The sequence below is a fragment of the Panthera pardus genome, unplaced genomic scaffold, assembly GCF_024362965.1.
Source record: "Panthera pardus isolate Hobbes unplaced genomic scaffold, ASM2436296v1 HiC_scaffold_21, whole genome shotgun sequence".
NCBI classification, from domain to species: Eukaryota; Metazoa; Chordata; class Mammalia; order Carnivora; family Felidae; genus Panthera; species Panthera pardus.
In genome coordinates, this window is record NW_026526777.1 from 25,537,392 (window position 1) to 25,599,259 (window position 61,868).

The 61,868-nt window shown below is 49.9% G+C and overlaps 2 protein-coding genes across 9 annotated transcripts; both read left to right on the forward strand.

The window, feature by feature from the left end:
* Positions 1-11,955: 11,955 nt before the first annotated feature.
* Positions 11,956-19,589, forward strand: BLACAT1 (BLACAT1 overlapping LEMD1 locus). Of its 6 annotated transcripts, XM_053909007.1 has the most exons (3): positions 11,956-12,132; positions 13,136-13,309; positions 16,444-19,589. In XM_053909007.1, the coding sequence occupies exon 3, from the start codon at positions 16,484-16,486 to the stop codon at positions 16,583-16,585; it is 102 nt and encodes a 33-aa protein (XP_053764982.1). In that variant the 5' UTR covers positions 11,956-12,132; positions 13,136-13,309; positions 16,444-16,483; the 3' UTR covers positions 16,586-19,589. The 6 variants fall into 6 exon arrangements, 3 of the variants coding, with proteins under 3 accessions (XP_053764982.1, XP_053764983.1, XP_053764984.1); XR_008424561.1 differs by lacking the exon at positions 16,444-19,589 and having other exon boundaries at positions 13,164-14,190; XR_008424560.1 differs by lacking the exon at positions 16,444-19,589 and having other exon boundaries at positions 13,204-14,190.
* A 15,149-nt stretch (positions 19,590-34,738) lies between these two features.
* LEMD1 (LEM domain containing 1) lies at positions 34,739-60,413 on the forward strand. 3 transcript variants are annotated; one of them, XM_019433351.2, is made up of 7 exons: positions 34,739-34,798; positions 36,214-36,329; positions 36,948-37,067; positions 40,018-40,088; positions 40,923-40,976; positions 58,937-59,013; positions 59,839-60,413. In XM_019433351.2, exons 2-7 carry the CDS (start codon positions 36,248-36,250, stop codon positions 60,035-60,037), a joined length of 603 nt encoding a protein of 200 aa, XP_019288896.2. In that variant the 5' UTR covers positions 34,739-34,798; positions 36,214-36,247; the 3' UTR covers positions 60,038-60,413. The 3 variants fall into 3 exon arrangements, with proteins under 3 accessions (XP_019288896.2, XP_019288901.2, XP_019288904.2); XM_019433356.2 differs by lacking the exon at positions 40,923-40,976; XM_019433359.2 differs by lacking the exon at positions 36,948-37,067.
* Positions 60,414-61,868: the final 1,455 nt, after the last annotated feature.

Consider the following 61,868-nt stretch of genomic DNA (forward strand, 5'->3'; position numbering starts at 1 on the left):
TTACTGCCGGGTGGAGGGCAGGAGATGACTCTCAAGGAGGGGGACTTGGTCCTGGGAGGTATCCTCTCAGAGGGCTCCCCAAACTCTCAGGGACTGAGGTGGGCTTGGCTCAGGTGTCCGACCCCACTGACCCCCCCCCCCCCACCCCCCACGTCTTTCTCCTAGGAGAGGGGGTGAAACGAGAGAGGGGTGGGAGGGACTCTGAGATTTCCATCCTCTGGGCTTCTCTTTCTCAGTCTCTACGTCCCCAAGGCACCAGATTCGGGAGGGGAGAGGGGTCAGGCTGAGGCGGGCAGCGGGGGAGGGGCGGCGCGGACAGCCGGCCGGTGTCCTCTGGTGTCTGGAGCCAAGGCCCGGAGCTCTCGGCCCCCGCGAAGCGAGGCGAGCCGGAGCTGTGCGGTGAATGCAAAGAGCCGGGCGAGCTCCCAGCCCGGCGCCGCCGACGGCGTCCTCAGCCACAGCCCAATGAGAAGAGAGCAGATAATTTATTCTCTAATCCCGGTTCGGGTGCCCGGCGCTGGCGAGTGGCAGGGACTGGGGGGTGGGGGGGGGTGGGTCTCCTCGTCCCCTCTCCCCCTCCCGCCGCCGCCCCCTCCCCGCCCCTGCGGGCTCCCGGCGCGCACACACACATTTCCTGACAATTAGCGAGCACACCTTGGCCGCGCGGCCTCCGGCGGCGCCGCAGCTTTTGTCTCCCGCCCGCCGGGCTGCGAGGCGCGGGCGCCCGGGCGCGAAGTTGCCGCCCCGACGCGCTGCCGGGGAATGCCGGCCGCAGCTGCCGTCGGACTGGCGCGGAGGGCGGGGTGGGCCGGGCACGCCGGCCCGGGGCTGGGGGGCTGCAAAAGAGAGGAGAAGAGAGAGAAAAGTAAGGCAGCGCTGCCCCCCTCTTCCTTTGTTATAACCCTGAGTGTGTGCAGGCGTGAGCGCGCGCGGGAGTGCCTGTGTGTGCACATACGTGTGCGTGCCTGTGTGTGCGCGCTCGTGTGCAAATGCGTGTCTGTGTGTGTGGGTCGGGACCGGCCCGGGGGGCGGCGGGACCCGAAGACGCGAGGCGGCTGGGCCTGAACGCGAGTTGAACCGCGTCCCGGGTCCTAAGCGCTCAGCCCCGGACTCGGGCGTGCGGGCAGGTAGCGGTCCCGCTCTTGCCCGCTGCTCAAAGGACTGAGCGCGGAGTTTGTTCACAGACGGGGAGCGTGCGGGAGGCGGGGAAGCACAGCGGCCCGGGCCGGGCCTGCGGGCGTGGGGGGGAAGGCGAGTCGCCGGCTGAAGGTCTGCCCCGACCGCAGGGGGCGCACGAGGGGGTCTCCGGGCCAGCGGTGCCGCGCCGACGCGGTTACGCGGCCCGCTTCCACCCGGGTGGGAGCTCGCTGGGGCCACTGCTAGCCCCGGGAGGGAGAGAGGCTGTGGAGGTGGATCTTGGGGCTATGCGGGGGGGGGGGGGGGGGGGGGGGGGCGGTGGTGGTGGCGGCGAGACGAAGTCTGTCTAAATGCCAGTTCCCTGAAGTTCAGCGCATCGGTTGTCATATCATACCTTAATGCATATTTATGCTGCGCCGAAATAGGCTTCATAATTAACTCCCGGAGTCATCCGCAGAGGTTAAAGGGACCCCGAAGATTTGTGCATTGATTGGGTACCACGGCGGTGTGTGTGTGTGTGTGTGTGTGTGTGTGTGCGCGCGCGCGTGCGCGCGTGTGTGCGTGCGCCCCGTGCGAACCCATTGAGAAGAATAATTATTTTTCTCCACTGGAAGCTACAGCAGAGAATCAGACAAGGAGGGAAGAGAGAGAGAGAGAGAGAGAGAGAGAGAGGTTGGAGAGGGAGAGAGAGGTTGGAGAGGGAGAGAGAGAAAGAGACAAAGGAAGTGAGTGCGAGAGAGGAGACGGCTTAGCATCCGAACTGTGAGTACTGAGCGAAACCAAATAGGCAGAAAGTGCTGCGAGTCGGGGACCCCCTCGGCCGGGTTGAGGGCCGGGAGCAGCTGAGGAGGACTTGCTTCTTCGCCGAGGGGTTTGGCTGGGCGATGAGGGGTCCTTGAGGCATGGGCGGACTCCGGGATGCGGGTTCAGGCACTCACCTGAAAGCCAGCGCCAGCGCCGACCGGCTGCGGGCTGCGTCAACCGCAGCCCCAGGTCCGCCAAAGGGAAGCCCCCCCACCCCGCCCCCATTGCCTTTGTTCCTTATAAAGGTTTTTGCAGCTGGTAGGATTCAGGCGGGGGGGGGGGTAGTATGAGAGGGAGCTAGAGAGAAACCCGCTTTGGGTGCCTCCCCCCTTGCCTTCACCCCATGGTGTGGGGTTGGATGGGGACGGGGCTATAAATGAGGCAGGGATCAGGACTTTGTGACACCTGTGCATTTGTTTAGCACTAAGAAGGGAAAAGCCGAGGTGTCCGGTACCCCTGGGACAGTGGTCTTCAGGAGACCCCAGCCTGGGAGGCTGAGAGAAGCCATTTCTATGAGCAAAAACCACCAACTCTTGGCCCTGGGTCCTCTGCCCACCTCCCTTCTCAACCCTAGGGCCCTTGCACATCTAAGAGGGGCTGGAGCTGGAGGCCCGCCAGGGAGCGGGAGCCTTGGCTGGGTGGGGGCAGGGGAGGCATTTGTAGAGAGGATAGCTGCTCCCTTTCCTAAGAAAGGGTCCATGACAGGGTGCCCCTAGGGAACCGGGCTGGCCACCAGCCCCCGGCTCTACCAAACCTGTCAGGAGAGGGCGCCTGGGTGCCCAAGGGAGAGCCCTCCCTTCCTGACCGACATTCCACAGCCTCCCTTTGAAAACATAGTATCCTGCCCTCCTCCCCTCAACGGTCATTAACAAATTCCTCTTCAGGGCTGATTTTACTCTCTCCTGGTGATTCTTCAATGTACCTTTCTCTGCTGGTGAACAACTTGGCCCGACTTAAGCCTTAAAGAAGGGCTAACTTCAGAGGGAAATTCAGCCCTCTGAGGCTGGGATGGGAGCCCTAAGATCACAGAGCTCTGAATTGATTGTCCTTTAAGAAGCCCCCTTGGGGGGCCAGTTTTGGTGGCCTGGAAACCCTGCTTGCATCCTTCAGGAGGACAAGGCTAAGGCTTGGGACTGGGAACAGTTTCTATCTGTCACTCGGTTCCAGCTCCCATCACCCTACTGGGGCCTAGCAGAGGAGAAAGAGGAAGATTCCGCTTACACACACACACACACACACACACACACACACACACACACGAAGAAGTGAATATCTATCCAGCTGGGCCACTCCTAAAAGCACTATGAGGAAGGAGGAACCCTCAAATAGGGAGAACCAAGTTCAGTGTAACCCCCAGGAGGTGGTATAAAGGCTCTGGGTGGTGGGGGAGACAGGGATCAGGGTGGCAGCGACTGCCCTGAATGCAATCCTATGCCTATGGGCCTGTCTTCCCACTGCACTGCCTGCTTGGTGGCTGACTTCCTGAGTGCTGTCTCCTGGTGCCTAGCACAGTGCCTGTCCCATTATTTGTGCCCAGGGCACGTTTGCTAAACGAACGGCCGTCCCCATGGACCTTCTCCCCACCCTTTATTTCTGCCTGCCTCTTCCTCTGAGAGGTACTCCGGAAGGGCTTGGGAGAGCCCAGCTGTGTAATTCTTTAGGCTGGGCTGCCGTTGCCCTATGTGGGTTTAGGGGGGCAGCGGAGGAAAGGAGTTGGGGAGGAATTGGGCCTGGGGAGAACATCAGAACATTTTGGAATTCATGAACTGCTCAGGTTGAAATGCATTGAGTTTGCCAATGACCCGTTGTATTTTTCTTTAACAGCATAACTGCTCTGAGAGGCAAAACTGTGGCCTGGGTCCTGTGTTTGGGGAGGCTGGATTCTGGTGACACAAGCACTTCCCTGGGTTCTTCTTCCTCCCACAGCCCGGTCCTGGAGCTTAGTAGAAATCAGATGCAGGGGCAGGAAGCGTCAAGGCTGGAGAGACACTCTTGCACGCTCCTTCCCCTTGGTCTCTCTCTGCCTTGATTTCCTGAGACAGCATGAGGTCTCCCTTCTCCCTTCTTCCCTAAGAGCCCAGGGACCCTGCCAGGCCTGGAGCTCCCTCTGTTTGCCCGGGAGGGCTCAGAGCTGAGGCTCCTGAGACAATTCTAGAAAACCCTTGGGAAAAAGGAAAATTCATGCCTGACCTCTCTGTGCTTTCTTGCTCAGTGGAGCCAGCCACTAAGAGGGAGCCCGAGCTGGTTACGCTCTGGACTATAGAGCCAGGAGCAGTGGGAGTTTGAGCCCTGGGGGAGGCTACTGAAGGGTCCAGAAATAGGGCACTCATCCTGTTTCAGTACAAGCACACCGCTAGCCCGGTTCAGGTCTGGAGGACCACGCACGGGAGACTGGCAGACCCATCTGGAACTAGTCTTCTCCTGGGTCGGTTCTGGGCCAGAGACTACACCCACTGGTCCATCCTAATTACAGCTCCAAATCTAGGCATCTGTTTGGGGCAGAGGTAGCAGAACCGAATCCCTGAGGCTCCTCGGGAGTTTCAGCAGCGCCTCCCTCCTCGTGGTGAGTGGAGTCAGATGCCACCCACACCCACAACCTGCAGCAGCACAGGAACCCTCCTCCCGGAGAGTACAGGCATGAGGGGGCTCCAGGCACACCAAGCCTGGAATATGGGAGAACCTGGATCTCTTGTCCTTGTTTCTAAGCTCATCAGCCATTCACGCATCTGTGTGTTCATTCATTCAACAAATGCATACCTGTATCATTCAGCCAACATCCTTAGAATAATGTGATATATACTTCCAGTTTAATCTCCTTCAGGTTGGTGTGGAGTGATGAGAGCCTCCCATTCAGAATCTTCCTAACATCCTGGTTTCCTGCCCCCGTGAGCAAAGACGCAGAGTTGCTGGGCTCCAACCCCCACCCCCCCATCCCTAAAAGGTACCTAAGTCTGAGAAGCTCTGAGAGGAGATGTCAGCTCCAATGCTGACTCGTGAAATCTTGAAGTGGGATGAGACTTTAGATTTGCTCTATCTAGCTTCCTTCCGGGTGCAAAGATCCCTTCTACACTAGTAGACCATTTATTGGGCACCTCCTGTGCGCCTGGCTGTGGGTCTGAGAAGGGGTTGACCACCTTGTGTTTGACTTCTTCCGGGGTCAGGGAGCCCGCTGGCTCCTTTTGGAGTAGCTCTGGGTCTTCAGTCCTTTCTTGAGCTGAGCCCAGGCTGGTCCCCTGACTCCCTCCATCTGTGGCTTTCTCTTCTATGGACAGCAGGGTGAATGGCTGGCTAGCCCCATCCCCACTCCTCTCCTTGCAAAGGAGTGCTCCCCCATCGGGCTCATCCTTAGCTGGAACCATCTGCAACCTCAGTGACCAGACTTAGGCTGAGGTTCAGGTTGACTGCGTGCCCTCGAAGGGCATAGCGGGACCCTAAAAAGGCAGTCGCTGCAGCCTGTTCCCCAGTGGAAGAGGCTTCAGTATCCAGGCTGGCCCTCTGTTCTCCCGTAGGTGTGTAGGAACTGAGGGGCTACTACTGGAGAGGGAGGGCACACAGCAGGGGCTGGGGAGTGTCTCTGCCCTCCAGTCATGCAGACAGACCCTGAGGGGAACTATAGGAGGCCAGGGATACCTCTCTAAGAGCAACCCTCCCCGCCTGCCTGCCTCTGTAAGCCTCAGTTTTCTCATGTACTAAATGGGAATAATAGTGTTTACATTACTGAGTGGTTATACGCAACAGGGACCTAGCGCGTGCGTGACATAGTTTTTCACTCCATTAAGTATCAGTTCCTGTCCCTTTCTCCTCTGTGATTTCTCTTATGTTTCCATCTGCTGTCAACTCCATGCCCCTTTCACTGTCAGCGTTTTCTGCTCTGTCTCTCCCAGTTCCGGCTCCTTCCTCCTTGGTCTCCCACCTCCTCCTCGCACTCTCTCCTGGTCGCCCCTGCCCCTCCCCTACCTCCTGCCAGGGGCAGGTGGCAGGGCCAGGCTGCAAGCACGGGGCGGGAAGGTGGCTGTCTTGGCTTCTCATTAGAGGCCCAAGAATGTGTAGAGTCATGAGGGACAATGAGAGCCAGCGGCAGGAAGAATGGGGCCTCTGTCCGGGCAAGAGAAACTTTCCCCAATTCTGAGCTCAGCTGAGTGGGAGTACCTGAGGGCCAGGATGGGGTGGGGAGGAGGCCGCAGGTGGGGGGCATGGGGAGGGGGGCTGGCAGAGCTCTCCGGAGCCGGCCACCATGGAAATTCTTAGCATCTGCTGGCATTTTGGGGGAGAGCTCAGACCTCAAAGGTGACTGCCTCTCTCCCTGGGAACAGGGCTGGGGAAGCCAGAGAGAGAATGTGCCAGTGGGCTGCCTCGGCCCTAGCTCTCAGCCTTCCAGCAGAGCTGCAGAAGGTTTGGGGGGTGACTCCAGAGGAGACAGGAATAGTGGGGGTGGCCCCAGCTTGAGGTGGGTCCTTAGGGTCCTCGCCTTTCACTTAGGGTTCTCGCCTCCAAATTCTCAGGATTGGAGGAAGCAGAGGAGGCTGGGCTACCTGACCTGCTTCCCCTTCTTCCACATTCCAAGGAGATCTGGCCTGGCCGTTGCCTAAGACCAGACGGATGTTCTCTCCCCTCACTCCCCGGTTTCTGGCCCCAGAAACACCTTGGAGAGACGCCGCCCTTTCTGGGGCTTACTTGGGGCCTGTCGGTGGGCTGGGGCTGGCGGCGCTGAGCCTTTCAGGTGCCCAGGGCCGGGAATCTGAGGGAAGAACCAGGTGAGGGTGGGTGGAGGGGCCAGATCTGAGCCGGTGCGTGGACCTTCAAACAAGTGCGGGAGTGCAGGGTATGGAGGGACACAGGGTGGGGGGCGTGAGCGAGGGGAGGAACAGGGGCTTCAGAGATGGGGAGGGGCAGCGAGGCAGGAGAGGGGGCCTCTGGGGAGCCGCCTCAGGTCTCCTGCCAAAAAAATGAACCATAAAAAAGCTGGAGGGGAGCAGCAGGGGAAGGAAGGAGAGAAAGGAGATGGGGAGGAAGGGAGGGGAGGAACAGCCCCTCCACACCAATAGCCCGGCAGGGGGACGTGAGTAATACATGGCTGGTTCAGAGGGAGTGAGATCAAAAGCGAGTAGATACAAGAGGTTTGTGCTTCACCGACCAGACAGCCAGAGGCTCAATGAGACCTTTGTTACCCAGGCCCAAGTCAGGGTTGAAGGAATACCTGACCTCCCCCGCCGGCCCAGCCCACCCTCACCCTACCGGCCACCGGGCTGGGGGAGGGGCGAGCCAGGCCTTCTCAGTGAGTCAAGTGGAGTCGGGCACCGCTCAGACCCGGGCTGGTGGGCGGGAAGAAGGAGGAGGCCTGCCCTCGCTGGGCGTGGAGCTTCTGGGGGTAAGTGGAGGAGTGAGTGGCTGCCTGGAAGGCAGGGAGACTGCCAGGGCCAGGGGGCCCGCCAGGTGAGCCGTCCCTCGGACCCCGGCCCCAGTGGCCCTTGGGAGGGGACCGAGGGCATTCTGCTTGGAGCCCACGGTTCTTTGCAGGTCCTGAGTCTGGGACGTGGGGGCCCACGGGAGAGGGAGGCAAGGGAGAACCAGAGGTTTCTGGGGTTGGGGCGGGTGACCAGAAGTTCAGGGACGTTGGAGGGTGTCCAGCAGCTTGACCCGTAGGTCGGATAAGACGTGTGTGAGTGAGTGTGTGCATACACCCTGTTGCTGCTGGAGTGTGGGAAGCCCAGTTAAAGGAGGTCGGTCCAGCTGGAGTCCTGAAGAGAACAGTGAGCCTGCCCCTGGGGCGAAGGACACCGCTGCTCCCTGGCAGGGACACGGCCTGATGTGGGCTTAAGACCTCTGATTTTCTCCTTGGGGTCTGAAATCCCCTGAGGCTTCCTGAAACCTGGAGTCCCCTGAACTCCTGTCCCCCGAGGCTGATGCTTGCCCACAACTGACCCATCAAGGGACAGGGAAGTAGGAGACAGTCCTTATGTTTAGAGCACGTCTTTTCCAGGGTCCTGAGACCTTGGTTCCCCTCCACTCAGCTCTGCCCTGAGCCCTGGCCATGCCCAGGTATATCCTGTCAACGAGAGAGGGAGAGCACCAAGCACCCGCTCCCACAGCATCGCCCAGGGATGGGTCCAAAGCAGGCCGCCCTCAGCTGGTGGGGATTTCAAGTTCCGGCCCTTTTCCTGCCTCCACGTGGGTCTGAAAAGAAGGCCCTGCTTTCCTCTAAACCACATGAGAACAGGTATAGTTGTAGTCACGCTGACCACTCGAGGCAGTGTGGGCCAGCCCCCCACCTTGGGGGTGCTCAAGAAACTTGTTCGCCCCTCTGAAGAATAGAACCTCTGGTTCTCCTTTGCCTTCCATTCCCGGGGGCCCCCAAAGCCCACACTCAGGCCTTCATCTTAGCTCTCCTTTACCCACACCCTCCTTTGCCCTCTCTGCTTCCTGTGGTTGGACTAGGAAGGGTTAAGCTTTGTAAGGAGAGAGTCTAATATGGGGCTGGCCCTGGGCACTGGCTGCAGTATCATTGAAAAGATCCGGCCTTACTGTCTCTCTCTGGGAGGGGGTAGTTAAGGACCCGGAGCAGGGGGCTGGAGGCTAATTAAGGGAATTTGAGGAGGTCCTTTATGGCCAGGAAGCTACCCCTCCTCATACCCCGGAGTGAGGCCCATTGTGTGGGGACTTTGTGGGGCCAGAACTGGAAACTCATTACTGGGAAGGCTTTAATGCTGGGGCCAGGGCAGGTGGTGGGGGATGGTGAGAGAATGTAACCTGGGGGGCCCAGTACCTCGAGGGTGGCAGTGTGGGTGGGAAGGGTTGGTGGGAAGAGGAGGGAGGGCTCCCCAGGTACCCCCAGCTCCCCGCATCCTTTTGAGATTCCCACCGCTGGACCCCCTCGGCTCTGCTGTGGCCTATGGCTTTTCATTCCTATGTGATTGCTGTTTCTAATTCATGTAGGGCTAAAAGCCATGGGCTACAGTGAGGGGCGTGCTCCTTCTGAGATCTGCACCTCCCTCCCCACAGGACCAGGCTGGGAGCCAGCCACAAAGGGGGCACCAGGAGAGGTTTCCACTTGGGGATGGGGCCTGCAGGGGATCTGGTAACCTGGGGTCTGGGGCCAAGGCTGTGTGAGCTGGGCCAAGTCACTTCCCCTCTCTGGGCCTGGTCTCTCACTCCGAAATGAAGAGGCTGAACTGGTGATTCCAGAGGGAGATTCCTTCTGAGGATGGAGACACATTCAGGGGGTGCTGAGGTCTGTAAGTTGGTTTCCTCCCCCCCACCCCCTTGCCATGTTATTGAGGACTGGCTGATGCTCAGAGATTTGGGGGCAGGAGTCAAGGGCATGGGACCACACAGCCCTCCGGCCTTCACTCAGTGCCCCCAGGACAGCCTGTGCTTCTCGGCCTTGCTCACTTCTCTGTGGTCAGCTCGGAATCCACAGCCTTCTCTGTGTAAGAGAGATCTCGGGACTTCTCAGTGGTTGAAACGGGAGAACTCAGGCCGGCCACTCAGGGAGAGGAGGTTCAGTAGCGTGAAACTAGGAAGGCAGCCTCTCCCCGTGGGCTGCGAGATGGAGTCTGGGGTTGCTAGCGCCTGGTCTGCTACCCCATCCTGGCATTTGTCACCCTCTCCCTGGATCTGGGAACAAGTACCTCCTCTCCCTATCCCGCACCGTCTGCCACTCACCTTGCCCGACTTCCCAGGCCCGTTCTCCCTCTCCCGTTCCTGTCCTACCCCCTAACTCCCATGCAGATCTGCATCTGCCTAACTCCATCCCAGCCCTCCTGGAAGGCTCCAGCTGATGGAAATACGGCGGGCAATCTGGCTGGAGCAGCCGTGGAAGCACCCTCGCCTCCCTTCCAAGCCCCCCAGTCTGTCTAAGACAGACCACTAAAGAATCAGACGGTACGGTAGTTGGTGTTGAGAACCAGGAGGCAAGTTACTTACAATGTCTCGGAGCCCTTCATCTCCCTGGCCAGCATTCGCCTAGTGTTGGCTCTGTGCCAGGCAAGATTCTATCCGTCTTACCTGTGCTCATTTAATCCTGGAAACAACTCTTAAGAACAAAGTACTGTGATTATCCCATTTTACTTTGGGAGATCTGAGGCAGAAGGGAGCCAAGAAACGAGCCCAAGTTCATAGGGCTAGTAAGGGGCAGAGGCAGCGATTTGAACCTGGATTCTTACCACATCGTGCTGGATGTGGGGAGAGCCAACAAGTTGGCATGGGAGAGCACTCTGGAAGCTGGAAAGTGCTGGATGCATGTCCACAAACTGGCTCCGTGGCCCAACCCTAACCATCCTTCGTCCATCGCTGGTTTTCCTTTTCCAGCAACAGCAGAGGGGGAGAAAATCAAAACAATAGGAGAAGCAAAGAGAAAGCCCAAGCCAGCTGGGTGTTTGCTGGGGCTGCTCCAAGCCACTTCCCCTCTCGCCCCAGCTTCGGTGGTGCAAGGAACAGGGATGAGACTTGCCGGGCTTTCTCACTTTCCCTCTGGGTCCTCTTGCCCAGAGATCAGAGGTGGCTACCACCTTTCCCCACCTCCCTCCTCATCCAGCTGCCCCTGGCTCCGAATGAGCCTATCCTCTGTTCCTTCCTCTGTGCGAGGACATCCAGGCACCTGACTTACTCCCCTTAGCTTCCAGATCTAATGGGCAAGTCAGGTTGGAACAGCGCCCCCTTCCTGTCTCTGCAACTGGGTCCCTCACAGGAATCCTGTTGCACGGTTTGCCAGGGAGTCCCCCGCAATGGGCTGGGCCTAGAGGAAGGGAACAGGGGACCATGCCAGATTTTACCTCCGAAAAGCTCCCGCAAGGCAAGGCTCTGAGGAGCCGCTGCTGGGCACACGTTTGTCGAATGAATTGTGAACTGGGAGAAAAGGCGGGTGGGGTAAAAGCAGTAAGTTGCCACAAACAGGGACACAGAGCAAGCCCACCCTTCCTGGGCCTGGGCCTAGGGTGCTTCTGGGGTTACAAGGTTGCAGCTTCTCTCTGTTCTTTGCCTCTTGGCCACTGCCAGTGGTGCAGGCCTGGCAGAGATATGTAATTATATGTTTCACATAATTGTTAAACTGCATTGAATAGGCAAGCTGGCCTCATGCCCTTTCTCCCTGGAGGATTCACGGATCAGAGGGCTGTATCTATCCTGTTCCCTGCCTGCAGACAGCTGAAACCAAAAATATTCTGAACCTCAGTCTTTTTCACAGTCCTCAGAGCTACCCCAGCATAAGCCCTCCCCCTTTGAGACAGTGGGCCCACACTTAACAACACAGATTCAAGTGAATCTCTCCGGTTGTATTTGCCCTGTTTTTAGTGGAAGTGGAGTTTCACTGCTAAAAGTCTGCTCCTTTTAAGCGCAGACTGTTGAAAGAAAAAATCTCTGTCCTATCATTAGAAGGGGATAGCACGGACCATTGGCCTCTGGAAGACCTTCTAGCACTGATGGCCTGGACCGCCGCGTTCCCAGCTTCTGCTGAATGTTAAGCTGAAGACCCTAGTCATGCTTCCGATGACTCTTTAGATAGGCCAGCCTCTGCCAAGCGGTGGGCCTCCTGGAAGGCCCAGGGCATAAAAACACGTCAAGACTGTTAGTGCTCTGACCCTTCCAGCTCCCATGGCGCCTGAGTCCCCCGGAAGCATCGGTGAATGCCTGTTTGTCCTAGAAGTCTCGGAAAGGTGGGAGGAGCGTCCCCGCTTTCTCCATAGGTGGGCAAGCGAGAAATGAGGGGGGCTGGCCCGGAAGCCCTCGAAGGCAGAGAGGACCTTGGCTCCAGATTCCAAGGAGTTCAGTCAGCCAGAGGCTGGAAGTCAGTCTCAAGCAGGCCAAGAAGGAGTTAACCTCCAAGGAGAATGAGGGCTTCTCCCAGACCGGAGGCCTGTGCCCAGCTTCGCCTCTGCCAACTCCGGGAAGAAGTCCTGGGATCTGTAGTTTGTGCCACCACCCACCCCTGGCCTGCCTGTTTATCAACAACGTCTTGGGGACTACAGTTCCCAGAAACCTGCAGAGGCCAGGCTTTGGGGGAAGGGGTGGGGTGTGAGGCTCGGTGGCAGCAGGAGGGAGAGGGAGGAGGTGGGGAGAGAAAACCCAATTCACCCCCTTCCTTTTTAATTCTTTCTCCTGGTGTGTCTGCTCCACCGCCCGAGCTAATCCCCCAAATCCGGTCTCCTAAGCCGCAGCTGCTTTCCTTCGCAGTGATGAATGGCTCGGGGAGGGAAGGTGAATTCATATTTTAATTACTGAGGCGCGGTGCTAAGGGGCGCTGGGGAGGGGGCGGGGGTTCAGCATTGTTCTGGAGGCGCGCTGGGCCACTTCTCCTTTGCCCTTTACCTGGGGTGGGGGTGGGGCAGAGTGAGGCTGGGGGGCGCCTTCGCCGCCGCCACTCTGCTTCTGCTTTGGGAGGTGAGGTGAGGGGGGTGGGAGGGAAGACCTCTCTCTCCCTTCTTTTTTGTTTGGCAGAGGATTCCAGGCATGTCCCAACACTTGTAAATATCTCCCTACCCTTCCAGCCCCCACTGCCGTCCACTTTGGTGGAGGACATTGCCCAAATCCGAGGCACTTAGGAGTTCCTGGTCTGCCAGCATGAAGCCGTGGCTGTCTCCTCCCCTAGTGTCTAGATTGCTCTGGGACCCTCTCTCTCTTGGTCCCTCCAACGTGTTCAAGCCGTCTCTGACCCACTGCCCCAGTTTGGCTGGACGTACTAGGGCTGGGGGGCCCCCCCCCCGGGAGGGTGCCTGGTATAGAGAGGAGAAGCAGGGTTTAGGGACAGGGGAAGGGGTCAACAGGAAGGCTGGGAACCCCCTGGTGGTTGGGGATGATGAGCTGTGGGTTCACACCTCAGCTCGGCTCCCACAGAGCTGGCCAAGCAGAGGCTCTTTCTTGCCTCCATACCCCAGATCATCTCAGATCTGAGCTGGGGACAAAGGCCAGAGAGGAGGATGGGGAATACATCCAAGCCACCAGCTTGCAGTCAGATGCAGCCAACTGTGAGTTAGCGGGGGGGTCTGTCCGGTGTCCACCTTCCTTTCCTTCCTATGCTGAGTTGATGGGGGCCATCTTTCTATCCCTTAGCCTCTCCTGGGCTAGAGGCACGGAAGCTGAGGCCGGAGGGGAAGCTGCAGGAGGGGAGGGGAAGTTTCCATCATGAACACAGATAAGTAGGGGCTGCCTCCAGGCGCTGGTCCACTTGCTTCATTGAAACTCTGCACTCTGCCCATTTCAGACACTCAAAACCCTTTCTCCTCAAGTAGACAGAGCAGGAGGAAGTTCATCAGGACCTACCTTTTCCAGGAAGCCCTCCTGTTGGTGCTGAGACACTCTGCAAAGTGTGAAGGGATCAAGGCAGTGTGGGCAAAGCAGAGAGAGACGTGGAGGCACAGCCCCGACAGCTCCCCAGGTACCTGCCAGCATCGCAGAGGGATCCTGAAGGCTGAGTGGGACCCCGAGCAGGAGAGATAACCCTGGAATGGGAAGGCGTTCTCTACTCCACAGCTCCCCACTTTGGGGACCGTCCCAGGGACCTGTATCATGCACAGAGCCCAGACTGCTTTCAGGGCTTGGAGTCCCACTCCTTATAGGGAAGACGACCTTGTCGGGCCCTGGTAGGGAAGGCCGAGGACAATCAGAGCACTTTATATATCAAAGATATATATATATTGGCTTCATCCAACCCTCTGGAAACTCTGATGTGTAGGTCCTGGTTCCTCCAACCTCTAGCCCCAAACTTCCCTACAGTTAGCAAAAAAGGCAGGATTTTCTCATCTCTCCTAAAGGACCTTGGGGAGGAACAGTCACTTCAGGGGGTACACTTTGCTGGGGTTTTCTAAAAGATTTTTTTGAAGTGTATTTACTTATTTTGAGAGAGAGAGAGAGAACACGCGCATGCATGTGCACAAGCGAGGGAGGGGCCGAGAGGGAGAGAGAGAATCCTCAGCAGGCTCCACACTGTTCAGTGCAGAGCCTGACTCTGGGCTCGGACCCACGAACCGTGAGATCGTGACCTGAGCGGAAGTCAAGAGTTGGATGTTTAACCAACTGAACCACCCAGGCACCCCCACTTTTACTGTTTTTTTGGAAAGAGCAGACATTGGAGGGGAAGTATGGTAGGGAGAAAAGAGGATCTATGCACCTTGGGGCCAGAGACCCTGAGCTGCGCCTGGACCCAGACTTGGGGTGGGAGAGTCATGGTCAAAGCGACTTGCCTGGCTTGTTTTAACTACGAATTCCTTCCCCAGATCAGCTTTGTTGGGCCTACTGACTTCTCCCCACGTATTTTTTCCTGTAGAGGAAATGCTGTGTTGATAGTACCCTTGACATACATCCCCCTAAGCAAAGGAAGTGGATGCATTACAATTACTGACTACAAGGAAACCCACCTGTTCTCCCTCCCGTCTTCCTGATCAGACCAGGATTTCTAGTGCCCTTCTGGCCCTTTAGGTAACCCCTTGGTACACTGAGATGAGGAAGTGAAAGCCCAGAGAGGCACGGCCACTTGCCAGGGTGACACAGCATGCCGGCGTCAGAGCCAAGAATAGAGCCCAGGCCATCTAAGCCCCAGTTTAGATCCCAGTCTCTCTAGGTTTGTCACGGGAGGGATCCAGAGATAGCTGCAGGAGATAGATCTAGAAATATGGTCGTTGCGTCCCGGCTCTGTCTATATATATCCTGGAGATTGCTCTCTGCTCTCTATATATACTCCAGGAGAGTGGGTATGTGGAGGATGCTGGAAATCGGGTGATTAAATGGCCAGTCTACCTACCCATGCTGACTCAGGCTGGGCCTCCTGCCCACCCAGCTGGCCATTGGAAATGCACTGCACCTATTAATTACAGTCATTAGCTGTATTACCAGGACACTTGGAGGGTAAGGGAGGGGAGAATCCTGATAGGACCCGGCTCCACTGTGGGCACCGCGCTTGGTGAGGGCCTGCCAGCCGGGGCCCTCTGCTCGGCCTGCGAAAACGTGAAGTTTGTCCAAAGGAGCAATGTTGGCCAGACCTGTGGAACTGTCCAGAGAGCCGTCGCCTGGGCCTTGCCAGGTTCCTCAAATACAGGGGGACCACCCGATGCAGGGCCGGGCCGGGGACATGCCTCATGCTTCCTGATTCCTGACTTCGGCATAGCCCCACACCTCCCTCCTTCCTCTCAGCATTTGGGCTGCCCCCCAAATTCTTCCTAAAGAGAAAAATGATCCAAACCAGGCCTAGGATGGGAGCCTGACCTCCACGCAAAGTGCTCTCTTGGTGCCCAGCTGCTCTGCTTCGGTCGACTTGAGTATACATCTGCTCCCTCCAGGGCAGGCTAGGGGCAGAGGAAGGGCAGAGAAGCGAGCTGGAGGACTCTGCAGGGTGGGTACCCACCTCCTGAAGCCTGCTCCCAGCCCTAGTCAGACTGCCCCCGCTCCCAGAGGGGCGCCCGCCTCCAGTGCTGGGTGCCCGGGCACCGTGTCAGCCGGGAGTGGAGATAACATGCCGAGCCGGGGCGAACCCAGCCTCAGCCTCTATCTCAGCCTTACTTTCCTGCCAGGGAAGAAACTATATCTTTACCCTTATGTACCTACCTCCCCACCCCGTTGCCCAGCATAGCTGCTCAATAAAATAGCCTGTTGGCTAAAAGAATTCTCCGCTGTCTGTTCTCTGCACGAGGAGGACCGGGATTTGTGCTGCTCTGAGCAAAGAAAGTCCATTCTGTTTTCTATAGGTTTCCTGAAGGGTATTAAGCAGATGGGGGCTGCGAGGAAAGGGGGGGACCCCGTGACTCAGTTCCAGGTGTCAAGGTCAAGGCTGTTGGATGCAGGCCCACAAAGTCCCACATTTGTTTATTTGTTTGTTTGTTTTTTAACGTTTTTATTTATTTCTGAGACAGAGAGAGACAGAGCATGAACGGGGAGGGGCAGAGAGAAAGGGAGACACAGAATCAGAAGCAGGCTCCAGGCTCTGAGCCATCAGCCCAGAGCCCGACGCGGGGCTCGAACTCACGGACCGCGAGATCGTGACCTGAGCTGAAGTCGGACGCTTAACCGACTGAGCCACCCAGGTGCCCCCAAAGTCCCGCATTTGGATCATTGGACTGTGTGACCTAGAGGAGCAAGTGGAAGCCCCCACCCCTAACCCGGGTCAGGTGGCACGGAGCTTCCTTTGGGCCGGCTTGCTTCCTGTTCCCCAACCACAGGTGTGCGGTGGTGGGGTGAGGCAGAGCGGGCAGGAGAGGAACAAAGGCAGCAGTAGCTGGGGCTCCCTCTTCCCCACCCAGGACTCACCCAGGCTCCGATTTGAGGAATGACATCAGCTCCACAGAGATCTGGAAATGCTGAACTTTTCACAGAGGCTGTTTGATGCCTGTCCCACCCCCACCCCCACCCCCCCAACCTGTGTGAGAGGTTTGGCAGGGCCTGGCAGGCTCAGGGAGTGGTGGTGGCTGGCCAGATCCGGAGGGCTCTGGGAACGTTAACCCCAGCTTGCATCTCTCTCTCTCTCTCTCTCTCTCTCTCGCCTCCCTCCTGCCCCTCTTCCTCCCCTGCCTCTCCCTGCAGATCTTCTCCGGTGAGCATCCCCCCCAGCCTGGCCCAGGGCATGCCCCAGTTCACTTTTGCCTGCTTCTGTGGCCTCCACGGCTTCTGCAAGATGAAGAGGAAGAAGGAGGAAGTTCACAGAGAGCGGGAAACGGCCGTGTGAGCTGGACCGGGGCCCCTTCTGCAGCCTCCAGCAGGTTCCAGGCCTGAGGGCGCGCCCACCTCTGGAAGGACCCTCCTGGCCAAGAAGCCTCGGAGCAGCCCCAGGAGTGAAACTTCTTTCCTGCCCTCAGGGCTCCAAGCCCTCCACTCAGGGTGACTCTTCGGCTGAGGGATGTGCCGCCTTGGTCGGCTAGGAGCACTGCTCCTGGATAGGAAACTGGACCTCCCGGCAGCCCCCACGCCGGGGGAGGCCTCAGGCAGGCCGGGCCGAGTGGAGGTGTAAGAGGATCCCCCCTCCAAAGCCAGGATGCAGTCTCTCCTGGGAGCCCGGGACTTGAGGCAGGAGCCTCTCCGGAGGAGCATCCCTGAGAGAGGGGTCCTTTCCTGTCCCCTCCCAGCATTCTCCTGGGCCAGGTGGAGCCAGGACCAAGGCGGGCAGCCGGGTTGGGAGTCGGATGGCAGAGTTGGGACAGGGAGAGGCAGGCAACATCCTCGTGGCAGGAGGCCAGCTCGGTGTCCCCTGGGCGCCTCCCTCTCCCGCACTCCAGAAGGCAGCTTTCTCTCCAGGCCTGGCCTCGCAGACCCTCTGACCCCTGGCACACCTCCTTGCAGCAGCACGGATGTGGGGGCCTGTTTCCCAGGCCCCGACTCCCTTTCTTGGGAACTGTCATCCAGGACCAGACTGTGGGGCCCCCTTCCTGGACTGTGCCGTGTCCTCCCTTTATTCTCCTGTCTCCTCGCCTTGCCCACCTGCCTCTACTTTCTCTTCTCAGAAGCCATAGAGAGGGAAGGGCTTGCATGTTGTGCCTTTGGGGGAAACAGGGTAGAGGGACCCTCTAGGACCTGCCTCGCCTTTCCCCCCTAATCTCTCCACTCCCCTCGATCTTCCAGGGTCAGTCTCAGCCCCCTCTCCCAGCCTATTTCCAGCCGGTAAGAAGCAGACAAAACCCCCTTTCCTTCTTCCTTCCTTCCCTCCTCCCTCCTCCCATGTGATCTAACTTACCCTTCTGTCACAGTGCCCGAACCTCTCGGGTGCTAGAGGGTCACACGGGCAGCAATGGCAGTGGCAGAGACACTTTGGGCAGATTCAGTAACTTTAGCAAGTCTGCCCTCTCCTTCAGCACAGAACAGGTCAGCCCAGGAACAGAGTCAGATGCCCGGTAGCCTCCGGGGACAGAATATTCTTTCTGACAGTTAACAGGTGGGCTAGGGAGAGGAGGTCAGGATCCCAGGACGGAAGGTGGGGCTGTGTGCCCTTTTCCTTGGAATGTGCCTCTCTGGGCAGTCGGGGAGGGCAGAAGACCACCTGTGCTGGTTCATCCGGAACCTGGGAGAAGCAAAGGCACATTCTGTCCTCGCAGCTTTTCTTTGCCTGTCCAGCTCATGCCCCGTGCTCAGGGGCATTTCCTGAGCTTCCGGCAGATTTGGTGGGAGACAGGTCATCTTTGTGAAGCCAGAGCACCGCTTACGATCCCTCTCCTCTCATCCTCCAACCACCTCCTTTGCCCCTAGCACCCAGCCCCAGACCTGTACAATCTGTTAGTTCCTTTTATATCCAAAGAACTATAAACAGAAGTCCTTCCCTCAAGGAAACAGCAATAAAGGCCAGTGGGGTCACAAGGGACAGAGGAAAAGCTCCCCGGTTCTTTGGCCTCTTGGACGGTAGAGGCCTTGGAAGAAGCAGAGACGGGCAGAAAACGCTTTCAAGGGTACCTTGATCAGGCGGCAGGGGAGCCCGCCTGGAGGGCATGTGTGTCCCTAGCGGTGGCCTGTGAGGCTGCAGGCTTAGAGAAGCCACTCTTGCGGTGGAGGATGAAATTGTATCCCTGGAACCTCAGAGGTGTTGGGTGTTAGGTCCTGACCGCATGGGCTCACCCGGAGGAAAGGTCAGGAGAGGTGGCGAAGGAGGGTTTTGCCCCTGCGTACCTCTCGGGGCTCGGCAGCGATGTCTGCTGCAGGGGTCTGGCAGTAAGCCCATCCAGAGAGCTTCTTCCCCCGGGGAGAACTCCTTTGACTCCAAAGGGATACCGGATATCTGGAGCCCCTGCTAGGGGAGCATGGGAGAGGTCCCAAGGTCAGGGCATCACTGGTCTGAGTGGAGGGCTAGCCGTGCCTGCAGACAGCAGCCCGTGGCCCCTCCTTCATCCAGGGTGAAGGTGGGGGCAAATGCCTTGCTGAGTAGGAGGCGGCAACAGCTTTGAGCCATACCCACCCCTCGTCCCACCGTCCCTCCCTCGGTCTCCTTCTCAGGGAAATGGTGACTTGGCTCCTCTCAGCGCCTGGAGCCGATCTGGAGACCTGTTCCTGCCCGTCTGCCTCTGGGTGAGCCCAGGGGAGAGGTTTCATCCAAAAATGCAGAAGCAGCCCTCGTGTCCACAGACCGTGCGCCCCAGGCCTCTGGCTCACAGTCCAGGCTTCTCTTTCTTCTGTTTCTTTTGGGGCATCGAGGTCTGGCCACCCCGTTTATTGCCCTGCCCTGAGGCTCCTCCCCAGAGGACAGGTTGGACCATTTTGCCCTCCCCGTTCCTAATTCCCTCCACCCCACAGTTATCTCCCAGACTCTACCTTGAGGAGGGGGACGGGAACTCCTGGGCGGAGGAAGGGGGCACAAGAGTCGATGGTTCTGGAAGGAGGCGGGCCTCTCCTTCTTGCTGTGTGGCACTGAGTCCTTGCTGGAGGGCGGGAGGCCCTGGCCTCCCTGGGCCTCAGTTTTCCCCTCTTGTGCCGCGGGCTGTTGAATGGGGGATAAAGAAACGTGAGGGGTGCATGAGGTTCTTGTGACTCGAATGTTGTCTGGGGCCGGGCCCTGGGGACCCCGAAGGGCTTCTTGAAGTCTTTTATTTTATTTTATTTTATTTTATTTTATTTTATTTTAGTAGAATATCATTTCCTTCTCCACTCCCAGGGAAGGGCTTTTTGGATGTCGCAGGAGTCAACAGAAATATATACAGAGATTGTTATTTTTGAAACAAATAAAAAGAGCAATAATTTAACTGAAATATGCACGAAGTACCACAGTGGATGCAAAGGGCATTGAGCTGGGAACCAGATCTCCTGGGTTCCGGCCCTGCTGCTTAGACACTGATGACAGTGTGATCTTAGGCTAATCATGTCCTATTTCTGGGACTCAGTCTCCTCCCACCAACATCCTCTAAGTACCCCCCATCAGAGGCCAGGACTCTGTGGCCCTGGGCAGTCGAGCCTCAGTGGGGCTCAGGGCTGAGGAGGCACAGGGGTTGTAGTCTCCCGGGCTCCGTGTCTGCAGCTCCGTGTGGGGAGGGCAGGTGGAAGCCGTATGGCAGGTCTAGGCAATGGCGGGGGTGGTGACAGGGACAGCCAAGGCACACATAGCTTCCGCTCGAACCCTCCCCCAGGGCCCCGAGCAGTTCTGCCTCTCCTCCTTCCTGCAGCCGGGCCTGTCTAGGCCACCTCAGGTGCCGCTTTTGTGCACATTCTCTTACACACACACACACTCCACCCCTGGCAGATGGGATCTCAGAGGACCAGCTCGGGGCCCTGGCTCTGTAACCCATGGGCTCCCCTCTACCCAGCTGCTGGTGAGCCCGTCTCCAAGCTGCTCGAGCCACCCCACCTCACTACCTTGCCTTCTGCAAGGGGAAGTCAGGCTGCAATCTGCCCGGCCTGCAGAATGAATGTGCATTTCTCCGGTGGGTTGGGATGTGCCCGTGGTGGGATGGGCTGATGACTGGCCGTCGTTGGATGGACAGCTGCCGCCCGCAGGTTCCCAGTGCTCCACCATGGCTGGCTCCTGACCTCAGTAACTTGCCTCCTCTCTCCCAGACTCTATAAAAGGTGGTAAGGAGACTCATTTCCTCCCCACCTCATAGGAAGGCACTCATTACAAGGGCACTTTGTATCAGATGTGCCTAGATGAGCTTGAACTTTTGGAGGCAAACACTTGGTTTACAACGATGAAGATGGGCTTTCACCAGAGAAGGAAACTTCTGGCTGCTGCATTTGGGGGGCTCCCGGTAGGCTGATACAGAAAGCCTGGTGTCCACCCTGGAGGTGGCTGCTGTGCCCAGCAGGTGACGGGGCTGACAACACCATCAAAACCAAGAACCAGAATCTGTTCTCAAAGAACAAACGCTCCATCCCTCTGACACAAAAGCAAGAGCATGAGAGAGCTGTCACCACCATCACCCTGTTCCCAATACAAACAGCATCCTAAGCCTACGTGGCTAAAAAAGCTAGGAGCAGGGGGCGGGCTGGTCCGAGTGAGTCCTCTATTCCCCAGGCCATACCCCCTAGGTCAGTGCCTACTGTGTTGGGCTGTGTGGCCAGTCCAGTCTGGGTTCCCTTCTGTAAATTCCTGTAGGATCAGAGCCACAGATCACGAAGAAGAAACAGAAACCTTGGCTATCCACAGGGAAGCCAGGACCATCCGCCAGGAGGGTGAGGTTGGGGGAACTACCCAGCCCATCCCTGGAGGAACTCGTTATCCTGAGGAAGGCATTCCAAAAGCCCGGAGCCCCCAAAGCTGGGCACCTCGACAGCAACTCGAGGCTCTGAAGTTCAAGGGTTTCCTAGTGGGCTACTGGTCTGTCTCCCTGCCCTTCTCGGGCAGCCTGTCCTCCTCCCTCAGTCATTCCTGTGTTCCATCAGACAGGCGGGAGGAAGGCTGCAGGGGAGATGGCAGGACCCAGCCAGATCCTCAGGACTCTCCCAGCCTCCGTTGCCATGGCAACGCTGCTATTTTTATCCCGTTGTTCATGATGCTCAAAGCTCTGACTTTCTCTGTTCCAGAGAGGCCAGGCGGGCTTCTGCCCTCATCCTTCAATGCCGCATCTTCTCCCAGAGGCCTGAGAAGAAAAAAGAGTAATGGAGGAAAGGGGGAACCCACTGGGTCATGCACGCCTCAACCAGGGGAATTGGCGGTGGTTTGCCTCTGCACTTGTGAGCCGTTGGGTTTCGAGCTGGCTTAGGAGCTCTGTTTCATATTTTCAGGGAGATCAAAACTCCCCATGGTCTACCTGAGAGGCTGCTCCAGAGGATAAAGAAAGAGCTGCCGCTCTAGATGAGTTTTTCCTACACGGCTATGACATTGGTCGGGGGGGGGGGGGGTGGCGGGGGGTGGTGGCTGCTGCTCCTCTTGGGAAAATCAGACCTGGTTCCAAAGAATGTCCTGTTGGTACAGGCCAACCCCCGGTCCCTTGAAAGGGCTGGAGAGCTAAGTTTGATTAATTAACAATCAGATACACTTACCATCACTGGGAAATCTAAACCGGTACTTCCCTTCGCCTCTGCCCCTCCACCAAAGAACTAGGGCAATTTGACTTCGTGTCTTTGTCCAGTCTTTGTGCCCAAAGCAAGTTAGCATACATCCTCCAGGCTGGAAAGCAGATTCCTGGGTTCCTCTCCTTCCTACCCACCCCCACATACAGCCATGTTTCTCTCCAGGTGCTTGAGGTCTTAAATTTTGACAATGCTCTTGAAGTCGGGGTTTGAGGAAAGGATTTCTTAGAGCTGATCATACTCTGTCCCTTTTCCCTGGCCCAGCCTCTGGTCCTCTCCCTATGTCCCCATTTCCACCCCAGTGGTACCCTGAAAGTCAACGGTGCTAATGTTCCCCACCTGTATGTTCTGATCGTCAGTGAGATTTGAACCCAGCAGCTGGGGTGGTTGGGTTGGGGGGACCATTTCATGCACATCCTCGAGACCATGACCCTGGAGACTGGTCCAGGTCTAAACCCAGCAAAGTAGCACTCATACTGTGTTGGACTCCTGTACAGAGATTCTACCTCAGCTGAACTGACTCCAGGATAGCTAATTTTTCTAGGGTGGCTGGGATGCATTTACTAAGCGTCTAATTGGTTTCATTTTGGCTCAAGTTGCATGGTTTCCTGAATCTATGCACCTGGAGTAAGCACTTTTCTGGTTGCCTCTGAAAAGCATGCCGGCAAATGCTGCTCTGTTAATTGCTGTAATAAACAGACTTTATTATATCCCTTTGCAGTAAATGAATTATGTTGTCAGGGTAGATGGGGCATCCGTGTTTATTTCGCACTGTGATACGTTCCGGCAGCAGAAGCTAAACATTTATTTCTACCGACTCTGCCGGGGAGAGAAGGAAGGTTGGAGACTGGGAGGAAGTCAGGGTCATGGAAGTCAAGTGAGGTGACAGGGCTTAGAAGGAGGCTTGGGGAGACCCACCGAGCCCCTGGAGCTGTGAGCTTCCTATGCATCCAGGGCTCCTGCCTCCTGGAATCTCAGAGAAATAGTGGGATCAAGCTGGCTAGAGGAGGTGGGGTAGGGAAACAGGGAAGGTGGTTTGGGATTATAGTAGGATCACATAGTCTGAAAAATGCTTTTATTTTTACAGACAGAATAAAGACCTTTAGTTGGGCTTCTCAGGACTATTGACAGAACAAATGGGAAGTTTCAGACTTACAAGGAGAGCAAAATGCTGCAAGATGGCTTCACATTAAGAATAAGAATTATTATATGGTATGTGAGTTATACATCAATAAGAGTATTTTTTGAAATAATTCTTTGGGGTGCCTGGCTGGCTTTGTTGGCAGAGCATGTGACTCTTGATCTCGGGGTTGTAAGTCTGAGCCCCACATTGGGTGTAGAGATTACTTAAAAATAAAATCCTAAAAAGAATTCTTATATCATGACTCCACTTTGATCGGAGGGACAGAGATTCCAAATTATCACTGAAATAAGGGGCCCTGAGAGGGGCTCGGAGAGCTAGAATCAGAAGGTCTAACCCCCAAAGCCAGCATCCTATAGGCATGGAGTGGTTTGGGGCGGGATGAGGCTAATCTATAGTTTAGAGCAGTGGATTCGCTGCTCCTGAAAGGGGTGGCTGCCCCTTCTCCTGGTTCGGCTACCATGCTGCCTAGCACGTAAACACTCAGCAAGTGTTTGTGAAATGGTCTGGGGCAGGCAAGTGCCCCACACCTTTCAGCCTTCAGGAGTCGGCAGGGACATCTGTCCCTACCCCTTCTGCTGTCAGCACCGGTCCTTACCTCCTTGTGTGGAGAGAGTGTGCCCTGTACTGCTGTCAACTCAAGCCTTTCAATCAAGATCGAGTCCTGACTCAGTGCAAAGTCCCGTGGGAGGAGCCGCAGGAGAAACAGGGACATCAGACATTGCTCTGCTCCTTGAGGAACTCACAATTTAATAAAAAGCAACATGCCAAGGCTTGAGGGATGCAAGAAACCTTAGGAAGAGTGTAGCAAAGTGCTTTAAGGCTGCAGGGACCTGAGAGAGCGGAGCTGTTTGGAAAGTGGGGAGGGATCAGGGAAGGCTTCACAGAGGAGGCGAATTTCAGCTGAGCCTTGAAAGATGAAGAGGAAAAAACCGTTCAAAGCACAGATCCCAGGGACCCTTCTCTCCTTGCCAACAGCTGCAGACATCTGCCCGTAGTCATATGCACAGCCAGAGCCAGCCATGACCTTGCAAGCAAAAGCTATACGTAGCCTCTTCTGTTGCAGGCAAGCCCTGTTGCTCCCAAATGTCTCTCCTCCCCAAGAGTCCGATACCTGAAATTTCATCAGTGCTTCCTCTCTTTTGCTTTAGGCTTTGATCCCCTAGGGTTTGTAATCCAGGAGGGAGGCAAGGACTGGGCAGTCATCAGGCATTTGCCCCACAGCATCACTGGTACATCAGGCTGGGGACGACCTGGTGGGGAAAAGGGGAACAAAGAAAGGTGTAGCTGGGGGGTCTGACAAGGAACTGCCCCTATCTCACGGCTCTGCCCAGCCTATGCCTGCTTATGCTCCAGACCTCCTCCCTCCTTTTCCCTTCTCCTTCCTTTCTCTTTCCAACTACCTTTTCCTCTACCCTCCTTCCAAGGAGACAGTCAGAAAACCTCTGGCAAAAACCTGGGCTGGCAATCCTAAAGCTCCTGTGTTTTTGTCCTGGCTCTGCTCCAGCTAAGGTGCTTGTTGGTGGTAAGACAGACACGTGTCTTTGTCTGTCTGGACCTCGGTTTCCCTGCTTGTAGGATGGGTGGACCTCTGCCTCCCTTCCTCTCAATTGGCTCTGGGGGAAACAGCACCAGACTCGCATTCTGATTTCAATTCTCTTCCCTGGCTGTGGTAGCCTGGAGAACTCAATCTCCCCAAACCTCTGTTTGGCATATGTCAAATGCAGATAATAACGCCCATCCCACAAGTTTTTGTGAGGATCGATAGGACAGCATGTGCTGAAGCGCTTCCTTAGCTCAGGGCCCGGCACCAAGCAGGGGTTAAATATGAGTTAACCCAAAGGGTCACCTGAAACAAGAGTTACAAATGGCAAAAAGTTTTGCATATCTCACATCTTCCCCTGCGTCCGGCACAGTGTCGGTACCGGATAGAGCCAGAGATTCGGTAAACACGATAGAGATTCAGTAAACACAATTCAAGCTGAATTGAAGACGCGTATGGTGAGGTCAGGAATTATTAAATTAGCTCACTTGTATCCTAGATAACTTCTCCTCGCTCCGGTAACAGACGAGAAATAGATATGGATGCCCCTAAATGCAGTGTCGTGGGGCGTGGCCAAGCGAGCTGGGGATCTTCCAACTTCTGATTCTTCCATCTCCTCCCCCTCCCCCCTTCTTCCTCCCCCCTCCCCCCCCCCCCCCCCCCCCCCCCCGCAAGGGGCCTAGTGCTCTCGGACCGGTCACTTTCCACCGCCGCCCCGCCCTCCGCTACATTTTGGGGCGCGTCCTGCAGGCGGCGCTCTCCCATCATCTCAGCCTCAGCCGAGTAGGGGGGGCTGGGGTAGGGAGCGAGGGGGTGAGGGGAAGTGTGAAGGAAAAACAGCCCCACGCGTCGTTCACATATTTACATCTGAACTGTCAAAATAGTTATTTTTAAGTCGAGTTCCGTCTGCTGCGGGTTTAGAAGCGGGCGGGGGCGGCGGGGCCGAGCGCGCGTGCGCACAGCGGCGGGCGGGGGTGTCCGGGCCGCGGCGAGCGCGGGGAGCCCGCGCCCCCCCCCCCCCCCGCCCCCTCGCCGGCGTCAGCCACTTCGCTCGCGGCTACGGCGGCAGCGGGAGCCGTCGGCGCGGGCCGGGTGTGCCGTTCCCGGCCGTCCCCGAAGGGGACCGCGCGGCCCAGCCCAGCCCAGCTGGAGATCTGTCCACTTACTGTCTGCTGCACAGGAGACGCCACGGCTGTGGGTCTTCCCCTGCGCCCTCCCCGATCGCCCTCAGTCTGCAAGTTCTTCTCCTTGGCCTGCTTGCATCGCCCCTAGCTACATCGTGGGCCCCATTTCACATCCAGGTCTGATTCCGAGCACCAGCCCCACCCACCCACAGCCATTCCCACCACCAGCCTTTCCCAGGACGCAAGGAGCTGAAGGTTCTTCAGGAGCTGGCCGGCGCTGGGGGTGCCTGAAGATAGGGACCCTTGGGTGTGCGGGCAGCGGCGAGAAGGACTTAGCCCTAAATGCGCGCAAGAATGAATTTCTCTCTGCAAAGTGAGGGGCCTGTGCGTTTGACACTCATGACGCCCCTTTCTGGCTCTCTCGCTTGCTCTCTCAGGGGCAGTGGGATTTGAGACAGACGCTGGCTGGCCCTGCTGCCATCAATATGTGTCCCAGCCCTGTCCAATGTCTGCTCTGTAATGAGGAGTGTTTCGGAATGTCACCTCTGGTAATGGGGAAGCGGCACCTGTGCACAGCCGGAACCACCTCTCTGTCTTCATTAGGCAGTCCGCAGCCCGGCTGCCCGCGGCCCTCGCTGGGTGACAGATGATGGGGTGATGGGGACGAGGAGTGAGAGCAGCAACCTCCTGCTGTCCAGGATTCATTCCCAGACAATGACTCCGAATGCCCGTCCCTGCCCTCCCCCCAAAAATAGACAGCTGAAAAAAAAAAATGCCCTTCTAGGGCAAGGTGTTGCAAGGACTGATAATAGCTAAAAATGGGGCGAAGGAGAGTTGGAGGAGTCATTTCCAGAAACAGACACCCGCCTAGCCACGGTGGTCTCCTGTCTAGATTGCTTTGGGGGGCATCTTTCTCCTCCCTGCCCCGACTGTCTTCACAAGCCACCTTTTGTGTCCCTTCTAATCTGTGCACCATGCAAAAGTCACAGGATTGAAATTCTAATGCTAGGCTTCCCTGTAGCCAGACCTGCGTAGTCCTGCATATTCCAAAAGCAGCAAAACCCTGCTCCTTTTGAATCTCAGCCCTCATAACCGCCTGAGATGGGGGGCATTGAGATCAGCCAAGCCCCAAAATGGCGTGAGACACAGACGTGGCTTCACAGGACCCCTGCTATCATGATAGAAACATCACCATGGAGACCATAGCCCTCTGGTTCAGCTCAATGTTCCCACCCTCCCCCAGAGGCTGTGGTATCTCCATCACCTTGTCCACTGCCCAGGCAAGCAGCCTTCCATACTCTCTATGTGATCGGAAGTGGCGGTGGCTTACTACCAGCTTTGGAGGGTTAGGGGTGACGGTGGTGATCCCGTGGAATTTCCTGAGGCAACCGTCTGATCCAGAAGCTGCAAGGATAATCGATCTCTTGACTGGAGCTGGTGATAGAAATGGCTTCGCTTTGTCAGACTCTCACTTTGAAAGGCTGTGAGGGGGTCCCCTGGGGATCCGAGCTCTGCCCATTACCCCTCTTCTCTGTCTCAGTAAAGGGCACCCTTGTCGGCCTACATATTGGAGCCGGGAATCATCCTTCAATTGGAGCCAGAGAGTGATTCCTGACACCCCTGCATTTGATCCATCGCCAAGTCCTGTTGGCTCTCCCTCCTAACTGTCCCCCCAAATGCACTTCTCTGTACCTCCACTGCCACCACCTCAGTCCAAGCCATCACCCCTTCTCGCCCTGCCCCTCTGGTCTCCTCTCTCCCCCACTCTTGCAGCCAGCTGGCTTTCCTGTTGCGGGAACGCAAGCCTGACCCTCCCTGACCACCCAGGCTGAATTAGTCCCCCGCCCCCCCAAGACCTTCTCTGTCACATCAGTCTGTCTCATTGTCACACTCCGAAATTTTCTTGTTCGCTTCACTTGCTTGTCTGCTTTCTCCTCCTAGGACATAAGCTCTAGGAGGGCAGGAACCCCGTTACTTTATTTACCTTTAAATCCACAGCACTGAGAACACTGCCAGGCATGTGGTAGGACTCAGGAAATATTTGTTGGATGAATGAATGAATGCATGCATGAACGAATGAATGAATGAACGTTCGCTGCAGCCTCAACTTAATGACACCCATGTCCAGTCCTGCACCACTCCTGTCTTTCTCTCCAAAGCTTCTGGAGGCATTTCTCTCAGACATAAATGTCATCATGTCACTCCCCTGCTCAAAGCCCTTTGGTGACAGGCAAAGCGTTCACAGCTATTGAAGCAGAGTGAAGGGTATGTGTGACTTTCATTATATTTTCACTTTATATTTGCTTATAATTTCCTTCTGCTTGAAACTGTTTAAAATTAATTGGGTTTAAAAATTATGGAAATAAAAATTGGCCCACGCTGTCCTCAGGATAAAGCTGAGAGCTCCTGGTGCCTCCGGGGCCCTTCGCTGAGCGCCCCCCACCCCCGCCAACCTGCAGCCTTGCCCCGCAGCCGTCACCCCATTGCTCTGCACACTCAGAGGATCCCCAGGAAACATCTACGCTTCTTAGTACCAGGAACAGATAGAATTCTCTGGAACAGTTATTTTGTTTTTATTTTATGAGTATGGAATGGACAATTTTTGCGTGGCTGCTGGAAAGCTAGGTCAAATTAGAAACCCTCCTGCAGATACGATAAACGTGTATACAGGCCATTAGGGCTCCCTTCTCCCTTAGCCTCGTGCTTTGCTCCGTTTTATGTTCCTGCTTGTTCTTTCTTCTTTTGCTTCCACCTTGATTATCTTTCTGTGCTGTCCTAAACTCCTGCAGAGCCTCCTTTAAGCCACGGGTATTGACCTTTCCTGGGTTTGAGGGAGAGGACTGGATCTCCCACCATGCCCTCTCCACCCGGTTTGTCTTGTCTTTTATTAACTGTGGCTGCTCCTTAGTGAGTGTTCCTGGTGCTGAATGAACCCTCTCCCCCTCCTGCGCTGTAAGCCCATCCCCTCCAGCATGTTCTCGTTCTCTCTCTCTCAAGTGTTCCTTGGAGGAAGAGCAGATCCCTGATGGTTCTTTACAGGAGGACAAGCTGCTTTCCGTTTCTCTGGCTTCCAGAGGAAAGGTGGGCTAGGACGCTGAATGAGGTTGGGACACTGTCACACCTGTGTCCCCTCCCCACCAAGAGCCCTGGGATAGGACCCTAATGCCTTGGCATAGTAACAGGGCTTTACTTACAACTCACGTTTTGGAGCACTTACCCGTGGGCACTTAGTGAAAATAGTGTTTTAAACACTTGAGATGCACTAATTCGTCCTCAATAATTCTGTGAAGAAGGTACTATTATTATATTTCCACTTTATCGACGTGAAAGCCAGGGCCCGGGGGAACAGAGCTTATAGTAAGTGGCAGGTCCAGGGCACAGAGGCAGTCTGACCGGAGAGTCTACACTCCTGACCACTCTGCATTTACCTCTCAAGGTCCTCTGGTGGCCTCTGAGCTCCTAGTTGGGACTCTGGCACTCCCAGGGCTCCTTGCCTTCCCTTCACTACTGTTCATGACCATTTCATGGAGAGACTAGGGCCAAGAACCCACAGCATCTCCCTCCCTGCGGGTGTCTCTTCTTCCAAAATGCATCTTGGCCTGCACTGTCAGGCTCGTCTTCCTGATGGCCCTGCTGTCATCACTGAGCGCCCTCTGTCAGCGGCCTCGAGGGGCAACCCATCATTGGCATCAGCGGGCCCCAGAATGGGAGGATCCTGGAGGAAGAAGGGTCCTGGGGGCCTACACCTTACTATGAAATCTTAGGGCTCTCTGGTTCAACTGTATCTATCCACTTGTCAAAGCAATCCTTTGCGGTGGCCAGCCTACTCCGTTCCTTCTCCATTTTCCTTTGTTCACGATGTGTCTTCGCCTAGGATGCCCATCCTCGTGCTTCCTGCCTACCTAGACCTTGCCTACGCGTTAGCTTGCGCTCTGAATTCCACCTCCTCCAGGAAGCTTTCCCTGAACGCCTACCACCCCCCAACCAATGGTGATTTTCTTCTCTGCTTCCGAACTCCTGGGGCACCCATGGGTACCACTGTGTTGGTATTCGATTATGAACTTTGATTTACCTTTTCCCTTGCGTGTTTTTGGTTTTTCCACCTAGAACCTGATCCCTTTGAGGACAAAAAACACATTTCAGTTATCCCTCTGTCACCCACAGATTATTTCTTTCAGGTTTATGCACAATAAATCTCTGTAGGCAGGACTTACAGGACACCAGGAAGGGAGCCCTCTGGATCATGATTTGTCAGTATCCAAGGTTTGCTTTGTCTTCGTAACAGGGCTAGAGGCTAGACCTATGTTGGGTCTAGGGCCATTTTCTCTTCCTTTAAAGGTAGTCCTCACAGGAGCTCAACATGTAAAGCAGGCAGGGGTGGAGTTGTCCTGGTGCCCTTGAGTGGGGCTGCTCTGTGCCCCCACCCCTCCATGGCAGCTTGGAGGGAATCTTGGTGCTGAAATATTATAATTAAAAATCACTAGGGAAGGGACGCCTGGGTGGCTCAGTGGGTTAAGCATCTCGATTTCTGTTCAGGTCATGATCTCACAGTTCATGAGATTGAGCCCTGTGCAGAGCCTATGTGGGGTTATCTGTCTCCCTCTCTCTCTGCCCCTCCCTCCCTCTCTCAAAAGAAGTAAACTTTTTTTTTTTTTTTTTTTATTTAAATCACTAGGGAAGATCACACCAAAATTTGCAAACTTGAGTTACTGGAAGAAGAAACTACATGCACACATTTTATTAAAAGCGTATTTGCTAGTGTGTTTATAAAACAGCAATTAGGCAACTTTTCCCCCCTTTGTTTTTTAAAAAAAATTATTTTTTAATGTTTATTTATTTTTGAGACCGAGAGAGACAGAGCATGAATGGGGGAGGGTCAGAGAGAGGGAGACACAGAATCTGAAACGGGCTCCAGGCTCTGAGCTGTCAGCACAGAGCCCGACGCGGGGCTCGAACTCATGGACAACGAGATCACGACCTGAGCTGAAGTCTGAGCTGAAGTCGGACGCTTAACCGACTGAGCCACCCAGGCGCCCCACCCCCCTTTGTTTCATACAACTTTGTTTTTGTTTTTTCTCCATTAACCTTGCTCATGCCTTATTCTCTTGAGAAGATGCTTCTGCCAGAGCCCTGACTGCATTTGATTAAACGATCTGTTTACTCCTCCATTGTCCCCGTTAAGCAGGCAGCTCCTTAACAGCAGAGACTTCGCTGTGTTTATCTTCCCATCTTCAGGCTCAGCCAGGTGCTCAGTGCATAGTAGGTGCTTGGCAACCGAACCCCCAAAGCACTGAAGTCTCTAGTTATATGGCCACCTCTCAATGAGCTAGACCCAGCTCATGGCCCCTGTGGATGATTCACCCTGAATTTTAAGGTGAAGTGGCTTTCTCCTGCTGTTCAGCCCTGCTCGCCCCTTCCCCTGCCCAGCTGTTTTGGGCTTGGGGAGTATTAGTTCATTTGATTTTTTTTCATTAAAAATTTTGTTAATGTTTAGTTTTGAGACAGCACAAGCGGGGGAGGGGCAGAGAGAGGGTGTGTGTGTGTGGGGGGGGGTAACACAGAATCCGAAGCAGGCTCCGGGCTCCCAGCTGGCAGCACAGAGCCCGATGCGGGGCTTGAACTCACAAACCGTAAGATCGTGACCTGAGCCGAAGCTGAACGCTTAACTGACTGAGTCACCCAGGTGCCCCTTAGTTAATTTTAATATTAGCCTAAGAAAGATTAATTAGGAAGGCAAATTTGCTCTAAAAGGTGCCATTAATTCCGAAGCCAAATAGAAGAGTTATGGGTTGTCTGCAACACTGCTGCCTTCAAGTAGTGTGGATAATCAAGCACTGACTAGATGAATACAGAATAATTAAAGCATCAGTGCTGTGTAGACCAAACTCCAAGTGGGCTCATGGCTGAGACAAAAGATTGAGATGGAGTTCGTGCCTGTAAGAGTGAGGTCAAGGGGCGAAACATCCAAAGAGACACCCTGCCCTGGCTCTTCCAGCTCCTAAATCATTCATGAGTCATGTGACTTCCTCTGCCGCCCTCCCCCACACTGGCCTGGTCCAAGTCTGAATCCACTCTTTTCTGGACTGTTGTAAGAATTCTCCCAATAGCCTCCAGACTCTGCACTATCAACTCACATCCACTCCGAACCCACCCTAAATCGTATCGGATGCATAAACACAGAGCCCTACAGCCAGCGTCCAACAAATGTAATCTTGCCAAGTCCTACTTACAAACTTCCAAATGTGCCTAGAGGTGAAGGGTTAACTCCTCAGCACGGCTCAGAAGCTGGCCCTGACCCCTCCGCTCCCCTACCGGCCCCCCCCACCCCCCACTCATTTTCTTCTTGTCTCTTCTATCACCACACTCTTAGAACAGGCTGTCCTCAGCCCCCTGGTTATAGGGCAAACGACCGATCATTCTGGAAGTCTCAGTCTAAATGAATCTTTCAACCCTAAGGGCTTCCAAATCTGGGTTTGGAACAGGAGCACTCTGTTAACAGCTTACCTTATTTTCTCGAAATCATTTGTTTCTCTTGAAGGAGACAATGAGCTCTTTAAATGAAGGGCTGTATCTTTGTCTTCTCTTATACCAGTTTCTCTTTTTTTAACGTTATTTATTTATTTATTTATTTATTTATTTATTTTGAGAGTGAGCAGGGGAGGGGGAGAGAGAGAGAGAGAGAGAGAGAGAGAGAGAGAGAGAGACTTAAGCAGGCTCCACACTGAGCGCGGAGCCCAACACGGGGCTCGATCACACAACCGTGAGATCATGACCTGAGCTGAAATCAAGAATCGGACACTCAGCTGACGGAGCCACCCAGGCGCCCCTCTACCATTTTCTAATTTAGGCCAAGCATGTTGTCTGTCCTACAGGAGATGATCGATAAATATTTGTTGAAAGAGATGACTCAGTTAATGACTCCAATGATGATGCCAATTGAATTTGCACATTGAAACCCAAACGTCCTCTTTTCTCCCCTAGTCAATAGTAGATGCAGTTTGAAATATCTGGGGAAATGCCTCGGTTCTCCACTTCCTTCTGCCCGCCTAGCTGAGGCTCAGAGGCAGGTGTCTTCAGGAGGAAAGTCTAGGATAATGGCAAGTGATGCAGACTTCAGCCTGACAGCTGCTGATCTTTGCTTTAGTTGATTTCCCCCTTTGCAAATGGTTATTGGCAATTGAAACTGCAAATCTACTATCTGCTCCCCTATGTAAATTGCATTTACATTTAAATTGTGCATTCTTCCAAAGGATGGGGTTAGTAAATAACGGCAGATTAAACTTGAGGAGAGGAAATTGTGCCCCACGTCAAACCTGAGACCGAAGTGACATCTGGCTTTTACTATTTCCGTTATTTCAGCTTAATAACAGCATGTGGCATTAAGGGAAAAGAAATTGGATCTACATTTTAATGAAAAGAGGAAGCTCTCAGGGTTTAGATACCTTATCATGTTGAATACCTCGTCAATTGGCAATTAAAACTTGTTTCCCTCAAGAAATGGAATAAAATATCTTTACAGCCATGGGAGGAATAATAAACAAAAAAACAAGCTAATGCCCGGGACTTCACAGATAAAACCAAGAGAAATGGGTGCCGCAACCATCAAAACCGAGTATTTCCGGATACTGCAGAGTACAGGATTTCTTAAACAGAATAATGCTGAGAATAGAATCACGGATATGCTGGGTGGGATCTACAGGGGAATAATTTCAGACAGAATAGTTTGTGCATAATAGGAGGCTCAACCCAATCAGATCATCTGATTGAATCCTTTGTCAACCTAGCTTCTTTGAAACCGCAGAGGTCTAAGAAAATATTCTAGAAATGCCTGTTTCATCCTAATAGTCTAACTGTTTAAATGGAAGCAGTTCCACCTGCTGGCTGCTTTTTTGTCGAAAGCAATTCCGGGAAATGTAAACAAAATGCGTATGCATCCTAATAACCCAAGCCTATCATTTATTTGCTTTGATTGAAACAAATGTGTCAATTTTCCAAGTCTTTGTTTGGTGAATCCAATGTTTGGATGTTGGCAAATGTTTGCATTACATGTTTGTTTGGAAACTGATGCTCTATTCAGAAACTCTGGAGCTGTAGCCCTCAGAACCACAGCCTGGAATCATTCAATGAGCCTCCCTGACAATACACGCAAAATTGCTTAATCTTTTCCCAGAATCCGGATGGTGTTGAAATGGTAGAGTCCCATGGGCGAGTGTAAATGGGATGGCGCCTCCTGAGGAAGGGACTGGGTGTGGAAACTTTGAGGACATGGCTCACGAATAATTAGAACAATGGGAAACATTTAGACAGGACTTACTATGTGCTAGGCATTTCTTGTGTATTGTACACTCCTTGACGTCCAGTAACAACCTCGTAAGGTGGGTCTGTTGTCATCCCCATTACAGAGGCGGCAAAGGAGACATAATGAGGTTAGTAACTTATCTCACCTGATGTCACCCCGCTGGTAAGAGGCAAAGCCGGGATTTGACTCCAGACAGGCTGGTTCGCTGTCCGTGTAACCCTTTCGGGTGACTCCCTCCCACTCCTGGCATTTAATTAAGACAGTGTGTTTTCCCGTCCTTACATTTCATCTTACATAATTGTTTTTAAAGTCTCAGCGGTCTTTTTAAAAAGACTCCAGCTAATGGTCTGAAGGATCTCCTCATTCTTATATGAGGGATTCTTTGACAAGTTAATATAGCTTCTCCCACTTTCTCAGTTTCCCTAGAGTACATGGCCAAATCACCCATCTACTACTGTCGATCTTTTGATGATGACCTTGGCACCTGAGTTTGTCTGATATTTCCTTTATCTTCCCAGTTTCCTGGCACTGTTTGGTGCCATAGTATCTCTTTCCCTTCACTTCCTGTACATGATGATAACTTCTCTGCATCTCTTGACATTTCATCGTGGCAGGCTGCCCATAAAATCAACCAGTGCCTCCTTCTGTCTGAACTCAGGTTAAATTAATCATCTGACTTCCACATCAGTCTGTTGCTATGGGGTTGACTGATGTCACACTGTCTGTATTATGATCACCATGATATCTAACAGGCAAAAAGGGGTTGGTTGCTAGTAGAAACCCTTGGGTGAAACTCACCCGGCTTTAGTAACCAACCCAACTGCCTAGACTTTAGACAACCATGTAAAGGGGTAAGTGAATTAATCATCCAGTTGGATTCCATTTGAATATTTTTCTTCCATATGTGTGTTCCCTCTAGGCAATTGTCTAGTGTCACTTGAAATTGATGAGGGTTCTTTTGGAGGTTATTTTGGGGAAGTTGGTGAAACAACAGACAGCTGTTCTTGGGAACAAGTGTCACAGGATCTGCCTAAGCTAGCTTCTAGTAAAAAAAAAAAAAAAAAAAAAGTCTGGGGCGCATTGTCCTTTTCCTTTCTGTATTAGGTTGTTTACTGGTAGCCAAAATTTTTAATTCAGCTTCCCCAACACATAGAAAAGAAAACTCCCATTTACGAAGCACCTACTGTGGTGCCAGAATGTGACTCTGGTCAAAAGTATAGTTTTAAAGTGGAAAACTGGAAAACTAGGCATTCTCAGACAACCCTGATGTACATGACAATTCACAGCTTCTTCTAGCTTGTATACAATGTTCTTCCTAATTGGACATTGATTGATCACCAATAAAGGCAAAGTCATTACTTAAAATTGGTCCAGATCCTCTTGTGCTGAGTAATTGTCTTGAGTCATTTTCACTGCAATATTAAAAAGCATAGAAACATGATAGAAGTGAGGTACAATAAACAAGCTCCTAAATTATAAATCTCTGTTAAAAGGTTTGACAGACGTATCTTTTTCAGGATTTTGTTAAGTAGGTGGAGGGGTCCTTCGGGCGGGGGAGGGGGCGGGTTGGGAATGAAGGGATCAAGTGAATAAACGTGATTGAACTTGAGGCTAGTGTAGGTCTGGAAAGCCAATCAAGACTTGGGTAAACCTATATAAATCAATTTATGTGCCAGAGAATGAATAGCTGACTTTTTCCAAATGCCAATTCAGCAATTACCAAGTCTGTTGGCGGTTAATTAAAAACTACCATCTCGTTACGTTCAGAGTTAAATTACAAGTGTGAAAACTACTACTGTTAGCAGGAACTGAATGCTCTGGACTCTCTGTACTCTCATCAAAAGGAGGGCAGGGATAAATAACTTTTATTTAACTCACTAAAAAAATCTCTCTCAGCTCTTTCGTATTTAATTAACTTCTTATCTTCTCAGAGCGTGAGTCTTACTCAGAGTTCCTAACTAGGAATGGAAACATTTGTTCGTCTGCTCATTTTGTGCAGAAGACTTCTCTCACATGAGTTGAGTAGCAAAGTTAGAAATAATTGAACCCCAAAGGCATTGGGGAAAGTGACACCTACCCAAAGCTTCGCATCGAGGCAATTGAACCCAAGAGAGATTTATGGCGGAAAACGGTGATTTTTGCTTTCTTGCTTCTGTGCCTCCAAGCCTGGAGACGTTGGGTTGAAGCACTTTTGTGGACTTTCGGTAAAGTTTTCGTGCTTATTTGGAAGTTGTCTTCATGAATTTAATGTTTTCCTCTTTCAAAGATTCCACTGTCTGAGAGACCAAACATCTATCACCATGGTGGATGTGAAGTGTCTGAGTGACTATGAGTTACAGAATGAACTAAATAAGCTTGGATATTCACCTGGCCCGATATTACGTACGTACGCAGCAAATATTAGAGACTAGTCGTTTATCACTTACAGACTACCTCCAGAGATTTAAAATCATTTACAATGGAAGGAACATATGCAATAAAAGCCCTCAAAATGGAAATACAAAACAAATTTTTATAACAAAAAACCATAAACAGGGAAGAGGTGATAAATACGTCCCGATGCTACGTATGGATTACTAAATAGGGAGCCAGAGAAAAAGGATTGTTTTTTTCCAACAAGGAAAAACAAGTTACTCATGATGATATCACCCTGTTGGGTGGGGTTTTGTTTGTTTGTTTGTTTCATTTCTAGTATGTGTGCCATGTTAGCTTTTTGTGTATTTATTGTTTGTATTCCCCATAGATAGGATGTACGGTTTTGTCAGTCTTACTTTCGGATGTGTCCAATGCCTGCCTCCGTGGCTAATCCACAGAGGCCCCACCTTAAGTGTTTGTGGAAGGAAAGGAGAGCAGCTGTGGGGTCGACCCGATTGTAAAAGCCATGATTCACCAACAACGTAAGGTACAAGAATAAGCGCCTTCTCTGTGAAAGACCTTGAACGCAGTGAGATCGTATACACAAACAGGACAACTGACTGTGTTCTCTGCATTCTTCTTCAGCTTCCACCAGAAAAGCGTATGAAAAAAAGTTGGTGCAACTCTTGGTCTCACCTCCCAGTGCATCACCTGTGATGAATGGACCCAGAGAGCTGGACAGAGCTCAGGATGATGACGCTAAAGGTACCGTCGGAAGCTGCGCTGTTAGAGAGCGACTGTGTACTTATTCGAACCTTGTCTGGTATGATCTATGCGGCAGGGTGGCCTGCGAAATATCCATATGGCCCATTTTCACACGGAGCCTGGAGACTAGGCCCCTGGGCTGCCAAAGGAACCCAATACTCCATTGTCCATGCCGGTGACCCCACTGGAGGAAAGCCGGAGGGGAGGCACTGTCCTCTTATTAACCAGAACCAAATCTGGGTTTGATTTCTAAAACCAGAAGTTCCTACAGGTAGTTTTCCCGTCTCCTTTGAGGTCTCAACCTCTGCTTTGCCTCAATCAATACATTTGGCAATGATTTTGTTCGGATTAAATGATTTCAAGTGCATTCAGAAAGATGAAGCCAACTGTACCTTCCTGAATTCCTATGCCTACTGCCTTCCCGACTTCGTAGGCGCTGACCACAGCTGGTCTCTTCCGGGCCCCAGGGGAGGTGGAGAGCTGTGGTCTCTGGGATCCCGGGGCTCCCATTCCAGTGGCCCCTGCCCCATGTGCAGCATTCTTCTGTAGGGGCGTCTGGCTTGAAATCGTAGGGGGTGGGCTTGAAGAATCCTACGATCAACTCCAAGGCTGTTTCATTCGATAAAGAGTTATTAGGAGTCCTCTATGAGCCACAGTCAAATAATAGAACTACCATGTACTGAAGGCCACCAATGCATCTCTGTTCTAATGGGCAATATCTCATTCAACCCCCACGCTTCTAGCTGAAGTCCAGAGAGGCCAAGTGACCGGCCCAACATCAAATAGCTAGGAGGCAGCCCCAGAGTGGGCCATGAAGAGCAAGGTCCGTTGTCTCTGTCGCCACTACACGTCCAGATCCTGGAAGTACTAGGTGCTTAGTACTACTAGTACTAAGCACATAGCACGAATTCAGGAAATGTTTGTTGAAAGAGGGTGACAGAACCGACGTTTGAATCCAGGTCTGGTTCTCATCGTCGTGCTCCTTCTACCACGTGCCTACACTCTCTCCACAATTTCTTTTCAACGTTTTTTTATTTTTGGGACAGAGAGAGACAGAGCATGAACGGGGGAGGGGCAGAGAGAGAGGGAGACACAGAATCGGAAACAGGCTCCAGGCTCCGAGCCATCAGCCCAGAGCCTGACGCGGGGCTCGAACTCACGGACCACGAGATCGTGACCTGGCTGAAGTCGGACGCTTAACCGACTGCGCCACCCAGGCACCCCGTCTCTCTCCACAATTTCTACCGTGAGGATGAGCACATTGTGTTTTTGACCACGTTTGATCTACAAAAAAAAAGGCAATTTCAAACAGTTCAAATGGAATAGTTTAACAAATAAGATAAGTGCCTGGGCCTTCTGAAAAATCCCCTGTGATGCCTGGTACTGGAAGAGGTGCAGGTTCTAAAGGTTTTCCCTAAGTCCGGCATGGCTGGCCTCATCTGAAAGAGCAGCAGGGCTTGGAGACGGACCCCACCGACCCCAGAGTGGGACAGTTAGCACCAGGGTGCCGCAGGGCAAGTGGCTACCCCAGACCCTTTCTGGATGTGCAGTGTGTCCCGAGTCCTATCCCGGACCTGGGACTGCTTGTGTTTCCTGCCCTCGACAGGAGCCGAAGGGACTCCATCAGCCCTTTGATGAAATGCAGTGCCAGCGTGCAAGATTCCAGAAAGGAAGGCTTGTGTACTCACAGCTCACAGCCGCCCAGTGCCGCAGGTCAAAGCTGCACGGCCAAGCTGTTGTGGCCTCAGGCCAAGCTCTCCTGGTTCCCGGCACGCAGCCCTCCACGGCCCTCCACGGCCCTCCATGGAGGGGCATTTACGCCCAGGCGAGGAGAAAACGGGCCCTTCGGTTTGTAAGCTTTGCCATTGCTTCGTAGACTGTGTCCACCTGCTGTTAGCCGGCTGCAGGCGATCCGGTCAGAGGTGGGAGCTCTGGTTCAGTCCAACCCTTGTAATGCAATTCTGTTGTGTCAGTGGATGGTGATTAGGTCAAGTACGAAATGACTGCTTCTCCGGGTCAGGTCTGAATCAGACATTTGAATTCCCTCACTGGAGGAGCCTCGTAGACCCTGGTGCCATTCAAATGAAGGGGGTGATGCAGATCTGCTAAGTTCCCGGGGAGATTCCGTCTTGGGCATTTCACAGAAACACCTAATCCCCGGGCAGGGTTGCTGAGGGGAGTGTGCAGCAGGGGGCAGTGACGACCTCAGGCTAGGCATTAGGTTATCCAAACAACCTGGCTAGGTTTGATTTTCCTCGTTGCCCCTCATTGTTTTCGCCCCCAGTGGGCATAGCTTTAACGACTGCACCTCTTTTCAAGCTTCCCAAATATTTTTGAGTTGGAGAGCTCATTTAAAATCCCCTCCAACGGTTCTGCTGAACGTGCAGTGGCACACGATCGCTCCAGGGTTATCAAAATGCTTCTCCACGGGCTGAAGCCAAGGGTTGATGAACAACCAACCACCTTTCCTTCCCCTGGCAGTTTCCCTGATTTTGAAGCCTTTTAGCCAAGATTTGGCCTTCCCTCCTGGGGAAGGGGGCGGGGGGCTTCTTTGGACACAGAAGGAGAAACTCCTCCTGCCCTGTCTTGATATTCAGGGATGTATGAGGCTTGCAGCTGGTTTGAAGGGGCACTGACTAGACTGAAAAGAGCCGCCCAGACGAGCAGCCAGCTTGCACGCAGCAATGTGTTTTTCTCGGAGACATACACCTATGACAGCCTTCCTGTCAGGAGCCCCCGCCGTGTCCCCGGGGGGAAGGCCTCAGCACATCGCACAAAGGCCACCGCAGAGACTCTCTTTTCCCTCAGAAGGGCAAAGTGAATTTTCTTCCCCTCCCCAAATTCTTCTGCCCTACAGTTGAGAGAATTCACCCCGACGATTGGTGTTTATTTCCTTTGCTCGCTCGTATGTTCTCATGGCCCTGTTTTCCTTTTGTTTCCCGTGATCCAGAGCTTAAGACCACTATCATTTTGAAAGGAAATATCCTTCTCTCATCAGAAAAACACAAGGGACCCAAAAAAGTATGTACAATTCTAATGCATGAATACTTTTACCCATATATTAAATATAGGAACTAGCACTCTTCGCACGTATTAAGAAAGGAAATAGCAAGTCGCTACATTCTGTGACAGGGGTAGGATCCTCGCTTAAAGAGGCTCCTTTGAATGCAGGTTTCTGTTTTGTGAAACTACTTCCATGTTCTGGCTCAAGACCCTCTCCCCGCCCCACCCCCCCAGTAGCACGGTCCTCCAGCCCCTCCGTGAAAGCACTGCCTACCTCACAGGGTGGGTGTCAAGTGAAAGGCTGTGCAGGGAAAGCGCTAGAACGAGGCACATAATTAGTTCATATAATGAACTCCAAGATGTCAACTCAAGGGACTTAGCTCTCAGTCCTCTGACCACGGTCCCTCTGTATTTAGAGACGCCTGCCTCCTTCAATTGTAACAACACCATGCTCGCCCAGTTCTTGGTTCTGTACCTCTGTGCCCATTCTGACTCGTCTTTTGGCCTCTAAAGGAGATCGGTCTGCAGGCCCCCCTCCCCTCCTGCTCTGCATCATTTCCCTTGGCCTCCCATTCCCCTGAGGCGTAGGCCTGCCTAACCAGCCACTTCCTGGAAAGCCCCCTCCTCTTCCTTGTCCTTTCATCCCTCCCCTCTGTCCTGCATTCACGCAACAAATTTTATAATCATGAACATTTCGTAGATTACATAAGTGTATTTACGCTTCTCCCCCGTGGCTGTCTCTACTTCCCAGGTCCTCACGTGGGACACGGGGACCAAACTCATTTCTGTTGACTCCAAACCTGCATTTGTGGCCTCTGTTCACCTTCATGGTTTTACCACCTTCCCATCCAGGCTCAAAGCCTCAAGAGTCATCTTGGAACCCCCACTCCCCATGGCCCCTCACATGTAAACACTTGCCAATCCTATGGATTTCAGTCATGAGTTTTAAAGATCCAGCCCCCAGGGGTGCCTGGCTGGCTCAGTAGGTAGAGCGCATGCGCGTGACTCTTGATCTCAGCATCTTGAGTTCAAGCCCCACGTTGGGTGTGGAGCCTACTGGAGGGGAAAAAAAAAAAAAAAAAAAGGAAGAAAATCCATCCTTTCTTTCTGCTACATCCTTACTTGCACCGTATTACTTTTTTTTTTTTATTTTATTTCAACAATTGTAATATCCTCCTAAGTGTCCTGGGCCTCTGGCCTTTCCTGACTCTAGTTCAGATCTACAAGCAGAGACTGAATCATGCCTGGAAACAAGACGCAAACTTCCCACACACGATGAAGGTCCCGTAACTTCATCTGATGCCTTATTACCACCACCCCCGCCCCCCCCCCCCCCCCCCCCCCCGCCGCCACCCCCGCCATTTTTGTTCTGGTTAAAATCCTGTGATGGTTTAAGGACGATCTCAAAGGCCATGCCTGGGCCTCCCCTTAAAATTGCCATTTATCCCCTTCAATAGCTGTCACAGGCTCTTGCACAAACTAGGAGCCCGAAGCTCACCTCATCAAGTCTGCCATGGCAGCTCTAGTGACAAATAGGTTAGTTTGCAAATATGGTCTAGTAATTCTTCTAAAAAATTTTTTTAATGTTTTTAGTATTTTAATTTTTGAGAGGGGGGAAGAGCATGAGCGTGGGAGGGGCAGAGAGAGAGAGAGAGAGAGAGAGACAGAATCCGCAGCAGACTCCACGCTCTGAGCTGTCAGCACAGAGCCCGACGCGGGGCTCGAACTCACGGACCACCGCGAGATCATGACCTGAGCCGAAGTCAGACACTCACCTGACTGAGCTACCCCGGCGCCCCTGGTCTCATATTTAAACTACTTGCTGCATTTCAACAAATGAAAAGGAAGCCCCCAAGTAAATATTCTGGTAGTATGCCATAAGCTTTAGCTTCCCATTTGAACATAACTCAAATTTGATGAAGTAATTCTGATATCTTATCAGGTTTTCTAAAAGAATTTTTAAGATCTTCCAAATGGTTCATCAAAGGAATCTTTTCCATTCAGAAAACCTCATTTCCACACACACACACACACAAACCCTTTGTAATAGTTCCGGCAAAGACATGGAGGGGGGAAAAACAACCAGGGGGGAAAAACAACCAGAGTATTTAAAATGCATCGGATGGGACCAATGTCCTTCAGTCCTTGCTTTACATAAACCTGAAATAAAACCACATCAATATTTTGAATTGGCAATAGAATTAAGCAGAAAGTCTGTGATGGCATGAAACGTTTTGACCCTGGAGGATTTATATTAGCCACTTGGATTCTCAGAAGGGCCTCAAGACATCTGTTCAACTTTGAATTCTAAAGTAAATGTAAATAAGCATTTAAATTTCCACATAAAAGGTGGTAAAAGTGTGTTTATTGAGATACTTGTCTAACACCATAGGCTTTAATTACTTAAGAGCAGTGGTCTGTGCCTAACAGTCTTCTAAGTACCTGGAAAGGTAGTATTTCCGCATTTCTTTGAAACACAAATGAACACCTATTTTCCTCTCCCATCCTAGGCTTCCAGTGGCATACAAACCACTTTGAGATTTGGATTATGTCAACTTCTGGAAGCTTTGTGATACTGTATGTGTGTCTTGTATCAAATCATGTATGCAGCCCCACTGCTCTGGTGGTTAAGACCACCCAGAAAGTCAGGCCAATATTTCAAAAAAAATTTTTTAATAAATAGTTCTGAGACAGAGCGTGCGAGCCAGGGAGGAGCAGAGAGAGAGGGAGACACAGAATCCGAAGCAGGCTCCAGGCTCCGAGCTGTCAGCACAGAGCCCGATGGGGGGCTCGAACTCACGGACTGTGAGGTCATGACCTGAGCCCAAGTCGGACGCTCAACCTACTGAGCCACCCAGGCACCCCAGGCCAATAATTTTTTCCTAATTAAAAAAAATTTTTTAATGTTTGTTTTTGAGAGAGAGAGAGAGAGAGAGCGTGCATTAGTGGGGGAGGGGCAGAGAGAGAGAGGGAGAGACACAGAATCTGAAGCAGGCTCCAGGCTCCAAGCTGTCAGCACAGAGCCCTACACAGGGCTCAAACTCAGGGACTGTGAGATCATGACCTGAGCCCAAGTGGGACACTCACCTGACTGAGCCACCCAGGCGCCCCAGGGCAATATATATTTTTTTAACTGGGGACTTTTTTTGTCCCATGGACTCCAGGCACACCTTCCAGTGCTTCCAGTGGCAGAGTAGGCAATAGAGCCCGTGTGTGTAACACAGGCTCTAAGTCCCTTCTACCAAAGAGGGGAAAATGGGATTTGCGGTGTTAGGGAGGCAGAATAATCTACAATGTCACGTTGCATGAAGTGGCCTTTGAGTAAGGTGACCATGTCATTTACACCCCCAACAAGATGCTCTTGAGAATGAAAGGGGACGCTTCCAGAAGGGACTTGGGAATACCAGGAGTCAAGCAGGACTGTCCTGGCGAACCAGGGCATATGGACGCCCTGGCTCAGGCACGTTTCCTTGGGTGAAGGTGTTGGCATGCGCAGACTAACTCGAGGACTGGATACCCAGAGGGCAGCTGACCCCGGGAGGTAGGCTTCCAGAGCTCCTGACCCCTTTGGGCATCTCCTTGTTCCCTCCCAGACGCAACATGCTCTTTCCTGCCGGAACCCCAGTTCACTCAGCCCTCCCAGCCTGGAAGATTCTCTTCTCTCTTGTCACCTAGCCTACACATTCCACTAGGAGCTTCTAAAAATGTGTTCCCTCGGTCTGCACCTCGCAGGCGGCCTTTTCAGTCAGCCCCAACTCCCACCCTCCTCCTAAGAGCTTTTGCTTCGCGTGTAAAACGCTGAGGGTGAAAACCTATGTCTTTGAATCCTCTGCATTGCATTCAATGGCAGGCATACAGGGGGAGGGAGAGGGAGTTACCCAGTCTTTGTTGGCTGAGGCGAAGGGAGCCTTTGTTGTGCACGGATGTTGGTGATCTCCCTCTCTCTGACCTATTCTGTACCACCTCCTTTGTATCTTAGACATACCTTAATGTATTCTCCTGAGAGACAACGCTTAGCTCACAGTGAATTGATGACCACCCAGGGAATGGTCGCAAGAGAACTTCCACCCCTGAGTCTCAGCCTGTGAGTTAACAACTATTTATCTATACTGGGCGTTGTGCTAGACCTTTCTGAGGAAGAGAAGAGGTGTAACAGGAGCCACAGTCCCCGTCCCCAAGAAACTTAAAAATGAGCTCGGGAGACAAAAAGTATGTGTATCCAAAATACGGACGCCAGAGCCAGACGGCCTGGGTTCAAATCCCAGCTCTGCCACCCAGTTGGACAAGACACTTGACCTGTCAGTTTCCTCACCTACACATCAGGATAATTAATAACGGACTCAACTTCGCAGGGCGTGGCGAGGATTAAGTTACAAAATATAAAACAGTACTGACGGCACGCGAGAGGAGCTATGTAAGTACAATAAGAACCACTCTCATCAATACTATTTTTGAATGTTTATTTATTTATTTTGAGAGAGAGGGTGCAAGGAGGGGAGGAGCAGAGAGAGAGGGAGACAGAGACTCCCAAGCAGACTCCAGGCTGTCAGCACAGAGCCGCCGCGGGGCTCGAACTCACAAACTGCGAGATCATGACCTGAGCCGAAGTCGGACACTCAACCGACTGAGCCACGCAGGCGCCTCTCTTATCAATACTATGTACAAAGCATGATATTTAATTACCCACAAAACAAAGCAAAATACCTAATGAGAAATAATATAATGGCAAGCGAATCCTCAGTATTGAACTCCTAAGTGCTGCAGAATGATATATCGGAGTGCCTGCGGATATGTTCACATAATTAAATATACAGATAGAATTAAAGACTGCTCTCTGTAAATGCTGTGTGTTGAATGAGGCAGACCAACCTTAAAAAAAAACAAAAAAAACGTCATATGTGCCCTCCTAGGCCGCTTCTTCACCTGATGCTAATCCTTCCCCTGCCTTTTGAAACATTGAAAAATAATTTATTTTGAAATAACTTCAAACCTAGGGACAGTGGCGAGATTAATACAAGGTATAAAGAACTCCCATATTGCTTTCACCCAGATTGTCCAGGGTGTTAGCTTTACCACACTTGCTCTCTGTGTGCGCACAGCGCGCGCCCTGCCATCGCGTCCTTGAACCGGTTGAGAGCAAACCGGAGACAGGAAGTCCCTCCCCTAGCTCCCCGCCATGTCTCCGCCCACCCCCAAAGGACGCATTCCTACGTAACCACCACGTGATGCTCCATATAAGGACGTTCACATTGATTCCATGCTACTGTCTAATCTTCAGACCCCATTCAAATTTCACCAATTGTCCCGAAACCGCCCGTTTGCTTTCCGATCCATGAGCAATCCAAAAATGCACATGGCTTCTCTGCAGCCTCCTTCGGTCTGGATGAGCCGTGCCTCAGTCTTTCCCTGTCACTCATGCCCTTGACTATTTTTAAAAAGTACAGGCCTTTCATTCTGTAGGGTGATTTTTCTGCCTGATTTTTCCTTTTGACTATTCATAGAGGCCTCGCTTTCTGGGCAGAAATTCCTCAGACATGATGCTGTGCTGTTCTCGGAGCATCACTCCGGGGAACATGTCACCCTGTTCCCCAGTGATGAGGGTAACCTTAATCACCTGGAAAAGTTGGTGTTTGTCAGGTTTCTCCAAAAGACCATCATTTTCCCTTTGTAACGGAACCGTATTTTGTGGGGAAATATTCTGAAATGACGCCAACATAACGTTCCTCATCAGATCTCATCCGTAGCCCTAGCACCCATGATGACTGCCTGATTCAACTTCCATTACGACGATGGCCCATTAAAATTTTTTATTTCTAGGGGTGCCTGGCTGGCTCACTTGGTAGGTCATGGGACTCTTGATCTCGGGGTCATGAGTTCAAGCCCCATATTGGGCAGAGAAATTACTTTAAAAAATTAAAAAGAAAAAGAAAAAGATTTTCTATTCCTTTGTTTTAATGTATATTTATTCTGGAAGAGAAAGAGAGACACAGAGAGAGAGAGAGAGAATGACCAGGGGGAGAGGCAGAGAGAGAGAGAAGAGAAAGAAATCCCAAGCAGGTTCCCCACTGTCAGCCCAGAGCTCAACGTGGGGCACGATCTCATGAACCGTGACATCATGACCTGAGCCGAAATCAAGAGTCAAGTCGGATGCTTAACTGACTGAGCCCCCCAGGTGCCCCAAAGATTTTCTATTTCTATCCTTCCTTCTATACTTATTAGTTGACATTCTACTGTAAGGAAGATCTCCCCTTCTCATTTATCCATTCATTCATATATATTAGTATGGACTCATTGATTCCTTTTGATTCAGTAGGTTGTATTCGTTGATATCATTTTAATGCTCAAGTTGTTCCAGATTTGGCTAGTGGGAGCCCCTTCAAAATGGATACTGTGCCCTTTTAACATGTCCTCATTATTCCTTGAGGGTTTTCTTAATCTCTGGCACAAGATGTTTCAGACCCTTCTTGCGCTTTTTCTGCCCAAGGAGCCTTGGTTCCTTTTACTGCAGGATGGTATTTGGAAACCAAAATCTAGGACTTTAGGGAGCTCATTGCTACTGGGGAGTCATTGCTTCCAGGCCCTCTCAGTGAATAGAACTAAAAAATAAATGTATATATATGTACACACACACATACACATCTAAAACTATTTTCATCTCTCTCTCTCTGTATGTATATATATATGTATATATATGCATATATATACACACACATATACATATATATGTATATACGTATATATACACATATATATGTATATATGTATACACATATACGTGTATATGTGTGTGCATATATATATATATATATATTAAATTAAAAAGCCATGAGTTCATGTTGATCTCCAGTTCCAATCCAACATTTTAGTGTTCCTTATAACCTTTCCCCTTCCTATGACAGTGAAACACCTGGCTTTCATTATCCTCAATATATCTACATTAAAAAAATGTATTTTAGAGAGAGAGAGGGAGAACACACCAGTGCAGGAGAGGGGCAGAGAGAGAGAGAGAGAGAGAGAGAGAGAATCTCAAGCAGGCTCCATGCTCAGCATGGAGCTCAACTCACGACTTGATCCCATGACCCTGGGATAGTGACCTGAGCTGAAATCAAGAGTTGGATGCTCAACCAACTGAGCCACCCAGGCGCCCCTAAATTTTTTTAAGTAGGCTTCCTGCCCAGCACAGAGCCCCATGTGGAGCTTGAACTCATGACCCTGAGATCATGACCTGAGCTGAGTTCAAGAGTCGGGCACTTAACTGACTGTGCCTCCCAGGCGCCCCTATATCTACATTTTTGCTCAATTTTTAAAATTTTTCTCAGTGTGACCACATATCCCGTCATAACAGCCGCCACCAGTTCTGCATAACGCCCATCACCACTTCCTTGCCCACTAGACATGCCAGCCATGTCTCTCTTCCCTGGTCACAAGGCACAGGTCACACTAATGCCTCCATGCTGTCCCCTCTCCTGCCCCTCCCATTCTTCAACCACTGAGCACCTCAGTACCTCCCCTCTACATGCACAGCCCCCTGACCTCCATTTCTTTGGCCTCTGGACATGCTGACAGTCTGTGTCTATGTCCCCTTTGCCTTACCACCAGTGCAGAACACAGTGCAGAGGGGAAGAGAGGTAAGGAAAGCTTCAGGTCTCCTTTTGCTTCCTGTTCTGAGGTCTGTTTCCATATCTTTGTGCCAAGACTTCAATAGGATTTTTACTCTCTGTGTCTCCATTGCTATTATTGCTGATAAGATACTTTGTAAGCCTATAATTAGCCTGTGTATTGCCTACCCCAAATGCTGCAATCAGAAGGCCCAGTGTGCCAAGGGAATATGTATTAAAGGGAATATATATTAAGCGTGCAGTTGAGTTGCAGGTAAAGTTTTTAGGAGAGCTGACATTAAACATCGCTATAATAATTTCTTAGTTAATTGAAAAACATCCCTATTCCCACTAGTAGTTGTATATTCTAGCTGGGTCAAAGTGAAGAGTAAATTACACATTCTATAACTACTTAATAAGCCCTTTGTTCTTACCTGTAACATGTGCTAATGGGAATAAATGCTGTCTTTACAAGGAATGTAATTTAACATTCTCCCTACAAAAATGCTGACCTCCTAGTAGATATGCTTAACGATGCTTAATGATCAATGTGTCTTTATCTTATTGATTATATGCTGATTCTTTCTGTGTATCGGAACCCAGTTTTTGAGGCATAAGAGCCCCAGGAAGAGATAGTGAAACCAAACTCTGGTTACAGTGCTTCTAGTGTGATAACAAAGGTAAATTTATTTTCATAAAACTGAATTATGAGCAGTAGTGTTCCCTTTCTAAAGAAAATATGAATTTACTTAGAAATTTCAGCTTTTCTTTTTCATTTCAGAATATAACCTTACTGACTTGAGCTAATTTATAATTTGCTTTTGGGGTATAGCTATTTTAGGGAGAGGGGTTTCCTGTTGTACCTCCCATACGAGAACCCCAGATTATTTTAATCTCCTGGAACTTGTTAAGGTTTTGTAAGCACCAGGCACTATTTATCACTGTTCATGAGCCCAGGCATGATTTATTATAATTATTGATCATGGGATTTCCTATCTTGAAAGGCTTCTTGGAGGAGGCTACATGGCTCATCTACAGATGAGGAAACAAGGCAGAGAGTGGATATGACTTGCCCAAGACCACAGAGACCACACGGAGAGGTAGCAGAAAAACTGGAAATAGAATTCCAGCCTCCTAATTTCTATTCTGTTGCCCTTTCTGTTGTATCAGGCTGCCAAAGGGGAGGAAAACCAACCAGGCACCTGAGTAGTGAAACAGCTCCCCCCAGTGTCTCTTCTCGCAGTGTCGCAGAAGGACTCCTGGACATCTGTTCACCCGTGGAAACAGAGGCTTACTTTCCGATGATTGCTTTGTAATGAGAGTCCCTATGAGGCATTTTTTGGTGACACTTTCATTCACACGTAAAAGCTGTGGTGCAGAAATCAGCACAGTTCAAATGGGTTGACACGTATGCAGACGGATTTGCCCAAGTGGACAGAAAAAAACCCTCAAACCTGAAAATATTTTTGACATTTTATCCTAATATGTCTTATGCATCTAAAAGGGTAAAAAAGGATCATATAATGAGCAGTTAGATTCCCACTCCAGAGATCGAAAAAATAAGTCAATTCTGTTGAAGACTCCAAGACTTCAATATAGCCCTCCTTCCTCCCTTGCCCCCAAGGTAACCACTACCCTGAATTCTCTACTTTTCTTTCTTTTCCTTTTCTTTATAGTATCCACAAACTTTAGTGTCTCCTGATTTTACATTTTATGTAAATGATATCATCACGTAAGTATTTCTGAATAACTTCCCTTTGTCATTCAGCATTATGTCCTGGGCTTCTTGCAATATTTGTAGCCCTAGTTCATTCATTTTCACTGTTGTGTAGTTATTATAAATATATATCGATCCACTCCTTATTTATTGGACATTTGGATTGTTTCCAAGCTTTTCTGATACGAGCTGCTGCAAACATTGTGATACAGGATCCATTGTGTACACGTGCAAGAATTTTTTTCTAATTGCATGAATACACCTAGGAATGGAATTGCTACAATAGTCCAGCACACAGACCTCTTTAACTTTAGAGATCATGTGAAATCACTCTACAAAGGGACTGCACCAGCTTACATTCCTACCAACAACATATTAAGAGATCCGTCGTTTTCAGTCTTCTTTAAAATTTAGTACTGCCGGATGTAATGTTTGTCAAAGTGGTGGGTGTAAGATTGTATTTCACTAAAACTACAATTTGCTTATTGTTGTTAATAAGGTTGACCATCTTCCCACACGTTTGTTGCTCATTTGTGTTTTCTGATCTGTGAAATGCCTGTTCGTGTCTTTTGCCCATTTTTCTATTAGGTTATCTTTTTCTTGTTAATTTACAGGATCTCTTTATATATTTTGGATACTAATCCTTTGTCAGTCATAATTATAGCACACATCTTCTAGTAATCCGGGCTTATCTTTTGTTTTTACAGCAGTTTGGGGTTCACAGCAAAATTGAGAGGAAAGTGCAGAGATTTCTCATCTACTCCCTGACCCCACACATGCATAGCTTCCCCCATTATAAACATCCTCCACCAGTGGGCTTATCTTTTCACTCTCTCCTTGGTGTCTTTTAAAAAAAGTAACAAAAAAGATAGTTTCAAACTTACAGGAAGTACAGAAAGTTTCTTTCTTTTTTTTTTTTTTAAGGTTTATTTATTTATTTTGAGAGAGAGAGCACACATGCACACTTAAGCAGGGGAGGGGCAGAGAGAGAAGCAGAGAGAATCCCAAGCAGGTTCCATGCTGTCAACGCAGAGCCCAATGGGGGCTTGATCCCACAAACTGTGAGATCATGACTTGAGCTAAGATCAACAGTTGGATGCTCAACTGACTGAGCCACCCAAGGATCCCAAGAAAGTTTTAACAAATAATTCTTTTTTAAAATGGATTAATTTATTTTTATTTTACAGAGAGAGCATGCTCACAGGGGAGAGGGGCAAAGGGAGAGAGAAAGAGAGAGAGAGAGAGAGAGAGAGAGAGAGAGAGAGAGAGAATCCCAAGCAGGGTCCATGCTCAGCACAGAGCCCAACTCGGGGCTCGATTTCACAACGCTGAGATCATGACCTGAGTCAGACACTCAACCCACTAAGCCACTCAGGTGTCTCTTCCTAACAAATAGTTTTATATGGCCTTCACCCAGATTTACCAATTTTTAACATTTTACCATTTTTTAAAATAATTTTATCTATCTTTTTCGTGGACTAAATTGTAAACATCATGATCTTTTACTCCCTCCCCAGAACTTCATTATGTATTTCCTTAGACTAAAGGATAAGGATATTCATACTACAGTGACAAGAATCATACATTTTTCTATTAGGATTAAATTCACATAAAATTTACTATTTTAAAGTGCACAATCCACTGGCCTTTAGAGCATTCATAACGCTATGAAACCACCACTATCTAGTTTCAAAACATTTCATCACCTCAAAATAACACTCAGTCCTCATTAAGCAGTGACTCCCCAACTCCTTCCTGGCAACTACTAATCTGCTTTCTATTTCAATGGATTTACTTCTGCTAGATATTTCCTATAAGTGGCACACTCAGGATGTGATATTTTGTGGCTGGCCTCTTTCATTTAGCTTAAGGTTTTCAAGGTCCATCCACATTACAGCCTGTATTTGTATTGACACTCGAGTGACTAATGTTCCATTATATGAATACACCACTGCTTATTTATTCATTCTCCTGTTGATGGACATTTGGATTGTTTCCACCCCATGCATATTGGGAGAAGTGATACTATAAAAATTCAAGGACAAGTCTTTGAATACTTGTTTTCGATTCCTTTAGATATACACCTAGGAGTGGAATTGCCGGGTCATCAGGTAGCTCTGTGTTTAACATTTTGAGTAATGGCTAAACCATTTTCCGCAATAGCTGGGGCACATTGCATTCCCGCTAATGTCTGAGGGTTTCAGTAGCACCGTATCCTTGCCAACACTTGTCGTTCTACGCCACGTTGTTTTTAGAAGCCATCCTGGAGGACGTGAACTGGTACCTCAGTGTGGTTTTGATTTGCATTTTCCTAACGGCTAACGATGTGGAGCATCTTTTCATGTGCTTATTGGCCATTTTTATATCTTCTTTGGAGAAATGTCTAGCCCGGCCCATTGTCCATTTTTTGACCGGGTTGCTTGTCTTTTTATTGTTGAGTTGTAAGCGTTCTTGTATGTTCTGAATGCCAAGCTTTTATCAGATATGAGATTTGCAAATATTTTTTCTCATTCTGTGGGTTGCCTTTTCACTTTCTTGATGATATCTCTTGGTGCACAAAGATCTTCAGAAGTTTGACTATGACGTGTATTTGGCATGGATTTTTTTTTTTTTGCGTTTGTCCTGTGTGGAATCCACTCAGCTTCTTGAATCTGTACATTTGTGGCTGTTGCCAAATTTGGGATATTTTCAGCCATTATTTCTTCAAATGCCTTTTTCAGCCTGACCTCATTTGTTTTGTTTTGGTTTGGTTTGTTTGCTTGCTCTGTTTTCTCTCTGTGTTTTGTTTTGGGCGATTTATACAGTTTTATCTTCAAGTAGATTGATTCTTTCCTCTGTCTTCTCAATTTTTCTGTCAAGCCAAGCCTATCTAGTGAGTTTTTTTTTAATTTTAGCTGTTGCATTTTTTTCACTTCTAAATTTACTCTTCTCTATATATTCTACTCTTATATTCTATTCTATATGTTGGCTCTTCTCTACATATTCTACTTCTTTGTAAGTCGTTAATTTTTTGTTGTTGTTGTTTGCGACAAACCTTTTCATATTGTTCCTTGAAGCATTTTATGAAGGCTGCTTTAAAATCCTGGTCAGATAATTCCAATATTTGTGTCATCTCAGGGTTTTTTTTAATGTTTATTTATTTATTTTGAGAGAAGGAGAGAGAAAGAGAGAGAGGCAAAGAGAGAATCTCAAGCAGGCCCCACACTGTCAGTGCAGAGCCCAATGTGGGGATAGATCCCATGACCCTGGGATCATGACCTGAGCTGACATTGAGTCGGGTGCTTAACTGACTGAGCCACCCAGGCACCCTGAAAGGGGAGTTTATTACCTATTATTCCCAATTCATGCCATGCAGAGTCGCATGGGGAATTATGAAGGTCAAGCAGGGAATGAGAGTGAGGGGAAAGTATGGGCACCCAACTTTATTGTGGGTTTGCAGGAAGAAATTGATCAGGCAAGGTAAGCATTTTAGGACTGGCTAATTTGAATGATTTCGGTGGGCTCCAGGCTACAAAGGTGGTTCCTAGTTGGCCAGTATCTGGCCCTGGACTGAACCAGAGCAAAGGAAGTATTGGCTTAGTATGTGAAGGAAAAAGGAAGTGGTTGGGATTATGGGTTTTGGGTTGGTTGGCTTGCCCAGGAAAGGCTTGCTCACATGCATTAGCAAGGCTCTGATCACCTGACGATGTTAAAGCATCATAAACCCCAGAAAACAAAAGCCATGAGAACAACACGGTCTCTATTCTGATCAATTTGTCTAGCCTGTGCTGATAGCAGAATGTTTCAATTACCTTCGCAAGCCCCCAACCTCCTTGTTGTTTTATTTCTTTTATTTCTTTTCTTTAAGTTTACTTTTTGAGAGACAGAGAGAGCTTCTGACAGAGAGGATGGGGGAGGGGCAGAAAGAGAGGGAGACAGAGAATCCCAAGCAGGCTCCGCACTGTCAGCACAGAGCCCGACGTGGGGCTCGAACTCACAAACCGTGAGACCATGACATGAGCTGAAATCAAGAGTCAGACACAACCAACTGAGCCAGCCAGGCGTCCCTCTTCTTGTTGTTTTGAAACAGTGCCTTTATTTTCCTTGTCCTTTTGCCCTTCCATGTAAATTTCAGAATAAGCTTACCAAGTTCCATGAAAAATTCAGATCGGAATTTTGACTGAAATTTTTACTGGCTTTATACATTAATTTGGAAAGAACTACACTTTACTCTGTTGAGTCTTCCTGTTCACATTCTTTACATTATGCAAACTTTCTTTAATGTTCTTTGGTAAGATTTTATAATTTTCTCACTGTAGGTCATGCTTATCTTTTGTTAGCTTTCGTAGGTAGCTATATTGCCTAAACTTTTAATTTTTGTTGCTATTGGGAATAGTATCTTTGTAAAAATTATGTTTTAAATGGCCTGTTGCTAGCATATAGAAATATAATTGACTTTTGCATATTGATCTTTTAATAATGACTCATTGCAATTATAATTTTTCTGTAGATTTTTTTTTAACCCAGTTTGTAGACTTTTAATTTTTGTGTTTGTTTTACTACGCCGCCTAAGACCCCTTTATTACAGTGTTAAGTAAGAGTGATAATAAGAATTCTTTCTTTGGTTCTGATTTTTTTTTTAAATTTTTTTTTAACATTTATTTATTTTTGCGACAGAGAGAGACAGAGCATGAATGGGGGAGGGTTAGAGAGAGGGAGACACAGAATCTGAAACAGGCTCCAGGCTCTGAGCTGTCAGCACAGAGCCCGACGCGGGGCTCGAACCCACAGCCCGTGAGATCATGACCTGAGCCAAAGTTGGCCGCTTAACCCACTGAGCCACCCAGGCGCCCCTCTTTGGTTCTGATTTTAAAGGAACTGTTTTTAGTATTTTACCTTTGAGTGTAGGTGTTGGAAGTCACTTTTTAAAAATAACTTATTTATTTATTTTTTAATTTGCATCCAAGTTAGTTAGCATATAGTGCAATAATGATTTCAGTAGAATACGGTGATTCGTCCCCTACATTTAATACCAGTGCTCATCCCAACAAGTATCCTCCTTAATGACCCTTCCCCATTTAGCCCACCCCCCCCCACACACACACACAACACCTCCAGTGACCCTCAGTTTGTTCTCTATATTTAAGAATCTCTTATGTTTTGCCCCCTCCCTGTTTTTATATTATTTTTCCTTCCCTTCCCTTATGGTCATCTGTTTTGTATCTTAAGTTCCTCATATGAGTGAAGTCATATGATATTTGTCTTTGACTGACTAATTTCGCTTAGCATAATACCCTCTAGTTCCATTCCACATTGTTGCAAATGGCAAGATTTCATTCTTTTTGATTGCTGAGTAATACTCCATTGTGTGTGTGTGTGTGTGTGTGTGTGTGTGTATATATATATATATATATACACCACATCTTCTTTATCCATTCATCTGCTGATGGACATTTGAGCTCTTTCCATACTTTGGCTGTATTTGTCTATATTTGTCTATTTGGCTATATTGTCGATAGTGCTGCTATAAACATGGCGGTGCATGTGTCCCTTCAAAACAGCACACCTGTATCCCGTGGATAAATACCTTGTAGTGCACTTGCTGGGTCGTAGGGTGGAAGACACTTTTTATCAAGTTAAAGAAGTTCCCGTTCTATTTCTGATTTGCTAGAAGATGCCGTTTAAAAAAAAAAAAATCAGGAATGGAGATGATCATAAGGTTTTTAACCCTTCTTTCATTAATGTGCTACAGATTATTTTAGAAGGCTTTTAATTAACTCAAAATCGCGACTTAGGTTAAAGGAACACAATGTTGAAAATGAGAGCTCTATTAAATCAAGGTTGACGTATAGACAATGAAGTAAGAGTCTAAAATTATTGTAGGATCTTTTATTAACGGAATCATGTTTAGTCAACAAAGGGATTTGAGGTTAACTCAATTTTCAAGAGCTCTAAATCAAAAGGATTTTTTCTGCCCGTGAGTAGGGTCACAACTGACAGTTTGCCAAGTTGTTGATACAAATGTCTGGTTCTACAGATAGGCCGTTTTAGAAAAACCGCATCCATGAAAGAGAGCCGTTGGAAAGTGTACTACATTGCAGTTAGGAGAAGATGTCACCTCCCCACCTCCAGGAGCGGCACTGCCTCCTGACTCCCCCCGAGGCCGGCAGGAAGAAGTCCTGGAACAGTAAGAGAAAGGAGTGGAAAGGCACCCAGCACTCAGCCCCGCGCCCTCCTCTGCCTGCCTGTCACTGTAGATGTCAGGCTAGCACATTTCTGGCCAGGTTCGGGTCTACCCTGGAAAATATACATCTCGCGGAAATGCAAACAAGCTTGTGTTTCCTTATGCACAAAAATGAATGGCTTCCGTCAAGGTAGATCATTTTTCAAAAACCAAATACATGTTGTGATGAGTAATGACTTAAAGAGATTGTTGATCATTGTTCTTCCGGTTCTGGATATTAGCCCCGCGTTTTGTAGTCGCTATAATACAATATGACATAATATCTCATTCACAGTCCGCTTGCAGATTCAATGGATGTAATAAGTAGGCCAGAATGAGCACAAAATTAGCCTACCAAGAAAAATCTTCCTAAAAAAACCAATTTATCTACAATATTTAAGAAGCGATCAGATGGCTACAAGTGTTACTTCCATGGGAAATTAATGAGTGATTTGATCACTTATTAATTAACGAAAACCTCATTTTAGACATATGTTTTTGCTCTGTTTTTAAGGATGAGTTTCCCCAATAGAAATATGACAAAACCAAAACACAGGGCATCAGAGCCAGACTATCTGGGTTTAAGTATAGTTGTGCCTTTCACTAATTGTGTAACCTGGGCAAATAATTTCGCTCCATAAACCCGTGTTCTCATCTGTAAAATGGTCACTACAGAGTTGTTAGGAAGATTCCATGGACTGGGGCATGTCGAATGGCCAAGATAACAGACGAGCAGAACACGGTATTTCTGATTCTTTTCTAGTAAAACAGCATTATCTACCACTCTGGAGGACAGCAGGGTGATTCTGAGCAGGGACTCTGAGGCTACACTTACCTGGGTTGACTCCTGGCTCCACTCTCTCCCCAGCTGTGTGACCGAGGATTTAAACCCTCCACGCCTCGGTTTTGTCACCTGCGAAATGGGCATAACGAAAACACCTTCTTCACAGGGTGGTATTGAGACTGAAATGAGTTTGTTGAGGTAAAATGCTCAGAGCGGTGCCCGGCGCACAGAAATACTCTAGAAGCGTCCGCTGGGATTATAATAAGACACTCATCGTCGATTGCATTGGCACATCTCAGAGTTGCTTACATCCTAATGACAGCTGTGATCGATAATAGGCGGATGGGTGTCACTTTCTGAATCGAATGCCAGGACTGTAGCGAAGAGGGCACGCATTCCCTCGTGGCCCTCTTCTGTGAGCGCGCCGAAAGCAGCCAGCTTTGCAGTTTCTTGCTCTGGGAAAAAGGGAGAAAGGAACATTACATCCCCCATGGGGGCCACGCGCCCCCACTCAGCCATTGCTTTAATGAACACCGGTATTTTTCAGTTCCACTGTAAATGCTGTTTATAGTGAAAACCATATTTTAACGACATTAAAGGTTTTTTTTTTTTTTAATGAAAAATGAATCATGCTACAGACACAAAAACTGATTTATTTCATCGCTTCCATCTTCCTCTAATGTTTGTTTCGGTGTGTGTTTACCCAGTGGCCATTGTATACATACAATTTTATACTCTGTTTATTGGGATCAATAACCTTTTCCCCTGACTTTATAATTATTATTATCGACGGCTGCACAGTCAAGTTGAGAGGCCATAATTATTCCGTTTTTGAAAATCAAAATGCCCACGTGTTACATGCTGTCGGAGAACCCCACATGTGAGTGATAGTAAAGAAATGATAAAAGAAAAGGCAATCAAGACTTAAATCTCGTTATGGCAGGAGGGAAGAGGAGGGGACGAGTATTTGATTGCCTAAGAGCTGTGAAATCCTATAATTTGATTTTGCAAAAGACTTCTGCCCCAAATGTTTTCTTTAACAGATCTATTTTTACATTTAAGAGAATTAAAAAGAAGTCGCATGTGACGGGTACATAGAGGCTCATTATCCCATCGTCTCCTCTTGTATACGCTCAAAACTTTCTGTAATTAAAAAGGTTGAAAAAAAGAATGTGCTTATAAACGATTTTCCCTTCGCCCTTGGAAATAGTTTGAAGTGTCTCTTGGTGAGCGAACCGCCACTAGCCCCCGTGGCAACTTGGTGAGAATTTTCAAAGCCCCTTTTCCTCAACAGCCCCCCTCTTCCAGGCAGTTGTAGGGGTTTGCACACCTGCAGCGTCTACGCTGGGCACAGCGCTTCCTTGGATGTGACATCTCGCTCTACCCACAGCTTGCCACCATCCACAGAGGGCCCGCTTGGGTACCATTAAACCGCTGTTAAGAACATCATCTTCTAGAAGGTGAGGCAGGGAGCGGAGGCATGGGGTGCAGGCTGCGGCTGTTTCATCATCCGTGGCCTGGACTGGGAAGGGAGTGACCAGCCATAGGTGATGGTACGACAGGCCATGCCCTGCCCGCCCCACCTTGGGCTGAGACCGTCGGACCTGCCGAAGACACCCGGCCTGGACACTGCAGAAATTCGAGGATGCTGAGGCCTGAATCATAATTGGGGAATGGACAGTCAAGGAAAACCAGACATATGAGGAAAACCAGCAACACGCAATTAATAATAATTACCATGATCATAATCATCGTTGCTAACATTTATTGGATGCTTACGCCATGCCAGGGGAGCTTTGAATCATTTTGCATATATTAAGTCACTTAATCTTTACAAGTCGATTTCACAGGGAGGAAACAAAGGCATAGAGAGCTATAGCTTTTCACTTTGTTTGGAAAAATAACCACATGAAAGAAACTTTGGGGAAAATAAAAGAAAACGTGATTACCCCGACTTCTATCCCTCTCACCGAACATTATCATTTTCCGAGATCACTTTTTGTTCACAGTCAGCTTGCTTTTTGTTTATTTTATTACTATTATTTTTTTAATAAGCTCTATACTTAACGTGGGAACCCATGACCCCGAGATCGAGTCACATGCTCTCCCGGCTGAGCCAGCCAGGTGCTGCCCCACCGACCTGTGTTTTAAAATAACTTTAGTCTTTTTATAAAACTGGTGCATGCTCGTAAAAAAAGCTCCAAGCAATAAAAAAAAAAAAAAAAGTCCAGATAAGAACAAAATAGAGAGTTGATATTTAAGACCAGAATGCTGCTTGCATCATGTGACCCTAGTTACTGGTATGTCTATTGTTAAAGTGTGAGTCACTCGAGCAAAATATTATGCCGTGGAACTTGGATGTTTTTGCTAACTACTGAGGAAAGGCAAACTTAAAAGTTTGTGTTCTGAGGTAATGAATACCTGAGGTACCAAAACTTCTATCAGTTCTCAGATGATACGACTTTTTCTAGAATCAAAAAAGAAAGTCCTTTGTAGAAGACATTGGACACAGTAAATTCTTGTTGATTAGAGAACAACAATAAATTCTTGTTTTCTGTTCATTAGAGACCTGAGGCTTTCACCACGAGACCAAAAGCTCTAGATAGCTGCTGCCTGGCTTATAAGCATTCTGAGGGAATAAGGTAATGCTTTTCTTAGCATATTGTTGTCTTATATATAACTCCTGGAAAAAGTTTTGTTGTTCGGATTTTTGTGAAGGGCTTGAGGCTGAAAAGAATCTGTGGAGAAAGAATGATTATTTCATAATTTCAAGGCTAGAGGGACCTTGAAGGACTTTTCAAGGCTGAAGGGACCTTGTATACTGTCCAGTTCACCACGTATGTTTGGAGATAAGGAAAGAGGCCAGGGAGGTTGAGGAGGGTGACAAAAGTCAAACTGAACTGAGACCAGAATCCAAGTGTCTCGATTTGTAGTCTTTGGGGACATTTATTCCTCTTTGCGTCTTGAAAAAACGGAGCGAAAAAAAGAAGTAGGCAGTTGAAATAAAAGCCCCAAACGGGCCATTTTATTTGTTGGTCAGAGAGTAAAGTCTTCTGGAAAGTTCCCTAACTTCTAATAAAGTGAGGCAGATTTCCAGGATTAGACGAGTGGCTACATAAGACTCTCGCTGAAAGATTTCAGAGAGCACCATCTTGTCCTTTTAAACATGACATTAGTAGATTTCAAAAGCACATCCCATCTCGACCCTGTAAGTCCCTGAGTCAGGCCTTGGGCCAGCCCTGAAAGATGTTATGCAGGTGGGTGATAATAATAATTAATAAACGCCCTTTTGGATTTTAGCGAGCTCACATCCCTGTGATCCCTTGTTGAAATCTGCAGAGGTTTTAAATGAGTAGAGGGCTGCTCCCGAAAGCCCCACCATGGTTCTCCCTTGGGGCCCAAGGGCCAGATACTTTAAGGGGGTGCTCCAGTCCTAGCCAGCCACAACCCCACTAATGTTTTTGCAGGCTTACGAGAAGAGCATCAAGCACCAGATTCAAAGAATGGAGAAGCCCTGGAGAGACAGACTACTGCACAGTGAACAACATTATTGAGTTCTGGAACGTAGAAATGTTTCCGGTGGCCTCGAGGCTTGCTGTGTTTGGCATCTTCATCATTGTGTTATTTGTCTACATAACGGTGGAAAGGAAGCCGTTCTTTGGTTAAGTGCTTTAGGGCAGAACAGTGAGTGAGCACCTGAGTATCGGAAAGGAAAGACCTCTCCAAAGGGGGATGCCGGGCCCCATGGCCTGCTAGCCTTGCGCTATGGTGCCCTCACAGATCTGTACCCAGGCTCATCATTTCGAAGCTGAAGAGGCCTTATGTACTCTCTAGTTCACCACTTATGTTTCAAGAGAAGGAAACAGGCCAGGGAGGTTGAGGGAAGTGCGAAGAGTCACAATGAACGGAGACCAGAATCCAAGGCTGGGAAGGGAGGAGGGAGAGAACCAGGCACTTGTGTGAAAAAGCGTAATGACAGGGACTTCCCCGATGATGGCCATCATTAAATGCTTCCACAGTTGGCATACTTATAAAGAGGAAACTGTGCCTGGTGGTGTTGTTGTTGTTTAATGTTTTATTTATTTTTAAGACAGAGACAGAGCATGCATGGGGAGGGGCAGAGAGAGAGGGAGACACAGAATCGGAAGCAGGCTCCAGGCTCTGAGCTGTCAGCACAGGGCCCGATGCGGGGCTCGAACTCACGGACCGCGAGATCATGACCTGAGCCGAAGTTGGACGCTTAACCGACTGAGCCACCCAGGCGCCCCTGGTGTTTTTCTTTTCAACTATGGTGATAAGCCATAGGTCCCACTTGATTCCAAAGGCCACAACAGGTAATTAACAAAAAAGGAAATGTGTCTGGTTTGGCAAACATCAAACGGTTTAGAACAAGACAGCTTTTCCGCCATTGGAACGTAGCAAGATTTGAAAAAATTAATGCCCGATGAGGGAATGTTATGATCGTGGCCTCTGGGAGAAGGGCAGGGCTGGGTAGGTACCTGGCTCTTCTGTTTATTGGCTCTGTGACCCTGGGTGAGTTAGTTGTCTGAACTTTAGTTTTCTTTTTCTTTCTTTTTCTTTCTTTTTCTTTCTTTCTTTCTTTCTTCTCTCCTTCTTCTTTCTCTCCTTCTTTCTTTCTTTCTTTTTTTAAAGACTTTCAGACTCTTTATTTATTTTTTATTTTTTTTTAACGCTCATTCTTTTTCGAGGGACAGAAAGAGACAGAGCACAAGCAGGGGTGGGGCAGAGAGAGAGGGAGACACAGAATCTGAAGCAGGCTCCTGGCTCTGAGCTGTCAGCACAGAACCTGATGCGGGGCTCAAACCCACAAAGCTGTGAGCTTTAGTTTCAACTTCTGAAGATAGGGATAGAATAGACCTCTTAGGGGGATGAAGAATGTGAAGAAATAATGCATACAAAGTACTTAGTGTGGTCCACAACTGATTGGTAGCAAGCCTTCAAGCAATGCTCAAGCAATGTTCACTTTGGGACAATATTTCTACTCCCTGGAGGAGCTAATTCTAGATACAGACAAGTCTCTTCCCTCCCTGTTTAAAAGTTTTTATTTAGGGGAGCCTGGGTGGCTCCGTCAGTTAGGCATCCAGCTTCTGCTCAGGTCATGATCTCATGGTTCATGGGTTCAAGCCCCGCATCGGGCTCTGTGCTGACAGCTCAGAGCCTGGAGCCTGCTTCTGAGTCTCTGTCTCCCTCTCTCTCTGCCCCTCCCCCGCTCATGCTCTGTCTTTCCCTCTCTCTCAAAAATAAATAAACATTAAAAAAATGTTTTTAATTTAAATTCCAGTTAATATACAGTGCAATATTAGTTTCAGGAGTACAATACAGTGATTCAATATTTCCATGCAACACCCAGTCCTCATCCCAAGTGCACTCCTTAATCCCCATCACCCATTTTACCCATCTCCCCACCCATCAGTTTGATTTCTATAGTTAAGAGTGAGAAGTACTTTTTTTTTTTAAGTGAAGTCTACATGCACTG

Excerpts from the sequence above, each read along its gene's own strand:
- BLACAT1 (XM_053909007.1), top strand. The coding sequence starts at position 16,484 with ATGCCCCAGTTCACTTTTGCCTGCTTCTGTGGCCTCCACGGCTTCTGC.
- LEMD1 (XM_019433351.2), top strand. The coding sequence starts at position 36,248 with ATGGTGGATGTGAAGTGTCTGAGTGACTATGAGTTACAGAATGAACTA. Across the intron at positions 40,089-40,922 it reads AACACAAGGGACCCAAAAAA|GCTCAAAGCCTCAAGAGTCA; the intron begins GTATGTACAATT and ends CTTCCCATCCAG. Across the intron at positions 40,977-58,936 it reads CTCCCCATGGCCCCTCACAT|AGACCTGAGGCTTTCACCAC; the intron begins GTAAACACTTGC and ends TCTGTTCATTAG.